Genomic DNA, 62,795 nt, shown 5'->3' with positions numbered 1-62,795 from the left:
ATTAATATGCAATTGCACCAAAATACGGTGGACTCAGCACTTGCCCTTTAACGAAGGATTAAAGACAGACATCAAAGTTGACGCCATATAAAAAAAACATAGTAGCTGCTGGCAGGAAGTACTGACTGATAATGCAGCAAAATTTGACAGTATCTGATCTTTCTACTCTCCCCCATATGGGATTTAAGTATAGAGACATGAGCAATCACTGTTGTAGTCACCCGATAGTGTCTTGGGATATTTAAAGTCCATCTGAACAGGCAGATGAGACCTCAGTTCAGCATCTCATCCAAAAGATAGCACCTCCAGCAATGCAGAGTGTCAGTCTAGACTGAGTTTCAAGTCACAACGTGACTTGAACCCACAACCTTCTGACTCGCAGCAGCTTCACATTTTATGGAGCAAAAAAAGGTGAAGATTATTGGGCCAGGAACATTGTCGCAAACTTCCTGATGGACATTTGAATTAGTTTATTTACACCATGGAAATTTTGGCGATGTCCTTCCGGGCACTGCACCAGGGAATTGTAGCACATCAACAACAACAACAACAACAAAATTACATTTGTACAGCGCATTTCACGTCGGGAGGACGTCCCCGGATTCCCCCCAAAGGCCACCATTATGAATGATCAGTGTCCCATGTGCCAACATCAATGTTGTGGCTGTGTGTTGAGTACAATATCAGCTACCGCGTTTCACCCACAAAATATACAGTCAATTCACTTTCACGGTACATTCTGTGAAGCGCTCTGACACGTCACAAAGACGTGATAAGGTGCAAGGATTATTATTATTATTAATACGTGCTAATCTCAGCCCTGTTATCATAGGGAGATATTGAGGCACTTGCTCACATTGGAATGAATGCATGAAACTCAGAAGGAAAGTCACAGGCTACTCTTGAGTACCACCTAGCGGCCATTCCTTTAATAATAATAATAATAATAATCCTTGCATTTGATATAGCGCTTTTCACGTCGGGAGGACGTCCCAAAGCGCTTCACAGAATATACTGTAAAGTGAATTGACTGTATATCTGTGGGCGAACACGGCAGCCAATTGCGCACAGCAATGTCCCACAAACAGTCGTAGATTGAAAATGACCAATTTATTATTGTTTTTGGTTTTGGAGGGATTATTATTAGGCTCTGTGTGGAGTAAGGAAACTTGCCCAAGGTTTCGCCCTCTGCCTGGAATTGAACTCGGGTCTCTCGCTTCCAAAGCGAGTGCTCTAACCACTGAGCTACAGGACTCCATTAAGTCCATTTAAGTGCCGTCACTTGCTGAGGTATGGGGAATGACATCAAGTTACCGGCCTTTCTCAACCAGAAATAAAGTGTGAAGCAACTTCAGAGAAAGCAGAGAAAGGCCAAAGTCATGAACGCTTTCAAAATAAATCCAAACTGTGCAGTGAGAGAAAAAAAAAATTCTAAAGGAAGATTGCATGACTCGGAGCATTTCATCGGCTTCTCTTGCTCATCCTCATCAACGTGGCTTGTATTTTACTCAATTTCTAATCTTCTAGCAGATTAAAAAAAACAGGGACTTTGGAGGGACGTCACAAAGTGACACTTTTGTGTCTTGTGTGGCGCTTTTGGGAGTAAACATGTTCAAATGTACAGCTTTAAAATAAGGTGCTGTCAGCTGCTTCCTGTGTGACAACCAAAGATGACTTGTCAGAAAACTGTCGCAATAGTTCTGCAAAATAACTTAAGCTCGAAATGTGATTCTTGACCACAGAAATTACCACAAGATGCACACATTACACTGGCAGAAATGTCTAATTCAAGAGCCAGGTCAATGGCACCATTGTTTAGTGAACATATCCTCACTTTCAAGCCTATCCATGGCCTTGCCCCCTCCTACCTCTCTGACTCCCTACCAACCTGCTCACTCCCTCCGTTCAGCGGGCTCCGGCCTGAGCCATGTCTCTCGCCCGACCCGCCCCACCATCGGTGGCCGGGCTTTCAGCCTCTCTGCCCCCACACTCTGAAACTCCATCCCACAGTCCGTTCACCTCGCTTCCTCCCTCGTCTCCTTCAAGGCCGGTCTCAAGATCCTTTTTTCGATTGTGCCTTCGGTGGCCCTCCCACCTCTCCGTCTTCCCTCACTCCTACCCCACCCCTTCCCCATGCTCAGGTCCCGACCCCTGACCGTCCAGGGCTTTGAGACATACTCCTGACGTGAAAGGCGCTCTATAAATGTAATTTTGTTGTTGTTGTTGTTGATGAAGCGATGGTGATCATTAGAAATCCCATTCTAACAAACAATAATAATAATCCTTACTTTTGTAAGGTGCCTTTCACATTCATGACATCTCAAAGCGCTTCACAGGAGACAATATAGATGGAATGATTGTGCATTTTGTGCACAAACACAGAAGCACAACCGGACCACAAGAATGTCCCCCAAACAGCCATGAAGTGAATGTCTAATTTAATGGGGGGATTCATTGCTGATAGACCATGTGTCCAGCACTTCATCTAAACTAGGTAACTAAAAGGAGCTAGAGTTTATGCTGTGGTAAAGGACATGTGTTGGAAACGTGTGATACATGGCAAGGATTATTATTATTATTGAGACACACTAATGTCAGTAGGACTCTCCCCTCAGAGTCAGAAGGTTGTGGGTTTAAGCCTATGATGGGATTTTAAATTAACAGTTGAGGTTGAGTCTCCATGGGCAGTGATACATTGATGGAAGTGCGATCCTTTGGAAAAGATATTAAAGTAATCTCCCGTCTGCCTGTCAGATGGATGTTAAAGATACCATTTGAAGAGAGGTTGTTCTGGTCAAAAATTCACCTCATGTGGGGCACTGTGATTGCCTACATAAAAACATTCATTAATCTGAGACATTTCCATGTGAAACACATTACCGATTATTATTTATAATCCTTGTAATTCATATTGACAGCCTTGACTGTCAGCTCTCCACACCTCATTGAACATGATTCACCTGCTTTTATCTACTTGTTCATACACACATAGTACACAGCAATGAAGGATTACACTCCTCCTCAGTCATGGGAGTGCAACTGTCAATGGTGTGCATTGTGCGTACCAGAAATGTACCAGAACCAGTAATCCCACTCCATGTTTGACGAAGGTGGAAGTTATAAATCCTGTCGCAGTGATAGCATTCTCGCCTCAGAGTCACAAGGTTGTGGGTTCAAGCCCAACGTGGAATTTGAATCACATAGTCTCCGATGCAGTCCTGGGAGCATTGTCGGAGGTGCCGTCCTTTGGATAAGATGTTAAATCAAAGTCCCATCTGCCTGTTCAGTCGGATGTTCAAGATTACAGGTGGATATTAAAGATCCCTCAGAAAATATGTTTTAATTGGTAATTCATTTCACGGCTGCTTGCGGGACACCGTTGCGCACAATTGTGGTGGCCGCCAAATACACAGTCACTCCATTTCACAGTAATTCCTGTGAAGGACTTTGAGACGTCCCTCTGCCATGACAAGGAGCTCTACCAAATGCAAATTATTGTTATCTCTCCCATACGAACAGGGAGAGTTTAATGTCTGATCCTTCCCGAAAACACAGAATTTCCTGGTTCAAATCCAGCAGTTTGCCAAACAAACCGTTGTTGTTTATTGATAGGAACAGAAGCCTGTATTTGCATCAGCAGTTAAATGAAGTCCCCCAGCATCTTTAATTACACAAATCTTATCTTCCTGATTAGCCCAATGGCCTGAGGCAGTGCACAGCAGAGCATAAAGCCATAAAGACCACGGTTTGCCACTGAGGTCTATCCTCGTCAGTTGATCTCAGGTGATCAATCGAAACTATGGTTGTATTGCAAACAACTTCAACCCCTAGGAGGGGAAAGCACTCAGGATTCTTGTTTCTTCTCACTTTCCAGAGACTTTTTGCCCACAAAATATGCAATCAATTCGCTTTACAGTATATTCTGTGAATCTCTTTGAGACGTCTGGAAGACTTGATAACGCGCTGTATCAAATGCAAGCATCATTATTATTACTTCTGCTGGAGGGTAATTATGCGTGGAAATCAGATGAGATTAGGGCTTAGCTTTGGCAACCTTCACACACACGACACACCTGTGATTGAAAACACGGAGACTGACTGTTGAAGCTCACATAAGAATTGTCATGTGGGTGAGATAGCAGAAGGCAACCAGGACATTCAGAACTGATCATAAAAAAGAAGAATCCTTACGTTTTACATTGCATCTTTCATGTCTGGAGACTGCACCTCTTTTGAAGGAATAGGGAATGAAATGCTTTCAGGGAAGAGAGAAGATAATAGAGAGAGAAAAATATTCACCTCAAGGAGAATTTTCAAAAGGGGATCAAATAATTTTGGATTTCTGGGCTCCTGTGTTACCCACATGTTGGCAAGGATCATGAATTAAGTACATTTGCGTTTAGTTCTGCACCAATTACACTGCTCACTGTCCATTTTTTTTGTTATTCCATGTGCATAGTAATGGAAGATCAAGAATTCAGTCGTTGAAATGATGTATTTATAGTAATAAATAATCCTTGCATTTGATATAGCGCTTTTCACGTCTTCTCGACGTCTCAAAGCGCTTCACAGAATATACTGTAAAGTGAATTGACTGTATATTTGTGGGCGAAACGCGGCAGCCAATTGCGCACAGCAGTGTCCCACAATCAGCCGTGGATTGAAAATGACCAATTTATTATTGTTTTTGGTTTTGGAGGGATTATTATTAGGCTCTGTGTGGAGTAAGGAAACTTGCCCAAGGTTTCGCCCTCTGCCTGGAATTGAACCCGGGTGTCTCGCTTGCAAGGCGAGCGCTCTAACCACTGAGCTACAGGACTCCAACTATTTGTTGGTTTAGCCTGAGATTGCACAAAGCAATTGCTGACTGGCTGAGAGTTTCCAATAGCAAATCAGACTTCGGGGATGATTTTAGCACTGATCAGTGCAGACGTGTTATACCATGTTTGGGACTCCCAAAAAAACAACCGACTTTGGAGCAAGGTGCGACATCAGGTTTTACTGCGCAAGGGAACGCAGCAGCCACTAACAGCACTGACAGAAAAAATAAAATGGCCCACTTCCCGTACGGCGGGTCACCCCCAGAGTCACTTCCTGTTTAGTGTGTATGCGCGCAAAGCAGGACGTGACATCGGTGGCGATCTGCTGACCCGGAAGCTGTCCGTGTCACGGGAAACGAACGGGGCAGGGATGCCCGCATGCGCAATAAATGGAGTCCGCAGTGCAACTGCGCGAGAAGCAAATTCACGCCATAATGAAGCACGTTGAAACTGTGCCGCGCTGCCTTCGTGGGCTGCTCGGGACAGAGTTCTCCTGTTTTGGAAATAATACACAGGAAGCGCAATGTGCCAGTCCGTGGAAAACAAGTAGTTCAATAACAGAAGCAACCAGTCGTCAACAAAAAAAAAATTCACTTGAAGGTCTGAACAATGAAAATGTATCGGACCCCCACGACTTCTTGATAATCGATCTCTGCCTTTCGCTTGAATAATACACAAAAACACACGTAGGAGGCTCCAGGCAGATCCATCGAAGGAGGTTACACGCGAAACAATGAGTCTGGTTTTGTGACCGCGTAAGCCTGTGCACATTTCACAAAGTTATACACATAATGAGCCTCCATCAGCAGGGCAAATGCGCTTGTTTGCTTGAACAACTTGTTGCCATCACGACAGTAACTTCCAGCACACCCCTTCCCTCTGGGTGTATCCCCCCCTCCACACACCCCCACCTCCCACCCCCTCTCATCTAATGTACAATTGCATTCACCTGCTTTACAACCTGGAAATATCTCCCCACAATTTTATCAAAGATCGTGAATCAAATTTATTCCAAAGCCTGTTTTTTTGCCTCCTTTGCTAATAGCGGTTGATACACTGTGTGCCCGCTCCATTCATTTGCAATGAATTGGCCATTGAGAAAATATTTCTTACAATAGACAGCATTCAGACTGAACCACATGACATCATGCCATTCAGCTGATGGCCTTTGGCCCTGCAGGATATCTGCTGATCCTTTAAGTACCACGACGTGAGTACATTATACAGTGTTTGGGCAAGCGTGCCTCATGGGTGTGAAATAATATGTTTTTCTTGCCCCTAAAACCATGGAAGGGTCAAGACATTATTTGTCTGCAATTCCTCTGCGGTGCTTAAGGTGAAACTTTAGCTCCAATACTTGCAACTCCCCATAAGATAATGTCACAAATTAACCAACAAAGCAACGCTTTCCAAATACACACAACACATATGGCCTTCAAGGCTCTCCACGGCCTTACCCCTTCCTACCTCTCTAACCTGCCGACCCTTTATCAACCCGTCTGCTCCCTCCGCTAAGTGGGCTCCAGCCTGCTCCACATCTCCTGACCGACCCGCCCCACCATCGGTGGTCGTCAGCCTCTCTGCCCCCACCCTATGGAATTCCATCCCACAGTCCCTTCACCTCGCATCCTCCCTTGCCTCCTTCAAGGCACGTCTCAAGACCTTCTTCTTCGACCGTGCCTTCGGTCACCCTCCTCCCCTCCCTCCCCTCCATCCTCGTAGAGGTGAAAAAAGAATTATTACATCAAATCTGCTACAAAACATAGCTTTAAGACGGTTCTTTAACTCCGTTTACGGCGTCAATAACATGATAATGTAATAACTTGCCTTTATGGAGCCCCTTTAAGCATTCCGAGACCCTACTCTACTTGAAGGGCACAAAATAAAAGCAACTTGTTGTTGTTGTTGCCTTTCATATAAAAGTAAACGTCTTCAATCTTTTACAACAATAAATAATATCATAAATAATATTAATAGTCATTACATTTGACATAGCTCCTTTTGCATCGGGAGGATGTCTCAAAGCCTCTGGATTTACTGTAAATGTGTATTTTGTAGGTAAAGGTGGCAAACAATGTATGCACAGCAACGTCCCACAAATGGCTATGAAGTGAATGACCAATTTTATTTGGGGGGGGGATTGCCAGGATATGGGACACCATCATCTCCAAGTTCCCCTCCCAGTCGCTCACCAACCTTCATTATTGCCATGTAAAAATCCCAGGACTCCCTCCAACCCACCACTGCCGAGGGAGCATCTACAAGGAACAAACAGTGAAACGAAGCAGAGCAATACTAATAGATCACTAATCTGCTGAATATCTGGAATAATGATAATAATAATTGTTGCATTTGATATAATACCTTGTCACGTCATGGAGACAGCTCAAACGTTAAACAGAGTTTTACTGTGAAATGTAGCTGGTGACTGTTTTGTGGGGGGAAAGTGGCAGTCAATTTGCACATAGCAATTTGCTACTAACAGCCATGGAGTGAGTGACCAATTTTATCTGGGGAATTGTTGGCCAGCACTACAAAGCCATTTACACCAAGTTGAGGTTTAAAGTATTTGCTCAGTAATAACTTGAAGCCATAACAACTCAATATCCCCTGGGCGAATCTTACGATTCATCTCAAAATTGTTCTATTTCAGGGAGATCATTGAAGATCAGGGTTCGCGTCCTCTTGTGGGCTGAGTCACTTCCTCCATTTCCTCTCATGATACATTTGAAGAAATGTACAGTATTTCTGTGAAGAATTTTCCGTTCCTTATTTGGATTAGTTTTTTAGAACACTCCTTACAAGCCAAATGAGGCATGCAATTTCACCCGGTCTTAGCCTTGGGACCATTGTCTTAATAATAATTCTTGCATTTGATATAGCGCCTGATCACGTTGTTGAGATGTCTCAAAGCCCTTCACAGGATATACTTTAAAGTTAATTGACTGTGCATTTAACTTTTAACATAGCACAGAAATTCAGTCTTAACTTTGTGAGCCATTCTTGCACAGAACTTGTTAAGAGCAACCAACTTCCTAATTAGGGCTGGATTTAAGAATTTTCCCCAATTTTTCCGCAATCTTGAATTCAAGATAACAGCCTAGGAACGAATCCAATGGGGGATTTTGTGGGGACGTTTTAAAGACTTAGATGTTTTATAGCATCTCAAAATTGTTCCATTTCAGGGAGATCATTGAAGATCAGGGTTCGAGTCCTCTTGTGGGCTGAGTCACTTCCTCCAATATTTGAAAAGGTCTTGCTCCTTGCCCAGGCCTGCAATATTAGGAGGGGTTGGAAAGGATTCAGTCATTAAATTCAGCGTTCTGTATCAAGAAAGGGTGCATAATCCCCACTTCACTGTGTTTTTGGCAAAATGAACAACTGCTGTCAGTTTCCATTGTTGGAAATATAAAATGCCGTTTATTGCATTTGCCAGGGAGAAGTGAGTGTGATGTTACACAGGACAGTCTGTAACAAGAGCACCCTTTTCATTATTAGGCTCTTATTTTTTGTAGTTCAGGAGCACACTATGTCGATAGAGGTGAAGTTGTGTCAGCCTGGCTCAGTTGTTAGCACTCTCGCCTCTGGATCAGAAGGCTATGGGTTTGAGACCCACACTGAGATTGCATCCAATACTTTACTTTAATAATAATAAAGCTTGCATTTGATATAGTGCCTTATCATGTCATTGAGACGTCTTAAAGCGCTTTACAGAATATGTTGTAAAGTGGAACGACTGTATATTTTGTTGTTGAAACATTACTGGGGGAACCCTCACTGGATGTCTTTAACAATAGTGTTTTAAGCACATGGTGCAGCTTAGTTGTTAAGTTTGAGGGTTGGAGAACTTAATGGAATGGACTAAAGTCATTAATTTGCTACACCGATCGCTGTCACAATATTATTAATAATAATCCTTGCGTTTGATAAAGCGCCTTATCACGTTTTCGAGACATGACAAAGCGCTTCACGGAATATACTGTAAAATGGATTGACTGTGTATTTTATAAAAGATAAAAGATAAAAGAATAAAAGATAATAATCCTCCTCGATGAATTTAATGTGCTTGCAATATGGACAGAAGTAAAGAAATTGTGATCTTAAAATATTCAAAATGCCACACAATTAAGATTGTCTTGTTTGAGTCTTTTGTAGCTCGACATTGCTAGGAGGGATCAAAGCTGAGGAACTATACAGGCACTGCTGCAGGGCATGTGTGGTTGTCTCAGTATCTTCAGAATCCAGACTGTCTGAAGTCTCATGTACAGTCTGGCTGGCAGTCTCCCTTGGAGTGCGGTAAAGGTTATCTGGCAGGAGACAAACTCAGACAACAGATCGATCAATCAGCCAACCTTGCCATCCATTGCCATGCATCTTGTTTCCATGGTTATCTACATGTTATTCATATCAACAATAAAACACTAATCCTCGCACTTGATGTAGTGCATTATCACGAGCATCTGTAAAGTCAAGTGGCCAAACCTGCCAGTGGTATTCCACAAGCAGCCGTGAAGCTCTTCGAGATGTCACTCCCGACGTGAAAGTCGATGTATAAATTGTAAATTGTATTGTGTGAAGTGGGGTCTCATCCCGGTGCAATCAATCTGTATAGTTACGTGTTCAGTGTATCTCTGTCGTTTTTAGGTTGGTGTCTTAAAGCACTGACAGCCTCTAGTTGTTGCAAGCAGATTGTCCTTTCCTTTTAATATCAAAAATTACAATCTGATTCCCCCTCTTACCGCCCCAAAAGCAACCAAAAACCCTTATGCATGCATTTGTCAACTCCCGCTTGAATTACTCAAACGCACTCCTCGCCCTTCTCTCCAGCTCCACTATTCAAAAGATCCAGCTCACATCAATTCTGACCAGGCTCCACTGGCTCCGCAACACCGAACGGATCGACTTCAAGATCCTCACACTTGTGTTTCGTGGAACATTCTCCCTCAATCCCTCCGCCTTGCCCTCTCTCTCCCCTTTTCAAGTCCCACCTGAAAACCTTCCTCTTCGACCGTGCTTACAGCCACCTCCCCGCACCCTCCCCACCCCGGCTTGGACTCAGGCTCCGCTACTGTTAAGCACTCTGAGACACTACCCTGAGTGGAGGGCGCTATATAAGTGCAAATTGTTGTTGTTGTTGTTGTCGTTGTTACTGGCTGTTCAGAAAATTGATTGCAATTGTTCGCCTTCCCTGCAGTTGTCTCCACCTCTGCTTAATGTTTTAGATTCTATTTAACAATATCGGTACCGAGTGCACATGTACCATGAAACCACTGTTTCATCAGGAGGCATATTTTATGGATACAAGTCATTGCGTTTTAAAATGTCCTGCACTGACTTTCCTAAGCTATGCTCCCCTCACTTATTTTTTCCCCCCACTGTGCTCCAGAAGCCTGAAATTCCTCCCAGTATTTGTCTGTAAGACTTCATTGTCCTAAAATGTAATACTGCGCAGAATTGTGGAATAATTTCTTAACTTGAGTGATTCGATTTGAAAGCTGGTTTTCTGCAGCTGTTATAAACAATAAGAATTTGGTCATTCAATCCAGGACTGTTTGTGGGACACTTCTGTGCGCATTTGGCTGCCGTGTTTCGCCCACAAAATACCCAGTCAATCAATCCACTTTACCGTATATTCTGTGAAATGCTTTGAGGTGTCTCAACGATGTAATAAGGCGCTCTATCAAATGCGAGGATTATTATTATTTATTTCTATAAAGAAGCAGCCTTCAAATTAAAATCTGAATTTTAAGAATTTCCACAATTATGCGCAATCAGCTTAATTTTAAGATAAAATGATCTTGTAGGCTAGAACTAGGTGGAATTTGGGGTCTTTGGAGTAGACCCAACAACAGAAACAAAGCAAGATGTATTGGAGGAAGGTCAAACTGGTCCTGACTGGGTCAATTTGCTAAAATTGCTTTGATTTGTTTTTACTTGGATTTGATTGCCCAGTTATTTAACCTGTGCTAGATTTACCCTTATGTCCAACATGAAATACGCCAGCATTATGTTTTGGAGATCAATCAATTTACTGCCAAATTCCTGCCAAAACACCTAAAAAATCTGCCAGACGAGAATTCCACACTTTTGAGCTGAATCAAACTGACTATACAACAGCAAAAGGATCTCGTGGAACTGTATGGCATCAATGTAAAGCAGCTCAACACTTGTCAACAAAGGGACCGTCATATATTTTGTTTTGTAAACAGGCAACTCTTAAATGATTGTGAAATGCTTCAAAAGTGCCTGTAGAGTTGTTGAGACTTGTTAGTTTGCACGCCTGTTAATTTCCTAGAGGTCGTCACGACATTATTGGTATTTGTCTAATCATAGGTGATTGGCATATTGATGTGTGTTGCTGGTGATGCTATGACTAAGGTGCTGTGTTAAATCACAGCCTGTTTTCCAAGGCTACAAAGAATGCCTTAGATAGTTAATGGGATAGAACAAGAAATAATAATAATAATAATAATAATAATAATACTTGCATTTGATATAAATGCAAGGATTATTATATAGTACTTTATCACATCTTCGAGACGTCTCAAAGCGCTTCACAGTATATACTGTAAAGTGTAGTGACTGTGTGTTTTGTGAGCGAAAGCCAGCAGCCAATTGTGCACAGCAGTGTCCCACAAACAGTCATGGATTAAGTAACCAAAATTATTGGTGGTAGTTTTTTTCAAAGGGATTATTACCCCGGAAAAGCAATCCACCAATCGACTAACAACCGGGTTTCTACTTACTGCTAGGTAAACAGAGATGTGTGGGGTAAGAAACTTGCTCAACTTTTCACCCTATAAAACCAGGAACAATACTTTCAGTTGTGCCAATAAAAGATGACAACGGGAAGAAGGTTCCGTTCTTAAGGACAGCTTTAGCACAGACAGCAGGAAGTATGCAGGTTTGTTATTACAAAGAAAGAAATTAGCAGCTGGAAAAAAGTTTACCAGGAAAGGTGAATGAGGCTGTGACACTGGGTTCATTCAACAACATCGACAACAACTTGCATTTAGAAAGCGCCCTTCACATGGGTCAGCATCTTAGAGCGCTTAAGAAACACCTTCAATGCTGCAATAGGAAGATGATCGTCTGGTATCCTGCAAAGATACTATCAAATGGACTGAAGGAATGTCTTCATTGGATACGCTCTTTCAATCTTGTGAGATGAGTAGAGAGATAATAATAATCCTTGCATTTGATATAGCGCTTTTCACCTCAGGAGGACGTCCCAAAGCGCTTCACAGAACACACTGTAAAGTGAATTGACTGTATATTTGTGGGCGAACGCGGCAGCCAATTGCGCACAGCAATGTCCCACAAACAGTCGTAGATTGAAAATGACCAATTTAATTATTGTTTTTGGTTTTTTTTTTTTTGGAGGGATTATTATTAGGCTCTGTGTGGAGTAAGGAAACTTGCCCAAGGTTTCGCCCTGCCTGGAATTGAACTCAGGTCTCTCACTTGCAAAGCGAGTGCTCTAACCACTGAGCTACAGGACTCCACTGTAGCTACAGGACTCCATATGGAGGAACTTACAGACAGTGACGAGGATCTTTAAATTAGAGTCAGGGGAGCTTGGCAAGGACAACATTTATGATGCTCTATATATATAATAATAATCTTTGCATTTCATACAGCGCCTTATCACGTCGTTGAGACGACTCAAAGCGCTTTTCGCAGGATATACTGTAAAACAGAGTGACCGTGTATAAGGGAAGTTAAAATAAAATAAAATAAAATAAAATAGTACCTATTAGTTGATTGAGCTTTCATTTAGCACTTACATATACAATTCTCACGGGCTAGATTAAAAAATCCCAAACATTTTAAGCAGATTAAATAAATATCAAAATAAATGCATGTTGGTAGTGTCATATTATATATATAAATATATGACAACATCAATATCAGACGAGCCCCTGACTGATGAAAGAAAAGCTGGTCACTGAGCTTCCTGTGTATCACTACTTCTCCTTTTCTGTGTTTTCCTCTTTCAGTATCTCTCACCCAGACTCAACTTCTACCATAATGCAAACCGCAGCAACCCGAGGTCAACTCCACACTTACAAAATTCTTGCATCCGAAAAATTGGGGAAGAAAACGTTTGGTCACTCAATCCATGACTGGAGAAAGGAAAGCGAGTCAACATTTCGGACCTGAAAGGTTGACTCACTTTCCTTTCTCCATAGATGCTGCCTGATCTGCTGAGTGTTCCCAGCCATCTTACAGTATATTCCGTGAAGTGCTTTGAGACATCACAGCAACAACTTGTATTTATATACCGCCCTTCATGTATGGTGGTGTCCCAGAGAGTTTGCAGACGTGATAAAGCAGTATATCAAATGCAACGATTATTCTTACATTACTAAAATGGCAAAAGTAAAAAAAAAATCCTGTTTCTGACACCTGATGCATGTTGGCACACCTTTAGAGGTAATTTTACACTAACCTCATCCAGTTACCATTGAACTGAAAACATTCCACTGCCATCTTCACTTACCATCACCAGTGCATTAACCCATTAACAACGAGGAATAAACCAGAAAACCTTTGCAAATGAACCAGGTTTAATTTAATGATACTAATAATTAATAATAATAATAATCCTTGAACTTGATATAGCTCCTTACCACGTCTTCGAGACGTCTCAAAGCGCCTCGCAGAATATACTGTAGAGTGAATGGACTGTGTATTTTGTGGGCGGCCGTCAATTTTCCTTCTGGAGACGGAAATAACTAGCTGCAGAGGTAGTAGCTGATGTGACTCTTGCCCAGAAAGGTGCGCTCGCCTCTGCTCGGAATATTTAAAATGTTGTTTGTTACGGCTTTAACAAAGTAAATAAAGAAAACAAATACGCTCCACCGAAAGCTATCAAAATACTACAGGGAAAGCAGGATTTATGGTGTATGCAGTGAAAGGAGAGAACAGTGTTTTGTTCAGAGAGTAACCATTTCCTCCTTAACCCAATCTCCTCCTATTGCTTAACTTCTACATTCACTTCTAAGAAGACGCAAAGTGTCATTTTCTAAAAAAAGGAGAGCGTGAAAACCTCTGTGAAGGGAAGTTAAGCATCCACTGAGAAAGTTTAAATCTACGTCTAATTGCCCAGTGAGCGATATCTGTTCGCTCCAATTTCCAACAGGTGTATTGGCCTCCACTTCTTAGCTGTCTCTCCCCTGGAAACCCACACAATACAATACAAAAGTACAAAATGACATTGGTATAGCGCCTTTCACGTCGGGAGGACATCCCAAGACGAATCACATGAGTGATAATGTGCGGGAAAAAAAACCCCGGACGTGAAAGGCGCCATATGAAATATAAAGATTATATGTTCTGAGTATATCATCCTCAGGACAACTGACATTACTTAACAAATGTGTCCTTGAAAGTATGACTTGTGTAACAAGTCGGATTAAGAGTGCCAGTCAAATTATGAAAACTATCTTACGTTAGCTGTTGTATTGGTGTGTGCGTTCTGCTCTGCCACCTTCTGATCGGAAAAGGAAATGACTTGATTCAAACGCTGTTTTTAGTCAATGAGCAAGTCATACCCTTCCCCATCTCAAGATTTTTGTCATACCAGATTTTTTGGAGGATGGAATTGTTTTTTTTCCTTCACGTCAAGACGAGGGACACCAATGCAGGACAGTGTTAGTTACTTCTCATCTCAAATCATAGTGGAGTGTGGAATCAGTAAGAATTACAGACACTGCATCACAACGAATAAGATCCGGATTCGATTCCTGGGCAGAGCAAAGCCTTAAGCAAGTTTCCTCACTCCACACGCCTGTTTATCAAGCAATAAGTAGGAACCTGGTTATTAATCAATTGGCGGTTTGTTTTCTAGGGGTAATAATCCCTCACAAAAAAATATATATATAATTGTTTCACTCATTCCATGACTGTTTGTAGGACACTGCTGGGCACAATTATCTGCTGCAATTCGTCCACAAAATATACAGTCAATTTACTTTACAGTATATTCTTTGAAACGCTTTGAGACATCTCAACAACATGATGAGGTGCTATATCAAATGCAAGGATTATTATTATTAAGCACTGGAGAAGACTCATGTGTTTGTACTCTGAAAACAAATGTTGAGTACCTTCTCTCAGAACAAATTAAAACAGACGCAAGGAAACTTTGAGCAACATCGGGATTTATTCCTGAAATTTGAGATTATCAACCATATTGAACAAAAAAACACAATCATTTTTAACCAAAGCATTGAGACAGAATTTAACAAAGTTAATACTGTACTTAAAGGGAATAGATAAAAAAAAGTGTCATTTCTTCAAAAAGAATTCCACTGCGACACTTACACTGAATCAAACAGTTCAAACAGGTGTTGTAGCCTTTCTGTTTTATTTTTAAGACTTAAGATTAAGTTAGGTGTGTAATGATATTACCCGCCAAAGCAAACCAAAGCCATGCATAATATAATCAGGATTCCCCCAGTGGCATATATCAACGAGTGCCAGAAATGTGAACCAGTGTTATTTCAGAAAAATAATCCTCAAGTTCACATGAGCCACAATGTCAACCTCTTATTCATTTGGGGATTGTAAACCCTAAGAATTTCTGCCATTCTTAAACACACCGCTCACACTAAGTTACTCTAACTGCATTGACGTAATTCAATCTGCATATGTAACCTACATAAACGCATGTTAATCACCCATTCTTTTTGGTGAGGTACATTCAACTGTTTCGCAAACGTTTTTAAGTCATTGCTTACTCTCTTTTCCGTCCAAACGAGTACGGTTATTAAATAAAGAGGGCCAATAATGATTTTTATGTGGATATAAAGATGTCCCTTCCACAGACACATTTCATACTCTTGGGAAAATGAGGACAGTTATAAATGACCTTCTTTGCAATTAACTCATAGCCACCTGTGGTCCAGGTGCAATCGAGCCTTTTCCAATATCGTAAGATGTTAACTGTTAACCAAGGAATCTACAACTTTGCCAACTTTCACCAACAAAATCCCTAACTGCAGCTGAAGATCTTTCTCAGAAAACGAACCCTAATACATTTTCAAATAAAATCATGTTGATTTTATGGGCAATATTTGTATTAAAGCAGTCTCTTTCAATAGGTGACACATTGATCTAGTTTGATTGGTTGATTGATTCGTTCATTCATTCACCTTTGCTCCTTGATATTCAAACGACAAACTTTGAAGAGTTTTGAACGCAATGGAAAACTCTTTTCATTAATAAAAATTCTGTTGAAAAGGCCGTGGGTTTAATTGCAATGGGACTATCTCATTACAAATCTGCAAGGTATTTCAGTTGACGTTGAGAGTCTGATTCTATTTTCAGTTGTTTTCTAAAGTGTGACGTGGAACCAAGGCTTTTCCCACTTGCAGTGTTATTTGCTGCCTCTAAAGGTCACTGGTGCTCTTCATAACTCCTGCGCTCAACCATTCACCAAGTGGTTCATCCAGGGAATTGACCACATTAGCTGCAGTGTTAAATGACTGAATAAAAAGTTGTAATTGACACCTAATTACTGTTAAACTACAGTGAAAACATCCCTTTACACTATCTCTTTAAACCCATCACTAGTGATTTTATAATTATTATTTTATTATTATTATCATTAGTGATTTGTTTGTCCTTTGAAGCCATGAGTGACACATGGTAAGGGTGACTGTTTGAATACCTCTGTATGTTCCAAGACACCACCACCACAACAACAAATTGCATTTATAACAATATAAATTGCATTTATTTGTTTTTGTTGTTCTAGTATTATATGTAGTAACTTTTGTTGGAAAATACTTTCCAGAGGATAATCCTCAGACTTGTTGGGAACAAAATCTATATCACAGCACCTGAGCGCACTTATCAATGCAGAATGAGAAACAGACTTAAACTAAGTGAGTTTTGATTTGCGCAAATAAACTGAAGACTGAAGCACGGGCAACTTTCAGGACAGGATTTCAGGGCTGACTATTCAGTAGAGTTTCAACAGTTACGCTATGTGTTATTGAACGACCCTCAAGTGAAGAAAAAAAAGCCATCCGGCTTAAGCGCTGTTAAGAATTTCGAATTTTGCAAGGCAGCAGCTTTGTAACAAGTAACAAGTGGTCACTTTGAAGTGTTAAGTGGAACATTTTCTGCCGTTTGTCCACTAAAAGAATGAATTTCAAAATCTCTTTGAAATTAAGAGATTAAAGGTCCAACTGCCAATTCACTGGCGCCTCAGTCAAAATGCAATATTACAGACCAGTGTCAAAGGACTGCTATCAGAGAGCATGTTTGACCTACTGCTCAGATGTTTTGTTTGTCTTTGCTGAGGATGCTGGAAAGCAAATCATTTTACACTTCACAGTAAAACTCTGCCAGAGACCTGAAATTCCACCTAGTTTTAGCCTGCAGTGCATTACAATTTAAGATCGCAAGAATTGTGGAAAAGTCTCTCATGTTTTTTCTCAATTTTGAGGCTGTTTCTTTTCATGAAGCTGTGTAATTATGGGCCTTGGGGAAACCAAAGGGTCCCCAATCTCCATTGTGGCAGAAGCTAACACGACAGTTGTTGGGAGAAGAGTGGAAAATAAATCATTGGGAAATTGGATTCGAAATGGGATTGAACATAGTTGAACAGAGCCATAAAAATGATCCACTTCATAAATCGGGTGGACAGTCGACCAAGACATGCAGCAAATATGTCTCACAAGAGATCTTCTTGGCTTCAAAATTTATGCACAACAAAATCACAAATGGTTTGGTTATGTGTGCTACTTTGAAAGGAAACCTTTCTGTGCACCGCAACCAAATATGTGTAACACCTGCGCATGTCATGTCAGTGCTGTTTCCTTGCAGTTTCTATCACATTTCTTGCTCGATTTATTTCGTGAGACTGTTGGACTAGACATTCTCTACAGTAATGCCTTTTTCGTGACATCAAAAGATCGCACACCATTAAAAGAACGAGCTTGTTTTGTTGTGTGAATGTTGAGATGACTGTGTTGCACAGGTTTTAAGGTTTGATTCTTGTGAAATAAGCAGTTGATTCTGAAACAGTTTTTCAGATACTGAGAAAACAGACTTGAGAAGGGAAGGTAACAGTAATAAAATAAAAAATAACCCTTACATTTAATGCAACACCTTTCACATTGAGATGCCATCTCAAAACGTTTCACAGGATTATAACAGAAGCTATATTATATAATATAATACTTAACAGTAGATTACATACTATTTGACGAGGGGCTGAAAGGTAGAGGTAATTATTTTTAATTATACAGTAGTTATTTAGTCCATCGGTGGTATTAACATGGTGATAAATTTAGTGTTTCCTCTTCGGGTCTTTTTTTAAAGAGTTCCCATTCTAGGTCTAAGGCCTGCCACCGTGTAAATCCTTCTCCTCGAGGATCAGAATCTAAACAAAAGGAAATCAACATTTCATAGTTATTGAGCAAAGCGGAATGAGTGTCCAGTACGTCTGGACAGTGCGGTGCTCCACTGACATAATGTGCTATTGGTACCCGAACACATCGTTAAAGCGTGTTAGACTTACCACCAAGGTTACGTGAGGTGACAGTTATCATATCATGAGACATTCCACTCACGTCCATATTCCAGGCAGCCACATTTCTCTCCCACCCCCATCCCAACCCCTCGCCGACTTCATTCAAACATCAAGTGATTTCCCCCTTTCCTGCCCTCATCCTTCCTAATGCCAACCTCCAGTTCGGGTCCAAATCCAAAACCTGACTGTCCAGTGCCTTGGGCCATCCTCCCGACATGAAAGATGCAGAACAAATGTAATTTGTTGTTGTCGTTGATTGCATCAAAGCCACTTGTTATATTACCTGTCTGTGAAAAATCGGCTTAGCTCAACTTTACACGTGTCACGTCTGCCCTTGGGACGTCCTCCCGACATGAAAGGCGCTCTATAAATGTAATTTTGTTGTTGTTGTTGATGTAGTGATGATTATCACATTTTGTACCTCGCCTATCACCCGCAATAACTTGCTGACAACATGAAATGAATATAAACTTGTGGACAGTTTTGAATACTTATCTATAAATCTTTGGACAGCTTAAAACAATGCACTTTTTAATTAAAAAGTAATTAAAGCTGCAATCTGGTACAGAGATTTGTTTCACGGGCTGTCAATCGTTTTACTATAAATCTGTTCTGCTTGGTTGAGACATGGTTGTTACTTGCAGATTGGGTCTTGTTATTCATTAATAATTAATACATAGCTATGAACCCAATATGTTCCAAGGGTTTGAAGCTGCAAGAGTTGATTGATGTTAGCGATGCCAGCAGTGTAGCTGACGTCTGTCTAAGTACAGCAAATATTGACGCAGAAGTTATTTTTTAGATATTGTTTGTCACTGCATGTTGTTAATCTGTAGACTCTCTGTGCATGTTCCGTGCAATTTCGTTGCTAATTGTTGGAAGACGCGATTAATTATCCTTGCATTTCCTGTAGATACGAAATGTCAAAACACCTCAAAGCACTTCACGCAAAATTGCTGTCAAGTGTATTTGGGGGCAAAATGAATTTTGCCATTTTGCACTAAACAAGGTCATTCAAACAGCCACAAATTGACTGATGAATTTACCTGGAGGATTGTTGGTAAAAAATACTGGAAGAAACTCCCTTCTCTTTTCAAACAGTACCATAGGATTTTTAGTATACACCTGAACAGGCAGACAGAGGTTTAATGTTTCTTATGAAGGGAAGGCACTTCCAACAATGCAACACTATCCTGGTATTGCACTAAAATGGTCAGTCTAGACTGTGAGCTCAAATCCCTGACATGGGGCTTAAAGTCACAAGAGTTTCTCCGGTGTCCTGGCCAACAATCCCCCCAATTAGCTCCACGACTGATTGTGGCACACTGCTGTGTGCAATTGGCTGCCGTGTTTCGCCCACAAAATATACAGTCAGTTCATTTTGCAGTATATTCTGTAAAGCGCTTTGAGAGGTCTTGAAGACGTGATAAGGCGCTATATCAAATGCAAGGATTATTAGTCGCAGTACTATTACGGAGCCAGAATGACGGCCAAATTCGAACAATACTGAGATAATAAAAATAATCCTTGCAAACAGTCATGGATTGAGTGATCAAATTATTATTGTTTTTTTTCTTGAGGGATTATTATCAGGTTTGTGGAGTAAGGAAACTTGCCCAAGGTTTCGCCCCCCGGGAATCGAATCCAGGTCTCTCACTTGCGAGGCGAGTGCTCCAACCACTGAGCTACAGGACTCCACAATATGAACAATGCTCCATTTTAATTACATGCTGTTTGAGTTAGCACACATACTCATACTATACTTCATTGTATACTTATGCAACTGCAACTGTATTTTATTAAGCAACTGCAGCTTTCAGGGATTTAAAGCAGTCCCTGGTGGAATTGCAGTCTTTCCAATAAATCGAAAATGTGCTTTAAAAGCTGAACTGAAAGCTTTCTTTTTCAATTAGCGACTTGAAAATATATACTGCACATCCAATCTGTCACGCCTGGCAATAAGAGGAACTGGATCTATTATTGGAGTCTTCTGGGGAAATAGGACAAGTGACGACAGTTATTTTCCTACTAATCAAGTAACACTCAATGCTTCCAGGTCCAAATAAATCTGATCAAAAGCTAATCGCCTTTGCTGCTATTTCATGATGTCCTTGTGAATTAAACGGAGGTTTGCTTTTTGTTTTCCAGTGAGTTTACGGGATCCTGGTAGACATCCACTTTTAGGATCAAACAGCAATTTCTCCTCATCTTAGAGAAATCCCAGTCAACAGGGTGATATCAAGATGAACAGGGACAGGTGTAAGCATATGGGTTGATTTAAGAACATCTATCAGTTGCATCACACATTTTTAGAACAATGAGCTTCGGGTGTAATTATTCAGATTAAATTTTGATTGATAGTTTGAAGAAACTGTTCAAAAGGAGTTAGTGTGTTTCAAGGTGGACTATATCAGTGACCAGCTTTATGTTGGATCACCCCTGACTTTGTATTTTTAATGTCAGCCTGTGATCCAGTCACATCTCCAGAGATAAATGACAGCTCTATAAATAATCAATCACTCCAAACTTTACATTACCGTAGGTCAGTTGACACTGGACTAAGCAGTTTTCGGGTGGGATCAGTTTCTCCATTTATGAAATAGCTCTCACTCAAATTCCATGATGTATGTGCACCCCCCGAACGAAAGATGTTCACACTGCTGTCCTGACAGATTCTCTGTCAGACATCAGGTCTTGAACGAGAGCTAAATTTCTCTAGTTGAAGGACAAGACTGAGGCCCTGCTGCTTGGCTCCCATCAGCGCCTCCTTACCTCAGGCGTTGACAGCATTACTATTCGTGGATGCACTCTCCAGCTCACTGAGCCAGCACAGAAGCTTGGTGTCTTGTTCTACCCTCAACTATCTTTTAAATCCCATAGCCGTGCCTTGACCCGTTCTGCCTTCCCCCAGCCTCCCAACATTGCTCAGCTCCACCACTACCTCTCCCCTCAGGCTGCCGAGACCCTCGTCTGTGCCTTCATCACGTCCAGGTTTGTCTATGCTAACTCCCTCATCTTCGACCATGCCATCGGCCACCCCCCCTTCCCCTCCCTTATCCCCCCTGACCTCAGCTTGGGCCTGAAATGCTGTACTCTGTCCAGCGCCTTGGGATGTCCTCCCGACATGAAAGACGCTATACAAATGTAACCTTGTTGTTGTTGTTAGTAAATTGGTAAATTGAGAGATCGAAGTAATTTTTTTTTGCAATGTAACACTGCAGATGCCATTTGAATACCTGCTCGTTATGGATCCCAGCATCCTGCAATGTGACATCTGACCTCTGTAGCAGCCTGGTCTCCTCGTTCGAATCTCTCTTCCATAGACAAATCTCGTTTTGAACATCGAGCATTTTCTTTATCTCCATTTCAACAAAACCTGCTCAAAGGAAACCAGTATTTTACCAGCGTATCGAGATGATTTTCGCAAAGTAAATAATAATAAGACTCTTTGCATTTTTAGCAACTGCGACGTTCACATCAGGAGGACATCCCAAAGACCTTCACTGGACATGCTGTGGAGTGGAGTGTCTGTGTAGATGTGGGCAATTGAAAAATCACAGTCTTTCCTCACAATGACCTTGTCTGCAATTTAAGCTGTGCAATGGCATTACACAAATAGCCAAGTTTCATTATATATAAACGGGCAAGATCAAAAGGATTTCCTTAAAAGATATGTAAAGCTTGTGCCAGACCTTGTTCTTGAGCTTGTTTGTGTTGACGAATTTATTGTCCATTGCTTTGTTGATCAGGTCTGTTTCCCTCACCGGTCATTTTATTGTGGGATGACAGGAGGTGGAGGGGAGTGGGGATAGACCTTGGTTCATACTATTCGTCTCTGAGATCAGGTTCGAATCCAGAGGAGAATGGTGTGATGAAAATTTACGAAATCAACTGCCCACAATTTGGGGCGCAAGGACACCTGGTAAAAGATTCTAAAAAAAAAAGTTTGATACGTTTGACCTTAAAATTGCATCACGTTGCAATTTGCAGCTTAACTCATCAAAAGCTTTCTCGTTCAAAGGTTTCCCATTCAATCTTCAAAATGTAAGAAGGAAAACAGAATGAAGATTTTACTAAAAAGGATTACCAAAGCACCAGGAAAGAATCAGTGAATCATTGAATAGTTGCATGGCATCTCATCATTTGTAGACTTGTTAAACTTGCTAAGTAATCCCACCAAATATGGCATAAATCCACTCCTAGTAAAAGAAGTCAATACATTCTGTAATCCAAATGAAGTAATATTCCACATTGAGGTACAGATTTGTTTAGCTTAATATTATAAATTGCCTGTTTTTTTAAAAAAATCAATTTATTTATAGTAATAATACTTGCATTTCATATAAATGCAAGGATTATTATATAGCGCTTTATCACATCTTCGAGATGTCTCAAAGCATTTCACAGAATATACTGTAAAACAAATTGACTATATTTTGTGGAAAAAATGCGGCAGCCAATTGCATACAGTAGTGTTCCACAAACAGCTGTGAATTTAGTGACCAAATTATTATTTACTTGTATGATTTTTATTTATTTATGTGTTTTATTTATTTATCTGTGTTTCTTATTTACTTATTTTTGTTTTTATTTACTTTTGTTTTTATTTATTGTCTTTGATTTTATTTATTTATCACACGTTTGCTTCTGATTTATAACGGAAAGTAAAGAATAGTGGGTTTACCAAAACCCAAACCAAAAAAAACTCAATACAGTCTGGGGCCTGGGTGACTTATTTGCTTTAAGGCATCACTGGCGAGTCAATCATTTGGTTAACACCACATCAGAGACCCCACAGCAATAACTGGCGGAGGCAGAACTGCTGAGCTGGATTCTACGCACCACATAGATGTTCCTCAAAGTTGTTATGACATCAGAACATCGGAATACAAAGTTATTTCCATTAAGAGAGAACTCACTCTGTTGTTTCTTAAGCGCTCGTCTGTCCTTGCTAAGCAAGCAAAGCTCCTTCCATTTCCTCATATCTCGCCTTTCCCCAAAACATAAATTCAAAAGCTCAGTAATTGTTAGTCCATAAAGAGCAGTGGATGTGCCTCTGGAATCAGTTCCTCCCTCCGGTCATAAACCTTTCAATCTATTTCTGTGCCCTGATTGAATCTCTTAAATGGTACCTTGGGTAATCATAGGACTCAGTCATAATAATTTTGTTTATTTGGTCAAATTTCCTGTTTTTAAGCAATTTGGAATGATTACACAGTTGTTTTTGAACCAACAGACTGTTTCAAAAATAAGAATATGGAGCATTTGTCTGGTCTGTAATGTGGTGTAGAGATACAAGAGCCTCCAATAGGGCAACAGCTTCAACAACAACTTGTGCTTCTGTAGCTCCCTTCACGAGGGGTAGAGTCCCGGAGCGCTTGAGTAATTACTGGCTGCCAACAGCACACGGGGTTCAAGTTCAAGATCTTAGAAAGTTTGAAACGCAAAAGATATTTATATTTTACAATACTAAATAATCCTTGCGTTTGATGCAGCACCTTTAACATCAGGAGGACCTCTTGAAGTGCTTCAAAGGATTTGCTGTGAAAGGGCACTGTACTTTTTATAAGCGTGGTTTGTGTATCCTGCAGGATTTCGTTTTTGTTTAATATACTGAGCAAAGTTTCCGCTCAAACAAACAAACAAACAAACAAATAAATAGGCTGTAAATCTACCAGCAATCAACTAATATTAAAAGACATCAACAAGGTAACGTTCAGGTTAAGACTCTTTGTCAGGATTGAAATGGTGGCCTGGCAAAACCCTGTGAAAGGTAGAAGGAGTCAACTTGGAATTAACTTGGAATTGGCCCTGGAATTAAACATTCGGAGGAAACTTTCCAAAATTGATAACGTGCCCATCTTTGATGGCAGCACAAGAGTTGCTGATCAATGAGGAAAGATCTTTGTAGATTTCAAGAGCACAAGCAATTATAGCAATAATCCTTGCATTTGATGTAGCGCCTTATCAAGTCTTCAAGATGTCTCAAAGCGTTTCACAGACTACACTGTATTTGAACTCTGGAGACACCTGCGGTCAATTGGGTGTATGGCCAATCCTTCATATCCATATACAACTTATGAATGATGCATCTGCAATATGATTCATCTTACCAACGGAATCAGTTGTTCTAAAGTGACTGAAAATCAAAGGGTTTGTGTCATTATATCTGTACAATATCAGCTGAATACGCTGGCCCTCTTCTCTCAGAAGTTCCTGGGAGCTCTCTTTGTTTTGCAGCTGGAATATCAAATACATAAGAACATCGCATGGTTACAAACTACAAATGAAACAAATCATTTCCCTCTCACTTCATCCATTGGAACCGCGCAAATGCACAGATAGAAATCACACAAACTCTGTTCATGAAACAAGTAATGATGTATGATAATAATAATCTTTGCATTTGATGTAGCACCTCATCAAGTCTTCTAGATGTCTCAAAGTGCTTCACAGAATATACTGTAAAGTGAATTGACTGTATGTCTTGCGGACTAAACGTGGCAGCCATTTGCGTACAGCGGTGTCCCACAAACAGTTGCGGATCAAGAGACCAAATTATTATTTTTTTTGAAAGAACTATTACCCCGGCCAATCGACTAACAACCCCGTTCCTACTTCTGCTAGGTAAACAGAGGCTTATCGAGTAAGGAAACTTAGCCAACAGTTTGCCCTGCCGGGAATCAAACCCAGGTCCTCTCACTTGCGAGGCGAGCAATCTGACCACTAAGCTACAGGACTCCATAAATGTTTGATGTACCAGCCTCTCTTTTTTCCCCCTGATGATTTCATCAGTACTCCCTGAAGCAAAAGTATGTACGCTGAAGTTTAATCTCGAAAGAATTATATAGGGTATTGACTTTCGGTAATAGTTATTCATAGATTCATAGAATGTTACGGCACAGAAGGAGGCCATTCGGCCCATTGAGTCTGTGCGGCTCTTTGACAGAGCAAGTCACTTTCACTAACCCCAATCACCAGCTTTCTCCCCATAACCCTGCAAACCCGTTTTCTCCAGATACCTATCCAGTTCTCCCTTAAAAGCTGTTATCAAATCGGACTTCACTACCTTTTCAGGCAGATCGTTCCAAATTCGAACAACTCGCTGAGTGAAAACATTTCTTCTCACCTCCCCTCTGCTTCTTTTGGTAGATATCTTAAGACTGTGACCACGGGTCACAGACACACCTACCAGCGGAAACAGCTTTTCCCTATCTCGCCTGTCGAAACCTTTCTTGATCTTGAAGACCTCTATCAGGTCCCCGCGTAACCTTCTCTGCTCTAATGGGAAAAGTCCTAACTTCTCCAGCCTGTCCTCATAGCTAAGGTTCCCCATTCCTGGTATCATTCTCGTGAATCTCCTCTGCACCCTTTCCGGTGCCTTAATGTCCTTCCTGAAGTAAGGTGCCCAGAACTGGACACAGTACTCCAGCTGAGGCCTAACCAGTGTTTTGTATAGATTAACCATAACCTCCCTACTCTTATACTCTATGCCCCTACTAATAAAGCTCAGTACACCAAATGCCTTTTTTACTGCCTTATCTACCTGCCCCGCTACCTTTAATGATTCACTTACTTGAACACCCAGATCTCTCTGTACGTTCACTTCCCTTAAGATTGAGCTACCAAGTCTATATTGCCTCCTATCATTTTTCCTACCTAGTGTATCACCTCACACTTATCCACATTGAAATCCATCTGCCACATGTCAGCCCATTCCACCATTCTGTGTATGTCTGCTTGCAGTTGGTTACAGTCCTCCTCACTATTTACTACCCTACCTAACTTTGTATCATCTGCAAACTTGGAAATAGTGCTCGCTATGCCCAAGTCCAGATCATTAATATATATATATGGTTATGGTATGGTATGTCAATTGGCAAAGGGATGCAGTTTCATTGTGGAAATGATTGACATCTAGTGGAACACCTGCGAGCTTTCCATTGCATGTCAGAATCTTTTCAAGAAGAAACCCTTCCTGTATTATGGGATAAAATCTGTGGTATTCCTAAATGCATTCCTTTTCTTATTTGAGGAGCGTTTTGAGAAGCACGAGCAGGTGGAATCCCTCTGCAAGTAGGCAATTTGCTCTGCTGAAGGCAGCAATCTTACTTTCTATGCTTTAGACCTTACAATGGACTCTATAATGTTCTTTGCGTAATTGTGTAAAAATCTGGGCTCTGCTAGGCGAAAAAAAATAATTTTAGTGTTTGGCCCAGAGACGGCAGGTCAAGGTCACCAAGTTCTGAAGTTACATTTTTTTGGCCTGGGATTTTAGCCTCTCCTTGACTCCTGGGAAAGCAAAATTAAAAAGAAAATACAGCCTCAACTCAGTGCAGTTTCTGTCTTGTTCAATGCCCTCACACATGGTAACTGCATTATCTGCAGCTGTGAAGGGAGCTTTTATCAGATACTAGGAAATAACGCTGCTTATAATGCAATAAAGTGTCAATACCAAAGTCCAGAAATATGACGCAATGATTATACAGTATTTAGGTCACTGTTAAATCTGACCTGTAGAGTAAAGTTTTTTTTAATGCAGAAAATACTAATGTTTATCGTGTTACTTAAATCCGCCCATTAATGATTGCTTTACTCAGTTTATTAGTCGTGGTGTCATGATCTACCACTGCCGGATTGAATTGCAAGTGGAAATATGAATTAGAGATAAATTATCCTACATTTTGTCACAGTCGTATTTTTTAAGGTAACATGTTCAGGTAACATTACTCCGCAAAGGAGCAATTTATATTTTCTCTACTAATTCGACTGAAGACTGCTGTTTATGGAATTTGCATTGAAGACATCAATGCAGGAATCGTCTTGGAAGCCCAACAATGTGGACGGGCTCAATTACTCCAACACAGTTGAAATAACACGATTGCTTCAGCCGCCTGGATTAACCTCTGCAGCTTCATTGATATTCATTCAGTTGACTCACACCATTAAAAGCAGTAAATCTGCCAAGCTATTTCCCCTGATGATTTCATCAGTATCCGCTGAAGCAAAAAAAAATAATCACAGAGCAACCACAAAGACGGACAGTTAAACAGTTCATAAAATGTGATTTTATAAAAGCAGAACTGATGGTCAGACCTCCTCCTTGAAGTGATGAGCACTTGTCTAGACAGTGAGAGTACTCATCTGACAGAACAAAGACTGTGAAGCATCACAGAGAAGTTATCTGTTCACAACGACTTCTCTGCATGACATGGATGGGTGTTTCATACAGTTTATGTCACTGCTTCCTTTGTAAACAAACACAAAGGCTTGCCCGCTGAGCGATGGTTTCAACAAGCTTGCTGTTCGCCAAAAGTAAATAAATAAAGGTGAAATTATCAAAAATCCCATTTTGGCATAAATGATTTGTGATTTTAAATCCAGTTCAACAAATGGGCTACGTGGAATGCAGAGAATCGTGTATTTTTGTATTATATCTCTATAAGTATCCGCGCTCTATGTACAGGATTCACAAGCTATGGGTTTGAGCTCAAAGAAGAGATCACTTTAGGCTTGTACTTAACGCAGTTAGTGAGACAGCAAATTGCAATGAAATAGCTTGTATAATCATGCAGATATAAAATAATCTATTAACAGTTTTTGTGTTTTAAAACATTTACTAGGAACAAATAAGTGATCTGCCACTTGTGTCAAAGGTCCATAACTCCTGCGCATCATAACTGCTTTGTGCGAGTCGTCCCACTTATTTATGTCACCGCTGTTTTGTCACTGATTACAAAGCTGCTAAGGTTAAAGGTTAAGGCACAAGATCTACAAATGACCTTATGAATAATTGGTTGAAAAGGGGCAGGTGCACATTGTTTTCAACACTGAAAGTCATCAATGAAAGAACAGCAAACCTACTTTAGGAATAGGAGACTTCTTCATTCTGCTGTACATATTCAGCAACTTGGTCCATGGAGAGAATGACATTCTTATGCTGGTCTCCTTTGGCTTATCTAAAAGTCCAAACACAACAACTTGCATTTATATAGGTACAGTGAGGTCTCAGAATGCTTTAATAGAACAACCGTTATGTGCACCTTAAAATATTGAGTGGAACGAGATGTAGATTAAAATAGTAGATCGGGGCAACATTTAAACACATCGTTCAGAGATTTGTTCCTTTCAGATGTTAGACCTGCTGCTGGTTAAAGGTTATAGACTAACGACAAGATTGGTTGAGAATGAAGCAGGTCCTTTGGCCCATTTGATCTCATCCTTCCAGAATATCCACCCTACCGCCTTCCCGTCAAAACATCAAGATTTGTTTTAATAAGTCCTGTGTCCTGGCCTCAACCACCCTTCCTGGCAATATGTTCCAGTCATTAATTGCTCTCTGGGCAATCAGAAACTTCCTGATGTCTGTCCTGAAATTCCTTTTTTGCAACCCTGAATCTGGCCTCTTTTGTTCTGCTATCTTAGCAACGTGCTATACACTGACACAGGCACTGACATGTACATTGTGGTCGAACAGGAATATTGACCTTTGCTTTAATAATAATATGCACAAATAAAGCAGCAAACCAGTCTGCTATTTATGTTAACAAGCGAGTGCAAGAAACAAAGAGTATTCAATTGTTAAATGCTTGGGATGATGCCTCCAAATGCCCAAGATCAGAATCTATCTAACATGAGGAGATGAGACTGTATACTGGTCTTTCTTTGCCTAGGAGGCAACACAAAATGATGAGTTAAATGATGATGTTGAGTCAATATTAATTCTGAACTAGCTCTGTGTCTGTCTTGGTTCCTCTCCACACCCTTGCAAATAGCTTTCCTAACATCAGAGCCATTATGATCATTAAATACTGTAAGGGAAATTGCAAGACTGCTGAAATTGTAAATTTAAGCACATGGGAAAAATTAGGTTACTGTTGTTGGCAGTAATAAAACACCCAATTATTGTCAGCAGAAAAATATTCCTCCAGGTCACAAATATTATTATCATTATTAATAAATGGAAGGAATTTTCATAGAAACTAATTGTGGATGCACTTTAATATCTTGTCCCCAGTATTCTGATTCTGTTTTCCAGCTGGTTTTTTTTCATTCTCACTGTTCTTTTTAAAAGAAAACTGCAGATGTATTAATGAACAAAATGCCGAAACACAATATGAAAGAACACATCCTTGACAAATGTTTCATACCTCTTAACAGAGATTCACTCTCATCCTTAGCATTATGGAAATCTAGTAAGGACTCAGCTGAATTGACAGATATATTGTGTTCTTCCACATGCTTAGAGTTTGGGCTTGTCTTGACCTTCAAACTGGTTCTGGTAGATAGTAAAACAAATGCATGTTTGTCAGAATGGAGGCACACAGAAGATATCTCATCACTAAAACAATAAGTGAGGCTAGTTACTTAGTGTTTCCCTAGAGCAGTTTTTTTTCAAACAATAAGTCAAAGTAGGATCAAAACCTTTTTTTGTATCTGAATAGGTTTCAGAGAGGCTTGAGAGGTGTTTGAGAAATGAACAACAATCTTATTTTTAATCAAAACGAGATATTCAAAAGAAAGAAGCAATTCAGTATTCCATATTTTTATTAGTTAGATGCTACTGAAGTCCTAGCTTCCAAACTGAGATTGAATTTAAGCATTTTCCAAAATTCTGCAAGATCTTAAATTTCAATACAAAGGTCTCAAGGCTAAAAGCGTTGGGAGATGTCAAGCATCCTGTCTATTTGTACAGTGAGGCATGTCTGTCGGTGATGTTCATCTTCTTAATGATCTTTGGGCTTCCTTATAGCCTGTGGTTTTTTTACTTCAAACAAAATATGACAGAATTTTTCTCCCCCCCCCCCCACCCACCCCCCACCTCCTCCAATCCTGGGATTGGGTCATAAACAATTTCACATGGAAAGTTATAAAATAGGGAATATAGGGCTTCAAAGTATTTGGTTAGCACAAATAAAGCTTTTTTTTTGCTATAACTGATAAGACTGATAAGATTGTGATTTCACAGAGAAAATATTACACCTTAAAAAGAAAACACTTCATGTCACTTTAAGGATTGTACAACAAAGAACAATGCAATAGGAAATATATTTCAGCCATATGAATGCTGTGATTGTGAGTGAATTATGCTGGAAATCTGCAGTAAAAACAGAGAATACTATAAATTCACAGTGTATCCTTAATTGCCACACAGCATGGTTACCTCATCTCTATATCCTGTATAACTAGTCATATATTATTATTGAGAGAACATTTCCTTTGGCATACTGAAACAGTGCTCTCAACACAAAATGCGAACTTGTGACACGTGTGAATTATTGAGTGATTCTCACTGGTAGAAAAAGATATAACCTTTCCTGATTCTCCAGGAAATAGATTCTGTTAAGAGGAATCTGAGCAGGAATCTGCCAAAAGACTGTAGTTAAGAATCTTCTTCATTCTTTCAATCCAAAGTATCTCCTGCTTATTGTTGCAGAAAATAAGCCTCATATAAATCATTGGGGTCAAATGGGAGATACATCAATTATGGGGTCACAGCAGGTGAAGGATAAGAATTTTGCAAAAGGATATCAACTAAAGGTTGGCTTTGATTGACAGTAATGGTATCCTGGCGTACAGGATTTAATGTTATATTCCACCAAATTAACCCTACTAATGGCACTAACCAATTTCAGTACCAAACTCAGTCAATGCAAGAGTAGTAGGGATTGAATCACTTCATTGATCCAACCGACTAGAGTTCCTCTGGTGTTAGACATTGTCCTTTTTGATAGTTATTGTACTAGAGCCTAAACTTGTGGATTTATATTATTAATACTAATAATAATCCTTGCATTTGATATAGCACCGTATCACGTCGTTGACAAGTCTCAAAGAGCTTCACAGAATACTGTATCCTGCAAAGCGGATTGACGGTGTATTTGTGGGTGAAATACGCACAAATACACCTTTCCTGACCCACCTCCCGACCTCCTCAACACCCCCCCCCCCACCCCCACACACACACACACCTCATCTGACCATTTATGAAACTAACTAAACTTGGAGCTTCTGTGAATGAGATATCCATATGTTGTGAATCAGGTGTACATTGATAGACAACTTCCTCATTGTTCCACAATTATATTCCCCCCTTATCCCCCCCAAAAAACATTCATTTTATTTGTAATCGATTTTATAAAGTGCTTTGAAACTTTCATTTCACAAGAAAGATGTTATCTAAATGTAAATTGTGTAGATCATTGGAGGCTGTGATCTGAGTGGAGCGTGTCCAAAGTCAACCTTACAGTTGCCAAAGAGTTTCATTCATTCAATCAGAATTGGGTTCAAAGGAACTAACAATGAAAGGATAAAGTGCTCCACCCTTCCTCTTAGAAAAATATTGCATTTCCAGCTACTTACTTGCTTTCTCTCCCAGGACTGTACTCATGCCATCTGGAGCATGTATCTATTGGGTCTTCCACGGATTCAGACTTGATCTGTAGATCTTTCGGTGGAGATATTGGATTTTGAAGTGAATCAAAGACTTCTATCCCCTTGCCAACTCTTTCAGGAGAAGGAAACCTAGCCTCGAACATCAGTGGCGTGTTTGACTTTGGTGGCCGTGTGTTAGGTACGTTCGGCATGAAAGCTCTTTCGGGCAACACCTCCAGTTTTTTCAGATCTTCAAAAAGTGCTTCTTCCCTGCCACTTAACGCTGTGTCGACTAACGGGAGCGAGTCTCCGGCGGCAGATCTCGGCATTCTCAAATCTTCCCAATTTTCCAGAGCCAACTCTTGCATCTCAGAGTACCTGGCTTCCTCGTTGGACAGCAAATATTTCCGTTTGTTGAGGTTATGAAAGACAATGGGGAAAATCTGAAACATGTTGCCTGATGCAGCCAGCGATTTGAATCGGGCTGGTGTTCTCTTTCGGTTGGTGTCGGAATTTGCCAAAAATCCAGTTACCGGTTGGCAAAACGGGTTCCAGTTCTGGAACATTGCTAACAATGGGAGAAGAAGGCGGGCGCTTCGAAAATAAACAGCACCAAGTCCCCTTTCCTTTCCTGTCCAACGTGATCGGATGATCTGCCGTTTCACTTTCCAGTGGTCGAGGTTCCAGTTTTCATTCCTTTCGCGAAATAAAATGAAAAGAACTGGCCATGTAGTTTCGCCCCAGTAAATATGTAGTCAAAGTCACCTTGCAGTGTGCTCTGTGAAGCGCTCTGAGGCTTCTCAAGCGTGCATTAATAATAATAATACTTGCATTTGACATGGAGCCTGATCACGTCTTCGAGACATCTCAAAGTGCTTCACAGAATATACCGTAAAGGCGCTATATCAAATGCAAGGATTAGTATTGCCAGTCTCCCCAGCTCCACCATGCGCAGGGTCCAGTTGATCCAAAATTCCATCGCCCGCATACTCACCCGTACTAAACTCCGTACCTCCATTACACCAATTCCATCCCTTTCGCCGAACAGATCCATTTCAAGATCCTCACATTCGTTTTCAAATTTCTTCATGCCCTGGCACCTGCCTACTTCTCCGACCTACTCACCCCCCAACCCACAGCCTGCTACCTCCGCTCGACTGGCTCCGGCCTCCTGCATGTCCCTCGTGCCCTCTGTTCCACCAGTGGTGGGCCGCGCTTTCAGCCACTATGCCCCGAAACTCTGGAACACTCTTCCTGTATCCCTCTGCCTTGCCCCTTCCTTCCCCATCTGCAGGTCGGGCCTGAAGACCTTCCTATCAGGACAGTGCCTACGTTCACCTCCCCCTCCCCCCGGCTTAGCGTCGTGCATCGCGCTGTCAAGCGCCAGTCTTTCCATTTTTGTGACATCATTATTTGGATATGTTCACTAATATGCACAACGTACAATGATTTATCAGTCATAGAGTTTGCGAGCGAGGCTGACACTCCAGTGCAATGCTGGGGAAGGGCTGCATTGTTGCAGGTGCTGCCTTCTCTTTGACCGTGCCTTCAGCTCCCCTCTCGACTCTCTACCCCTTCCTCGCTCCCTCCCTTCCCTCCCCTCACCCTGACCATTTCCCCCCAATGCTCGGGTCCTGACCCAACCGTCCAGCGCCTTGGGACGTCCTCCCGACGTGAAAGGCGCTGTATAAATGGAATCTTGGTGTTGTTGTTGTTGTTATTGTCCTTCGGATGAGACGCTAAACTCAGGTCCCATCTGCCTGTTCAGGTAGAAGTCAAAGACTGCCCGGGACTATTTGAAAAAAAAGAAAGAAGGTTCTTTTTTTCTGGTATCCAGGCACCATTTGAACAGAGAAAGAAGTTCATCTTTCCCCAGGATCCTGGCTGACAATTCCCCCAGATACAACTTGTCATTCACTCCATGGCTGTGGGTGAGACGTTGCCGTGCGCAAATCGGATGTCCGCAAATTCAGTCGTTACGCTGCGCGCAGTGCAATCCTGTGAAGCAGTTCAAAGTGTCTAAGCAGTTTATTCGGGGGACGCCTCGTTGCCCCCCCACCCCACCCCCCCCCCCACCACCCCACCCCCCGCCATAAATGAGCGAATCGCTGAGAATGGCATCCGAATGAAAAGGACAGGTGTGATAAATATGTCATAATAACAATAATAGCAATAATAATAATAATAATAATAATCCTTGCATTCGATACGGCGTCTCAAAGCGCTTCAGGTAAATTGAGGTCAATCCGACAAAAAAAAAATAAAGGAAGTGCAGCGCAGAAGCGAGAAAAAAAAAAGAGTTTTCATTCCCAACCCCTCCCCCCCCCCCCAAAAAAAAAAAAGCAAAAGCAGGAACAGACTGCAAAGGCAATGCAGTGAAAATCACAGATCCTTAACTCTTTGTCTGGCACTATTGCCATTAAATATAGAGCAGAGTGGGGGGGGAGGGGGGGGGATTGGTGCTCCCCCTACTGGCGCCGAGTGCTCACTACAGAGCCTTGAAGGGCTGCCTCCTCGACCAAACGTGCTGGGCGGGGGGCGGGGCGGAGGTGGAACCAGAGTTGATACGCCGGCTCCGATTGGCGGAGCGCTCGACGACCGGATGGAAGACTACCGGCGATTGGCTGCGAGTTGGGGAGGTGGGCGGGCGGGCGGGGCGGGGCCCAGAAGCCACGCCCCTCTCCGTCCGTCCCCCTTTTACCCAGTGCCGAGCGAGTTAGGTTGCGACGCGAGGCGGGAGGAGGAGGAGGCGGCGTTAAGATGGCGTCGGAAAGGATGGCTGCGGGAATATGAGGCTGAGGAGACAGAGCGGGTAGAGAGAAGACTCTTCCCCCCCTCCCCTCCCCCCTCCCCTCCTCAACCCACCCACCCTCGGCTCAGGCTTCGTGACGAACTTCCTCACGATCCTGTGCTCTCTCTCCCCCCCACCACTCACCCCCCCCACCCCCACCCACCCCGTCTCCTGAGCGGCGAGTGGAGGGAGGGAGGGAGGGAGCGAAGGAAGGAGGGAGGGAGGGAGTGTGTGAGGGGACGAGAGGAGAGAGACTCGTCGGTTCCCCTGTGAAGTGGTTCCTTTTTTTTTCTTTTGCTTCTCATAAAAAAAAACCTTCTTTCTTCCTTCCTTCCTTCCCCGGTCCTTTCTCTCCCTCTTCCTCCTCTTCCTCCCTCCCTCTCTCTCACTTACCATCCTTCCTTCTCTCTCTCTCTCTCTCGCTCCTTCTCTCCCCCCTCCTCCCCCCTGTCTCCCCCCCACCCCTCCTTCCCCCTCCCCACCCCCACCCCCTCCTCCTCCTCCTTTCTCTTCTCACTTCCACCACTCTTCTCTCTCTCCCTCCCTCTTCTCTTCCCTCTCTCTCTCTCTCCCTCCTTCCCTCTCCCCCCCCCCCCCCACTCCATCCCATCCCACCTCACCCCCCCCCCCACCACCACCACCTCCCTCCCTCCCTCCTCTTCCTCTCACCCTTCACAGGATCATTCTCTGCAACGCGCCGCCGCCACCACCACCACCGCCTACAACGACAACAACAACAACCGCCGCCACCACCACCACCAACAAAAAAAAATCCTCTCTCCTCCTCTCTCTAAATGATGAAAATAAAGCAGAACCAGACCCGGACTTACGATGGAGACGGTTACAAGAAGCGAGCGGCCTGTTTGTGCTTCAAGGACGAGAGGGAGGAGGAGGTAAGAAGAGATTTGTCGTGGAGTGGGGGGGACTGTAACCCCCCCCATCCCATCCCCCCCCCCCCACACGATAAGGCCCCACCCCCACCCCCTGCTCTGCACCCCCTCCTCATCCCTCCCTCCCTCCTCCTCCTCGGCCTTTCTGGAATGGTGGGCAGGTTTTCTTTATATATGTATATATATATATGTGTGTATATATTTTACTTATTTTTATTTATATATATATATCTATCGTTGCCATACAACCCCCCCCCCCCCCCCCCCCCCATCGTGCTCTTCTTCTTCTTCGCACTGCAAAACGGCTTGGGGGGGGGGGGGAACCTCGAGCAAACCGTCCCACGTCGATGGGAGGGAAAAGTGGGAATACTTGGGGGGGCAAAAAAGAGAGAGAGATAGAGAGAGATCGAGGGAGGTGGGCAGAGAGGAGGGGGGGGGGGGTGGGCAGAGAGAGGGGTGGAGGTGGTGGGGGGAGATAGAGAGGGAATAAGGGGGATAAGACAGGGTGGGGGGTAATATATGTGGAGGGGGAATGGAGGGAAGGGATAGTTAGAGAAAGGAAGGGGGGTGGGGGGGTAAATAGAGAGAGGGGAGGGGTGGAGACGTTGGCCCATACACTACGTGCTCATGTGAACTGCGAATGCCACGACTGAATCCCCAGTTGACGAACCCCCTCACTTTCTTGCTTTGAAAACGCTCAAAAGTTGACGGCTCACCGGTCGGGAGACTCGGAACAAATGTTTGTCCTCTTGTTTCTCAAGGCACCTGGGGCGCTTTTTTTTTGTGTCCCCCCCCCAAAAAAAAAATATGTGAGATTGTTGGATGTTATCCGGTGCACAACTGGATCCGTTCGAATCGCATTTGCCAAAATGCTTTCTGCCCTTTCCTGAAATCCTATATAGCCATTTAGACCATGTGATGGTGTTCGTCAATACTGTAGTCACCAACACTTTTCCCTAATAGAAAATGAGGTGCAACATGACTGCCTATAGTGCCAGTTTCAAGGGTCACAAAAGCAAAGAAAGGATGCAATAAATGACAGATGGGCTGACAGTTGCACAAGGTAGTGAAAATGCAGATTATTGCATTGCTACGTTGGTAAAGTTTTGAAGGATGTCACAGAGCTTACAATTTTACATCAGGGCAGTAGAGCTTTTTAACCATACTATCTTATTGAAGTCCTTAACAAGGTACATGTATTTTTTTTCGAGAAGCAAACAAATGTCAGTGAAGGTGGCGCTCTTGTTTCATTATGTCTTCCACACTTTTGGAGGTTGGGCTCGTTCTGAAACATTTCCCAGCATTAATCAGTTTCTGATCTTTCTTCTGTCGAAACCTCATTGCAAATCTGCTCTGTTTGCTTCCCAACTTGGTCCAACTCATTATTATCATTAACTTGTCCTGAAGTAAGATGATTCAGCTCCCTATCATACTGTAACTATGATTTACTGCCCAAAGCATTATGAAGCGTTCCTTGACCATTTGTGATTGCATGCATTGGGAATAATAATCTTGAGGTTTTAAAATCGTCTTCAGTGATATTTGCTGAGGTTGGCTCCTAACTTTAGTCCTTCCTCTTCCATAAATTTGAAATGGCTTTTTAAATGTCTGGCTGTACCTTAGGAGCCAGCTAACCATAAATTGCATGAACTTTGTTCTCAATTTTATGGTTGTCACTTGTGTTAGTCTTATAATATACACACAATCAAACGTCTTCTGCTAGAGTCCCTAAACTATGGTGATCAACTTGAGCAGTTATCTTTGTACATCACTGGTATCCGCACAGATGGCCGTTATCATAGAAATTGCTCTCAGTCATTGCTATTTGCAGATCAGGACTAACAGTGAAGTATCACGGGTTTGGTTATAACAGTAGATCTATTCAAAAGAAAAGAGGCACATAAATATGTTCCTGTATCTGCAGCATGTAAAATCCTGAGATTAGAACATGGATGACAAATTTGAAATTGCATTTGAGTTTAGGGCTCCCAGTAAAGTTTTTATTAAATATTGCAATTTCAACTTCATTAATGTGCCAGGTAAAAAATAAATAGTGGCTCTCTTCCCAACATCCCATTGTTTCAATTTGAGCAGAATGCATCCCATCTGTTTCTCTTACATTACTTACACATTGGCATTATAGTTGATTGAACATACATACGTCAGTTAAATTCTTTATTTTTGTTTCAGTGTGACATGCAATCCTTGCAAGGGTCATTATAGGATGTAAGCTATTTTGAAATCTACAATACTTAAAGGCTTTGTATGTTAATTTGCAACTGAAACGTATATACATTTTCAACCAGTAAATCTTTGCTTAATGAAATCAATTGATGGAAGTTTCATTAATTGAATATTTCAGCGTTTTCCTTCTTCCAAACAGAACTTCTTTTGTCTGTTTAGGATCTCTAATGTTGCATGTATTTTGCACAACCAATTCTTGAAGTTGTTTTACAGAACCATTTAAAAGCAAAAGAAACATTTCAAGAAGCTGTTCTGTAATTTAGCTTGAGGCATCTGGGCTGTAGGATCTGCCTCACAACATAAACTTTTAGTTAATGTTTCAACAATTTGGTGCAGATTGAATAGTGGAAGAGCAAAAAGTTTGAAAATCGCAGTTGGTCTAATGCCAGTAATGCTGCAATAACAACAACAACAATTACATTTGTAAAGCGCCTTTCATGTTGGGAGGACATCCCAAAGCAAATGTTTTGAAGCAGTAGTGTTAAGCTATTATTTTCAATTAGTAAAACAACTGAATTAGTAATTCTTTTAGAGGCATTCAACCATATAAGCATTTCCATGGTATTTATATGATCTAAGATAGTGTACTCTATCAAGGAATATACTTTGTATTCATTGATCATTCAACAGAGAGAATAACTGAATTATAAATAATAATAATCCTTGCATTTGATATAGCACTTTTCACGTCGGGAGGACGTCCCAAAGCGCTTCACAGAACACACTGTAAAGTGAATTGACGATATTTGTGGGCGAATGCGGCAGCCAATTGCGCACAGCAATGTCCCACAAACAGTCGTAGATTGAAAATGACCAATTTATTATTATTTTTGGTTTTGGAGGGATTATTACTATCTGCCAAAATAAGGGAACAGAGGCTGGCCAGTGTGTAGATAGCTCAAATGTATATTTATGCTGGCTTTTGAGTCCCAAGTTGATCAAACACTGAATTTCTGCTATACCAATATGCTATTTTCTTCACAAGTTTTAGAAAAAATCAATTTCCTAATAAAACTATTTTTAGCATCAGTCTCACAATATGAAAAACAACAACCAGATGATTTTTGAGATCTACTTTATTGCTATGATGATATTTGTACAAGACTGGTGTCCTGTCAATATACAGGAACTAGAATATTGTTGAATTGTTGGTGGTGCTATTTTGTGGCAAGAGTTTGTTGAAAACCTACAAAAAGACATAGTTTATATAGCCCCTTGTCATTTCCTGACAGGACGTCTTGAAGCACTTCACCCAGTAGACTAGTTGCCCGATTTGTTGAAACCTTACCGATATTTAAGTGTAAAATCATTCTCTCAATTTCTGCCCCTCAAATGTTACGCAATTTCTTTTGTACAATACAACGAGTAACAATGACTGCTAGGCATGAGGAAATTTTATGATCTAATAAAATAATTATTTATTTTAGCGCAAGAACATTTGAGCCAGGATATTGTAGCTCATACTTATTACTTAATTTTAAAAGAGGCATTGGGGGCAATCTTTGCATTATTTCTCGGCAAGTCATACTGATTCAAGTTGGAAATGGAAGCAGACTTTGAGTTTAACTGCTGGATACTGAAATTAAATTAGATTTAAACAAAGGCTGGGGAATTGTTACTGTAATTATTGTCTGATCTTTTTTATTTGGACAGATTTTGTAACTGAAGGAATATTCTGTGTGGATCTGAGCCATAATTTTAAATGTTTCAGAGCATTTAAGCAATGTAAGCAGGAAGGTTGCATTTATTGGAGCATGACATTGGGTTTCCTTAGTACAGTGCAAATGATTAAATGAGGGTGCCTATACTGCAAAGTTCCAATATTCATAGTCTGATTTGGTTCTTGGAAGTAATGTTGAGTCCAATGCCTATAATCAGTAAAAGGATTTGCTAATCTGGTTTTGTATATCAGTAGAGTAGATTTACAGAAGAGACACAGTTACTGGGCATTGTGTGTTATCCTTTCAGATCACCATGTCTGACGTTAATGAAAATACTTCTTTAACTATTCCAACACTCTTCAATCCTTCCTTGCATTTTTTTTGACATAGCACTTTTCACGTCTTCTAGAAGTCCCAAAGCGTTTCACAGAATATACTGTAAAGTGAATTGACTGTATATTTGTGGGCGAATGCGGCAGCCAATTGCGCACAGCAGTGCCCCACAAACAGTCGTAGATTGAACCAATTTGACCAATTTATTATTGTTTTGTTTTTTGGAGGGATTATTATTAGGCGTGTGGAGTAAGGAAACTTGCCCAAGGTTTCGCCCTGTCTGGAATTGAACTCGGGTCTCTCACTTGCAAAGCGATTGCTCTTACTACTGAGCTACAGGACTCCACTCAAGGAACTGTATTCCAACTGTATTTGTTTTAGTCTTTCACAAGGTCATAAATTCCTGTTAAGAAAAGTTAAATTGAATATCAGAAAGTAAAGATCAATTGAAAATTGGGAGCTTGTTTACCATCATGTAAGGTGTAGGTATTGGAGATGTTCTTGACTGGATGCATATTTTCAATATGTTTTCTTTGGCAGCATCCATTCCTAATATACTGCTCCCTGGCAGCTTGGCAGCATCCAGAATGTTTCCGAAATACCAATGATGGCAAAGTATCCCAAGTTCCTAAACCATATTAATTTCTTGTTATTTTGATCAGCAAGTGAAACGTTTTAAAAATCTGTTTTATCCATTCATCCTCAAGGTTCACCATTGTACAACTAATCTTAGTCTTCAAAAAAAAAAGCCTACTTCAGGCAGAAACGGTTATTCGAACAATCCAAGAAAGATGACTTTGAAGCTATGTAGTGGACTGACATAAATCGATCGCTATCTGAACTCTACAGAAATCGGACAAAATCTAATATGCCCAACCCATGAACCAGTGATTCTTTATTCTTTCACTGATGGAGGATTATTATTGTGAGCTTCATCTTTGCCACCTAATGCAGCTGCCTCCAGCTCAGCACTGCTGACTATAAAACACGAGGAGCCATATTGGCAACAAACTTATGTTAGCTGTGCAGAATCAACTGAATTTGCTCAACAGCGTTGAGCTTTACTCTGAATGTCTGTTTGAGCAACCCAAATTCAGGGAAAGACGATGATATGCTCCCGTATCGTATCAATACAAAGTAGCTCATTCCGCACATTCAATCATTCTGGGATTCAGACACAATCCTTTAGCTGAAGCTCCCCCATTGACTCTTAAGTAGGTCTAGAGAATCTTCTCATCAGGACTGGATTCTCCATTCCAGGAGACGTGTGACTAATTGGGTCATTGTAGGCAGTTTTCAGTTGGAAAGCCAAAAAAAAATCTTATGGGGACATGGTACAGGCTATGTCGAGTCTATTTGTAAGACTTTTTTTAAGTGATGGATTCTATATGAATGTAAGTTATGAAGTACCAGTGAATCTAAAAATTCCTTGCAGTACAGTTAAAATAAACTAATCTTTGTAGCATTTTGCCAATATGAGTCTAGATTGTGCTCAATGAAAAAACAAATATCACAGCTGCATTTGCTTAATGATAACATATAGATCTGTAATTGTCCTGAAGTATAGACCTAGTCTCCAAACCCCTGTTTTGTCTTTTGCATCAAAGTTGGAAAGTAGTGGTTATTAGTCTGGTTTACAAATATCACAAAATAGGATTTTTTAGTATTTACTTTGACCCAATCACATAGACACGAATTAGTTATCTGGTCTTGATATTACTGACACACTATATTTAATTTGACTTATAAGATAATCATGGATTTTAACATAGTTGAGATTCTTTTCCTCAGACATCTGTTTATAAATGTATAAGTGGCAACAGTGCTCTCATTGCTGCTGTTCAATGTACAGTATTAATTCACCATATTGGAACAAGCAAAAAGAGTAGGCGCGATTCCAATCTAATGTGATCTTCTGTTAATGCATTGCTCAAAGCCAGAGCAGCACATGATAGAGGATTAACTTCCATATGTGGACTACGGAATGTAGTCTATGTACATGAGAACAAATCTGATCAGAACTACTTTCTGCAAGCTCCTGGCAGTACAAAAATAAAACTGCTATGGGTTTGATTTCTTGCTTTCACCGTCAGCAAGTACAGGCTGTAGTCATGGCAGCTCCCTCTTTATGATGGCACTTAAGAATTCTGGAGTGAGTATCCGCACTACACACAACTCGCTGTGCAGTTTATCCTTGCAATCCTTTTGCAACTTGCAACAAACTTGAATGCCACCTAAATAATACTGAACCAGGTATTATGACTTTATAATCATAAATTTATGTGCACACATTTCACTAAATCCCCTTCAATTTGCAGGTGATATTTATTGCTAATTAATCTGCTGCGCTATTACCGGTGAACAAAACTTTTATTCAAATCAAGATTTTTTTAAATCAGTAATTCGCACAAGCGCCAAGCTTCTAGTATAAATGCAATGTGTCGTATAAATTTGTTGAATACCGTTGTTCCATTAAAGGAGAATTATGCAAATTGCTCTGAATATGAGGAATACATTCCACGTATAGTATCATTTGTATGTGATTCAGGAAGGAGATCTACTTCCCAGCAACTGATTTCTGATGCACAGTGCCTGCGAATCTTCCTAAATGTGGAAGATAAAGATTTCTAGAAGAGAAATTAATTTTTCCTTAAGTCTTTTATTCAATAAGTCCTGTCTGCCTGTTAAAGATCCCATGGCCCTATTCAAAAAAGCAAGGGAGCTTCTCTTGTGTTCTGGCCAATTATCTCGCAGATAAAAAAAATGTTCATTCATAGCTGTATGTGCAAATTGATTGTCATGCTCCCCCACAAAATACACATTTGTATTTTTTTTTTTTTATTTGTATTTGCTACTTCTTACAGTATATTCTGTGAAGCGCTTTGAGACATCTCAATAATGTGCTAAGACACTATATCCAATGCAATATTATTATTTATTTATTTTACTTTACAGTGAATCCTATGAAGGTCTTTGAGACTTACGCCTTACATTAAAGTCGCGAAATCAAATGCAAGGATTTTTAGCAATAATAATAAATCATAATGATGATTTAAAAAAAGTACAAAGGGGAAATGATTATCTTGCAAATTTGCAGCACTCCCATTTTGCCCCCAGAATGTAATTGCATACGCAGTCTTTCAGTTGAAGCTTCGAATACTTCAAATTAAAGACTACTCAAAGAGGGCTGAAATGCCTGGTAAGAGCAGCTTATGTTTAAAATTTAAACTTTTCTATTTTATGCATTTGATTTATTTTCACAGGCCAGCATGGAAATTACTGTTGACTCCCATGACAAATGTACAGTTCTGTTAATGACTGACTAGTCTGCCTGGCTGATCCATTAGACTTGGAGATGTACACATGTCCTTAACCCTGTGAGCTAAAGCACTTCCTGGTTGCCTTAGCTACAACAAGTATCATGCATCTTACCAGTGCTTTCTGCTGATGGATCACATGGTTGCAGTTAACCAAATGTGTGATCTGCATTGATGGAACAATACATCAATAGAATACAAGAGCTGGAGTGCTGTATTAGCATAAAGCACTGACAGCTTATTAAAATTGCCAGGCTGTTACCAAGATTTATGATGATTGTAAAAATCATTTTATCTGATCGTTCTGCTTATTGTTACTACTACTACAACTAGGCTTTGGAGATTTAAAAGTCCATCACTGCTGGTAATGAACACCTTTGGGATCCTGGTGACCATGAAGGCATGACAAATTCTCTGCCGCTTTGCAAAAGATGTCTCTACAGTTTCTCTTGGCTGCAGTGGAACCTCTTTCATCCCCTTCCAGATTTTTTTTTATCAGTTACAACTCTGGGGGAATTTTATGCTTTCACTGGTTATTAGCTACACAATTATGAAACTATAAGGTATCCTGTATTTTGTTTTACCTGCTTTTCAGCTTAATGGTCACTCTGTTTTTATTTCCCTTTTGCTGCAGTTGCAGCCCAGCTTCATCTAATAAGTGGCTTTATTTGAAACTGAACCCATTTTGCTGTCAGGTGGCACTTCTGCCCACACGCCTGCTGCTGGCTAACAATGATCAGTATCCATCAATGTCATGTATAGATACTGTTTTGTGGAACCAAAAGAAAATGGAGTACCTTAACTGAAATAGTGGTTTATTCTCAGACCCAGTTCCATTATATCCCTGAAGTGAATTTAATTTGCAATCTTCTGTATGGTTCAGTACTTCAGCTCATTCAGTGGGATTTGAACATAGTACATTACTGAAGTTCAGCACTTTGACATATATACACACACACAATGCTGGCTCTGCTTGTCCTACTATAGTATGGAGTGAGGATTGACAAACAAAATCTTACCAATGTAGGTGTATTAGATAAGGAAATAGTTCCTTCAGAGTTAACGTGTATCGGTACAACAACAAGATTACATCTGTATAGTACCTTTCACGTCAGTAGGATGTCCCAAGGTATAGAAACTATGAAGGCAATTTATTGGTGTTAGAACTGGCTTTGCTTAATGTTGATCTGTTTTCTATGATATTGTATTACTGAAGTTCCTAAGGTTCGAAAAACAGTTATTTTGATCACAATTGTATGATGATGGAGATTTCATTTTCGTGTATAATACCACTACATTCAAATAGTTATTTAACCATGGACATACTGAGAGTCAGTGGAGCATATCTTTAAGCTTCTCTTGTAATTTCTGTCAATTTCTGCCAATTATTTTAGTTAAGAGCTGCTAATAATAATCCTTGCATTTGACGTAGCATTTTATCACGTCTTTGAGACAACTCACTTACAGAGGATTTGAGCTTTATTTAAAGATTACAGTTCTGTCATAATTTTTCTATCTGGCTCTAAAAATGAATTCTATGAAGTCTTGTTTTTAGTTTTCTGTGACCTGCAACTGATTAGATTGTGCTAAATTATATATTTTCTTTAATATGTCAATAAGTTGTTAGTTAATCTTTTAATTTGGCTCGTGCAATAATTCTATACTGTATTTCCGATAGGTTTATATAATTGGGATCTTGATGTCCAATTATTATAAGATTTCAAATGTTCAGTGAATGATATTTAGAATCTGTCAAAAGCTAAAATCCTGTAGGTTGTTTATAAGTCTCTTTATTTGAGGTTTGTCATTAATCAACCCATTAACTGCTTTAGATTTCTCTATTTTCTTTGCAGTATTCCCAAAGTAATACACCACCAAAAATAGAAATCAATATGGTTACCTGACCCTTTAAATTATTTGATAATGGAGTTTTATTGATATGACCCTTTGTTCAATTATCTTTTGAATTCTAAGACCCTGTTGTGTATTTTGGATGTTGACCTGAACTGTTAATTCGTGAAAACAATCTTCAGAGGAACTTTTCATCAAAAGTAAGGATTTATTCATCTTATGGTGCTAAATATACTGAGTCTTGTGTGCTAAAATGTGTTTTTTACTCTGTGGAATTGCTGTATAATGCAGTAAATGTAGAAAATTGTATTTCTGACACCGGTTTGCCAAGCTAAAATTGGTATTTGTTGGATTGTTGCTTTTAATTAAGTTTGAATTCTTGCCTGGGCAGCTGTTCATTATTTTAAAAAATGCATGAGATCTGTGTACCATTTCACCTTGGATTTTGTCTGCAGAGCATGCATACATTTTTCTTCCAACACTCACCATTATTTGGGTGTGCAATGAACAAAATATGTTTCAAAACAGCAGTATATAGTTATCATTCCACGTATTGCTTCACCAGTGCATTCTGCTCTATCTGGTTTAAAATGTGGATGTTTAATAGTCGATATTTAATTTTTTCTATCTTTTGACCAGTGTAGGAAAATGACTTCAATTGCTTCACAGGAGGAAGGTGACCAAAAGCACAGTTGGAGAGGTGGGTTTTTAAGAAAGGTTTAGGAAGCAAAGAGGTGCAAGGCAGACGAGTTCTGGAGAGCAGAATTGTTGAAGGTTTGGCTATCGATGTTGGGGTGGGGGATGTGCAATAGTTCCTAGTTTACAGAATGGAGAGAGTTGGTGGGAGAGTGAGGCTGGAATAGGTTGCAGCGGTAGGGTGCGCGAGTGGATTTGAAAATCAGAAGAAGGATCTTCTGTGAAACCTTTTTAAATATTGTGCCGCTTACATTTTGCTTTTTTTTTTTGCACGGGAAATAAGTCAAATTTTAGATTCAAAATGGTATGTGTTCTCTTTGGAGTTATTGTATACAGGTACGGAGAAAAAAAATAGTTAATTAGACACCTTGGAAGGAGTTTATACAGAGAATAATGATTGCATGTCATTACTAAGTGTCACATAGAGGATAATGTCCATTTCAAGACAGTAAACGATTATAAAGAGAGGTTCAGATAATATCAGTTGGCAAAATGCTTGTGGTGTGAACCATGTAGTATTACAGCAATAAATTGATCTGTTTTGAAAGGTATTGAGTTCATAAACTTGTTGCCATAGCACCATATTTCACTTGCTGTTGAAAATGCTGCAGGACCAACTTGTCTACAATAAATTACCAGAAAATTCACTACCTTGAATAACGATGCCTTAGTATCATTGAAGGGTTCCAAAAGCATCCTAAACCAATTTAAATAGAACCAGCTGCGGCACAGCCTTGGGAACATACGAGTTCCTCTGGAGAATACGTTGTGTAAATTTTAACAAGATGTGTTTGAGGAAATGAGCCATGCAAGAAGGTTGTGCCCTATTTCAGTCCCTGATCCCTGCCTTTTTATAGCAAAATTCACCCCAGTGCGATTCGTACAGTGGATTCTGGGATAACATCAATAGGATTCCCTAACTCCTTCTGTAAAGGCATTAGCAAAACTTGGTTCACTTGTATGCGAAAGGATGTAGAGCCACAAAAGCTAACCAGAAATTGTAACAACACAAAATAACATAATTTTGTACTCATTATAGGGTACTTTTCATTTTGTTGAGTAGATTTAATATGTGTTGTAACCCAGTTGAGGCAGTTTGGGTGCCCAGCCAGTATTATCAAGTGCTTTGAGACATCCTCCCGACCTAAAAGGCGCTACAAAAATGTAAATTGTATTGTATTGGGCCACCTTGTCTTGTGAGTTGTAGAATTGTGGTTGCATCAAAGTAGGTTACAAGTGGACTTAAAAAAAAAGTCCGGCTGTCACTAAATTTGTTCACACTGAATATGGCAGGGTCAGACTCCGCCACTGTCAAGCGCTCCGGGATGCTACACCGCTATTAGAAATGCAAGTTGTTGTTGATCTCTCTTGCTTGTTCAGTAGCCACCCAGTATGCTGCTTGTAAACATCTGAATAATAAATATAAAATTATGCAAATAAAATATAGAAATTGCCCAAAACATTGCACTTAATATTTTTGGAAGTCATGTATCAGTCCTATCATCATCCAACACTTCTTATCACCTGCCTTTCTAAACTATTGTACGTTTTGCTACAGATACCTATCACTTGATTCTTTTAAACCTGGAAATTTGCTTTAAGTCAATATTTTCTGTAAATGGATTATTGGCTCTGTATTTATTCAGAAATAATGTTGATGTGCTCAAAAGATGACTTTGGTATCAGGTTTTTTTTACATAAGTGTCTCGACTGATGTTGCTCGGTTGCATACAAAATAATATAGATTTATTCCAGAAGTGTATTGGATCTGAAGCAGAAAGAGATTCAAGCAGTTTTACTGCTTCAACTGAAAAGCTCCGAGGGAGGTAATGGGAAATAGGAGACATTTCTGGTTTGTTCTTATGACTTTCTGGACTCTATCCAGCAATGCAGTTTTCATTTATATATGGGCTGCTTCATGTTATGTTTATCTGTTCCAGATGCCAAGATGTAATGATGTATTGTCAGTATTGGGTAGCATTGGTGTTTTGAGGCTTTCATGAATTGAGGTGTCAAACCTCTTCTCCATACAGCAATACTTTTTAATAGGAATTGGGTTGTATTTGATGTTCCCTGTGATTATTTGAAGGTGAACTGTAGACATTAATAGAATAAATACTGAATAAATACAAGCAGAGTAATTTAGAATAAATAAAATATCAAATATTGATTTATTTTAACAATAAACTTTGCAATTATACCTTTCTTTATTTACCAGGCTGTATTGATTGTTCAGATGAGAGACTGGTTCATGGTTCCTTAATCTTTATCAGACAATGTGATAAAATTAGTTCAGATTAGCAATCCATTCAACCATCCCTATAAATGTAACACGGCCTCCCAATGTGAAAGGCGCTATATAAATGCAATCTGTTGTATGTTTGTATCAATGTAAAATGTGGGGGTGATATTTTTCAACCACTTTTATAGCCAACTAGGATTAAATCAGATAATTTATATTGATAATTGTATTGCATTCAATAGTATTGAAAGCCGTTACAAAATTTGAAATGTCTTCAATGTAAGAATGCCCCAAAAATGTAAAGTTCTGTAGAATTGTTCCTGCATCTTTGGAGAGGGTTAAGGCAGCAATCTCCCAGTAGCAAAATTGAGATAACAATGAAAATTAGTCTGTCGGTTTTGCTGACTTGGTTACTTTTGAGGATTGTTTTAATCTGTTGGGCAGGTTCGGACACGTGCAGTGAGGTGGCCTCTACTACATTCCACTGGATCTCCAAAACCGCTGGAGAGATCAAACTCATTTAGGTATCCTGTTCCTGGAGGGTTGTATAAATTGATGCAGGGATTTTTTTTTGTGTGTTGCTTCATTGGAATTTGAACCCATAGGTTTTATAGTCGGGTGGATTCTAGATGTTTTATTCCCTCAAGCTGTTTGTGCACATTTTATTATATTTAATAAAATGGCAAAGCAGTTTTCCTCCCTAGTTATTTTGAAATAATTTGGTTGAGAATTTGTTTGGTTCATGGTTCATTCTAATTTTAAAAAAATAGTTTATTCTCATCCATTTTTCTCCACCTCATAGAAATGATTCATTTCTGTGCGTGAGTCCATTCTCTTCTTTACTTTTAGAACATCTGTACAATGCAGTAGGAAGTATCCAGGGTGGTAGAGACCTAGATCCAATATTAGATTGCCATAATCTAATATTTTGCACAATTAACAAGCTACGTGATTAACTGTATGCTTAGTATATGATATTTGGTAATGGTGTTGTTGAGTTTCCTCCTAACTAATGAATTGGATAGGCCGTGGAGATCATACTTTCACCTCCATCCAGAAGGCTTACTGCTTTACAAGTACTGCTTTGGTTCTAGAAATTAATTAACCAATTTTGGTTATATACTTTGCAATCCTGTGTGGTGCTTCGAAAACTGTCAGCAGCCTCTGCTTTGCTAGCACTGTGTGCTCCTGCCTTTGGCAATGTCCTGTCTTTGGGCAAGTGGGTGTCTCCAGAGGAAATTAGTGTTGTATAAACCTATAACAAAAGGGACATTTACACCGAGACTGTCAAAGCCTTGTTTGAAAATGGGAATCGTAAATGTGCTTTGCAATTTACATAATGAATGCAATCTTCAGGGTAAATATTCCAAATGTTAATTGGCAAAAAATTTCCTGACTGCTTTATTGCCAGTATATATCAGATTAGAAGTGATTCACTGTATTATTCAGATGTGTTCCGCTGGTTTTAAAAACTTGACTTTATAAAGGAATACTTCATATTGGGTGGTCATATTCAGTTTGTGTTTGCCAATTAAATGAAAAATTGGTTAAGGATTCATCACATGTATGTCATGTTTATCAGTAGATCAGTAAATATTTTCTTCTTTCTGATGCAATGTTGATCAGTTGGTTCCACCCTGTAATGTCTGTTCAGTTAATAAGGAATCCAAGTGGTAAAGGTGGGGATTCTTCCCAGTAACAAAAATAAGGCATGGTGATAATTCTATAATAATAATCCTTCCATTTGATAGAGCACGTTATCATGTCTTCGAACGCCTTATCACATCCGCCATTCCACTAAACAACCAGGTTCCTACTGGACCAAGTCGTAAGGTTGACTTAAACATATAAAAATTTGCCAGAAATAAAAAATGAAACTTCGCTGATGTATTTTGTTAATTGCTGTAATATACTAAATAATTTGGGGTGTGAAATTAGAGAAGCAAAACGTGCAAGTTTAGATCGTCGTGTATAGGTGTAAAATATTCCATTCAGTGTTTGGAAATAGAATAATTACTTGCAGGAAAAATTGGAAGCTCTTCTGAACTTTGCTTTGGATAGTTGAAACTGAAAGAGCGATTGATTTTAAGCCAATGGTATTAACTTTTCGTTGAAGGTTACAATCCCAACCACTATCTTGCTCAATGACCACTCACAAATGCTCCCAACAACAATATCTACAACACTAACTGATGGGACGTGGGTCACAATCCCCTGCAAGTTACACCCCTGAAATTAATTATTCTACCATTGGGTCAGTTTCCTAATATAGGTCAGATACTTCCCCCACGGGAAATGAGGATGTAGGAAAGAGATGTACAGAACACATAGTTTGTCGCTTTGTTGACCTTAAAAACACACTTTAGTTCCTTTCCTGTTAGTAGCATTCCCTTAGTTTCTCTCACTGGACAACTGAGAAGAGGTAACTGCACTGAATTCCAGCTCTGGCAATATTCCACACCCTGGCAGGTTATGAATGAATGCACAGAAACACGTAGAAGTGCAGGTCTGCCAAGGCTCATAGGCAGAGGGGCGATAGGCTGCAAATGGCTCCCCGGCTGTATTACACACACTAGCGTTTTAACCTGCTTTATGTGGGATATACACTCATTAGAAATGCGAAGTCGTTTTTTTGGCAACTGTCATTGGGTATTAAATAAATATACCTGTAAACTATGATGTGTCTCGATTTGAAGAATTGTTCAAAGGTATACAGTACTTGCGAAAAACATTTCCAGCCTTTCTGAATAAAATCCAAAAGTTGAGCTTTATATGTGCATTGTGTTGGGCTTGTTCCACTGTCCAAATGCTAATTTAAAATATTTTGAATACGTAATGTGAACCTGTTTGATCCTTTGCTGCCAGTACATCTAGAGAAACATCTCTCAATGAAATTACTAATATTACAATCATAGTCACTGAGAGACATCAAGAAGTTTTATTACTGAAATATCTCCTCTGTACTAAATTCATGATTCTTGTAAGTAGTTATCTGTTTGCACTGCAGACCTTTTCCTCTTTTTTTCAATTTGCTTTTAGCACACTTACTCTTTGCTCTTTGGCATGGTCACATCATTTGCTGTAACTACGTCAGACTCTAATGCATAAAAATGTGTACAGGTCTGCTGGCACGGACAGCACGATTCACACAACCCAACTCTCAGTAGAAACTGAATACGTTCTGTTCTGCTTTTTCTTGGTAGGAGAGGTGATGGCATGGCATGAAGGGCTACAACAATCGGTTGACTCAAATGTCAGAGTGAGAATGGGTGGAAGTCTGGTGGATTTCTAAGTAGAAGCCTGTGGATGTCCTTGGGCAAGGAATAGCAGACTGGGGGTTAAAGTGATAACTGCTTATTGATTATGAGGACCATGGGAGAGAAGGAGTTGAAGCCTCAGGGTGAACTGTAAAACCATGAAATGGGATAAGCAGAAAGAGGTGCATGTATGTTTATATGTGCACAAGAGAGTCTTACTGGCTGCCGTGACGATTTACCCTATTCTGATATTCAATACCACCATTGATCCCAGTCAATGAACCATGTCCTCCTGCATGCAATAGGTGATCTAATCTCCTATTTTGTCCGGCCTGGATAGAATTCATCTGAAATGAATGTCATCAGCGAACGTCAAATTTCTTAGACTGTGTAAATGTTTGTTTAAAAAGTGCCATACCTTGTCTGAGTTTTGCCTTCAGTTATGTTCTATCTTTTGATGTCATTGTGGGTACATTTTTGATAAATTTGGCTCTTGGTCCTGACTTGAACACTCCAGATGAGGGTGGGGAGTTTTTTTTTTGAAAAAAAACTACAGTATTTCATCTCCTAAATTAAATGCTCTTTTATCCTAGGTTCTATTGGTTAGTAGCAGTCGGTACCCAGACAAATGGATTGTGCCAGGAGGTGGCATGGAGCCTGAGGAGGAACCAAGTGTGGCAGCAGCCCGAGAAGTCTGTGAAGAAGTATGTACAGAGCACCTTTGTCTGTTCTGTGTATTTCAAATTCCCTGTTAACTAATTTGCAAAGGTTTAATTGTTGGACTGCAAAGTATTTTAGGTTAGCCAACCCATAGCAATCACATGGTTTCCTTCTGGTCAACTGTACCAAAACTTGTTTACTGTTTAGTTTTTTTTTAAGTTTAGTTTTTTTCTTGAATTAGCAGAAGTACCGAGAATTTCAAACTATATGATGCTTTTGGCTGACTGTTTATCATCTGGATTTAAGCTTGTATGCTAGTGCAATGCTCGGCAAGTTCTGCACTACTCTTACGCAGTTGCAATGCATTACAATATTTGAGATGTTTCAATACGATTAGATACCACAAAAATACAAGCTTTTCCGAAAGTCCTATTTCTTCTGTTATTCCTAAATGATGTCTTTACCAAAAATGTGATTCTTCATCACAACTAACCTCTGCCCATTAATATGAGGAGCCTGGCAACCAGTATGGAGAATTTTTTTAAAAAACAACTTGCATTTATATAGTGTTCTTAATGCAGAGTACATCTCAAAGCGCTAAAACAAGTTACCTTTGAATTATGTGGCAATTGTAATGATGTTAGGGAGAGAAAAGAAAGCTCAGACTATATACAACACTATATAACGTACAGACTTATTTGTAGATCTTAATAACCTAAGGAAAGACTTGAGCCAATTAACATTGAAATCTTTATAAATCGTATAATCGCCAATGTCATACATGTACCCTTTCCCATTCAGTTTCCTTTCAAAACCACTTGGATTGCTCTAGTAGTATTAATCATATCCTAACTCGTAACGCTGCTCCCTTTCCTCCATTGAATGATGCATGTGCAGTGTAGATCATTGATTAAATCGGATTTTATACAACTTATACATGCTTGCCTGTAACTCAAACTTTGCGCAAGTCATATTAAATGTTGTGGCCCCGACTGATGGGACTTGTGTAAGTTTTACTGAATCATGGAATAGAAGCATAAACTAAGAACTCTTTTCAACCTTGATATTGTCCTATATTACAGAGCTTCACCAAGCTAGACGCTTCTGCAACCCCATGTTATCTCAAAACCCTCCCTTTTGACCGTGCCTTTGGCCAAATTACCCTCCTGCTCGGGTCCAAACCCCTGATTGTCCAGCGCCTTGGGATGTCTTCCCGACACGAATGGCTCTATACAAATGTCATTTTGTATTGTGTTGTATTGTATGAACTCTCCAGTAAGGTTATGAAAATAGGTTGTCAACTGCTTGTGATGCAGTTACCTTGAAGTGACCTCCTTTTGACCCTCCAGCTGAGAACTTTACGAGCCTCTAGATCTCAGGCTCGTGAATAATTACAATTGTCAATCTAATGGAACCGTGTGACTGGCTTTCTAATGTATGAGATCGATCATGTGAAGTCAAGTCTGTGTATTATTGTCCTTTAACCATTGAGAGGCAGTTCGTCACCCTTTCTGTTAATTCTTGGAAGGTGCATGGTAAGCAATAGGAGTGATATTAAAGGTGGGAATAAATAGCAGAACATGACTGAAATAAAGCAACTGTGATGAAAAGCGAAGAACTAACGTCTTTTCTCTCGTGATCTGAACAAATGCACTGCTTTACCTTTGAGAATTGCCAACTGTCCCTTATTTTTTGCTGCTTGGCATAAACGAAGAGAACCGGATCATTCAGTTCAGGAGGTTAGATATCTTGGCACTGCCCTTGTGCAGCTGGGCAATCTCCAGGCTAGAAACTGGTTTTGGCCAGTGCAGATTACATGCTACTTGGTTGTCAGTCTACATCACGTGGAACATTGTAAAAGAATCCCAATTGCAGCTTCTGTAGGAAAGAGCAATGCAATTAATTCTAAGTCTTTAAACATTGTGGTCCAGGATTGTGTTAATTCAACGAAACCATTCACAAGCACGTACCCGCATGAGTTTGAATAAAACTTTTTAAGTGGCACTCATTTAAGCAGTTTTTTTTTTTAACTTGATTTCTTCCCTCCTCTTTCTAAGTTGATTTCTTCTCTCATCTTGCAAACAAAATTCACCAGAACATCTGAGAGCTAAATTACTTGCACAGAAAGCCTTGTTAGTCTAAATTACTTGCACAGAAAGTATGCTAGGCAATGTCACTCTTTTTCCCCCCCCACCGTCACTCTCCCCACCCCATACATAATCACTAGATTTTTTTGTGAATAAACATAAAGCCCTTTTAAAGTTGCCTCTGTACAAAAGTTTTTAACAAGGGAAGTAGCTGTTTGACGAGTACAGATTTAGACGTGCCTGATAATAGGCTTGAAGCCAGTTGATTTGTTCTATTTGTGACATTGTCAGGAGCTTGGATTGGGATTTGTGTCGGAGGAAAAAAAATGTTAAAAGTGTCTGGTATGAAATGGAATTCTTGTTTATATTCATATCTGTTTTATTACATTTGACCTTTTGAGCCCTCTGTTTCTCTTATGTAATAAAGTAAATTGAGTTGGCAAAATATTGTGTCTTCTCAGAAATCTCTCCTACAAGAAATTTGATACTGAAACTCATTTGTAATAAGGTGTCCTAACTCTTTCAAAATCGTGACTTTGAGAAACAAATTGTCATCACAGTAATTTCTACACATTTCAGGTTTAGTTGTTGTACTCTTTTTAAAAACTAAAAATATGCAGACTGGAGTATCTTTTTTTCCCCCCATCCTTTCCTACGTGCGCACTCGAGGAGAAAGAAGTGGTTTTCTAAACAGACTTGACCCTTTCGCAGCAAAAGTGTAATCATATCATGTGTCTCCCCTTCTCGATTTCATGCTGTTACTCTTGTGTAGGGAGAAGGAGAAAATCTCTGTTGAGAGTTTGGCGGCTGGCTTAAGTTGCTTGAGCTAGGTTTTATTCAAGTTCAGAATTTGCTCCCTACACTAAGCTTATGCTCTTTTATTGTTCCTGTTCATCAATAACTGTGCATTGTCTACGCATTTCAGTTAAGAGATCTCAGTATAGCTAAAGTCAAGGCCATATTAATCAAACTAATGAGTAACAAGTAGCTTTTTTTTCCGACCAACCTCCTCAAAGGTTTACCATAATAATAATCCTTGTATTTGATATAGCGCCTTATCACGTCTTCGAGACTCTCAAAACGCTACAGGATGCAGTACATGGCAGTAATAATAATAATAATAAAAGTAATCCTTGCATTTGATATCGCGCTTTTCACGTCTTCTAGACGTCTCAAAGCGCTTCACAGAATATATTGCAAAGTGAATTGACTGTTTTTTTTGTGTGGGCGAAACGCGGCAGCCAATTACAATTAAATTAAAGTAGACAGGAAGATGGGTTTTGAAGCGGTTCGTAGTAGTGCGGGGATTAACTGTGTGTGCGCACACGTATGGACGTGCGGCAGAAAATCTTTAAAGGGTAAGGATAGTGAATTTTATTATGTTGCTGTGGTGCTCAATTCCCAATAGGTGGCGTTAAGAATATGCCATTTACTGTGTTGTAGGTCCAGTTGTCAGTTTCTAAATGCCACCTAGCGGTTGAAATGAGGTACAAGGCACTTTTATCCGTCGAATCCTAGAATGTTTTATTATAAATGTGGTCAGCTGCAACCTTTTCAGATTGGGCTTTTCCCTACACTAAAATCCTAGTGGAAACGACAGTGGAAACCACCTGCAGAGCAGAAATTCAGTTAATAATAATCCTTGCATTTGATATAGCGCCTTATCACGTCTTTGAGACGTCTCAAAGCGCTCCACAGAATATACTGTACAGTGAATTAATTGTATATTTTATGGGCGAATTGCGGCAGTCAATTGCGCAGGGCGGCGTCCCACAAACAGTCATGGATTGAGTGACTAATTTCTTATTTTTTTTAAGGAATTATTACCCCCAGAAAAGCAATCAGCCAATCAACTAACAACCGGTTCCTACTGCTAGGTAGTTCTTCTAATGTTCTGTGATGCAGTAGGATAAAGAACAAGTCAGTTTGGTGGTTGGTTAACTTTGTCACCCGTAATCATTCTATGAAGTTCATTTTCAAACAGTGCATCAAAAGGAATTGTATGTTATTGTAAATTGAAGGGACACGGCTATTGTAAAATGTTAAAAAAGATCATTTTTCTGTTCTGTTTACAGGCTGGCGTAAAAGGGACATTAGGAAGATTAGTAGGCAAGTTTGAAGTAAGTTGCAGCTTTAAGTTAAATCATGCTTCAATGGGATAATAGATTCGTAGAAGTTACCAGCATAGAAGATCATTCAACCAGTCAAACCTAAGGTCCTGCTGGTTGATCCACTGCAGCTAGCAACTCTAGTTCCAATTTTCTGCTCTTTCCTTGTACCCTTTTATATTCTTCCCCTTCAAACATTTTCCAATCTTAATAGTTTGTTCAATCTTAATGTTGTTCAAAATGCTTAATGAGTATTAGTGAAGTAGTTAGACTGTGTCTGTTGTTTTGTGGGCGAAACCTGGCAGCAGGTTGCACTCAGCAATGTCTCAAACATTGAGCTGAAATTCACACACAAGGTTCTGCTTTGGGGGCTAGTTTGGTAGCGGGTGCTTCTGAGAGTTCACCCAGGATGATGCTCAACCTACCATATGGGAAGGGACACAAGCTGACAATTCTGACTCGGAGGGAGCTGGAACTGTGAAGTTTATACATAGAAACTGTCCTTAACTGTTGGGCCCGGGGCTAGTGATTTTAGCTGAAAAAGAATATTGTTTTTATGTCTATTGTAATTGTTTTTAGAACTGCTGATTTTGTTTCTAAATGTGCAAAAATGGTTATTTGTGTTCTGTGCAATATTCTGTAGCCAGTCCTTAGATTGTGAATAGTTGTAAAACTGATTGCTCAAACTGTTGTTGCTTTTTAGAATCAAGAACGGAAGCACAGAACCTATGTGTATGTTTTGATTGTAACCGAAGTGTTAGAAGACTGGGAGGATTCTGTTAATATTGGTAAGTTGACATTGTATTGGCCATACATTTGTTTTACGCCTACAATGACCTTATTCAATGTAGTCTCTGCTCTGGGAAAACCATTCATCCCCATGTAGAAAATTACAAATCTTAGAAATGTAAACATGGAGACTTTGGAGAGAGGGGCTTTGAAGTCAAATTATTCCAGGCTCTCTTCTAACTCTGTTGATAAAGAGTGAAGAGTTATTATAGGTTGAATGCCTCCATAATCCCACAATGATAATCCACATGTGGCAGAATAGTCTGGTTTGGGTTTTTGGCCAAACCATCAGATCAAGTCTCCAAATAGGAAACCCAGTCTTGGTACAGGAGGGTAAAATTGAAGAACGGATCATGCAGATGCGCACCTGCTATCAGCTGCATCAAAGCAACATCATGCACTGGTCTTTCAGGCAATGAATCATTCGTACCCGGAGAAAAGGAAATAAATAATTTAAAACATTAATAAGGCATTATTGTGGTGAAGCAAAGCAGAGTGTGTGATTGCAAGATAAGCTAAGACTTTGAAAAATATTGGACTTGACATGAGCTGGAATGACTTGCTTTTCATTCTTCAAAGCTCAAAATTATTCTGGGAATTGAGTAGGATCCATAGTCCAACATGAGTGCAACTATAAATAGAATCGCACTAACCATTTGCTCTGGGGGTTGATTTTTTTTTGACTGTTTGATACCACCTGCTGATTGCACTGTATTGGTGTGTAAATAGATTACCGACATTTTAAGATGATGGTTATTGGGTAACATTTCATCTTAGGCACAAGCTTAATTAATAGGAAGGGAAATTTCTGTTTAAACTTTGTATCCACTGAATACACTAAATTAGATGAAATGGCGGAGCCTTTCTTCAGAATCCCTGGAACGAAATTGATGCACGATTCTACAAGGATAAGAGGGTTTGCGTTGGTTGTTTATAGGAACCTTACAAATTATTTCTTTTTTTCACTTCCTTTTCTACCAAAAATGTGATATATACATGTACTTGTTCTCTTTTCTTCAGGGAGAAAAAGGGAATGGTTTAAAATAGATGATGCCATTAAAGTTCTTCAGTGTCATAAACCTGTACAGGCCTCCTATTTTGAAACCTTCCAACAAGGTTATATGGCAAATAACGGGACTCCTGTTGTTGCAACATTATCCGAAGAGAAGGCCTCAACATACGCAGTCTCCAATCAGAGTTCAGTGTCCAACATTAGATGACTGAGAGGCGCTCCACAGTAACTGACTCATTGTACATTGAGTCCCAAAGGCATGGACTTGAAAAGTTTCAGTGAAAGAATGTTTGATCTGGTTTGATTGCTAATATACATTGTACATGTATAAATAAATTTTGCATGAAGATCTGCGCATTGTTGATAACAATACTTTATATTGTGATGTAAAATATAGTGCTGAAGATCAAAGCCATAACTAGTGAAGGTTTTTTGGTTAGATATTGTATATTTTTGATAGGATTGTGAAATAAAGGTGCCACTGTTGCAGCCAGTTAATGTCCCTCAGGTATTCTGTCCATTGGAATTCCTTTTTGTCAGGTGATTTGGAGTTCAACTGAGGGATATTCGTTGGGTGCTAAATGGGTATTACTTTTAGTTCTGCATTTTTTTATATATAGCTTTTGTAAATTTTTTGCCAGCTTTATTATCAGCTGCGCTACTTCTGTTTACGTAAAGAAAGGAGACTATGAAACAGTTGATCACTGATTTGTACTGCTTTGTGGAATAACCTTCAAGACACATTTCAACACAACACTTTTGTGAGCTTGTACACAATTTGTTCAGTAAAGCCTTCAAAGCATTTTCATCCCTGTAAGACTTCTTCAAGCCAGCCATGTATGTTGGGTCTTATTTTCTGTGGAGCATTCGTTTTTATATATCTCAGTTTAGCGGTACCTATTTGTACCTTTCAGCTTCATTCTCCTGATCTGCTTCCCCCCTCCCCCCCCCCCCCCCCCAATTTGTACGACACACTGGAATGTTAATGGATGTTATCAGGCAGTTGTTTGCTGGTAATTTGAGATCTTAACTGAGCTTGAGAATTTGGCATTTCCTGATTATGTTTTGGTTTTTCTTGCAGTGTGAAACGACACTGTTTATTGCTTGAGCACTTAAACTGCAACTCAGCTTTCAAATTCCAGCTCCAGACTTGTAAAATGTCGAACCAAGAGTATTGTGTACAGTACATCCTCCTTAATTTTTTTAACAATTCTTGGTTCACTTTTTTTACTGTGAAACATGAGTACAGTAACATTTCTTTTGAAATAAGTGCTATGTGTTGATCATTCAAAATAACTCTTAACCTACCATACGATAGATTTTGTGTTTAGGCAATGAATACAGATCTCTGAAATCCCTTTTCGAATTACAGTAGAATAATGTCTCGGACATATCCAATCTGCTGTCTAATTGAACAGATTGTTCCTCAGAAGAGGAGGGAGCATTGCATGGGGAAAACCATCTGTTGTCAACTTAGGGATAGAATTAACCTTTTATGCTGGTGAATCAGATCTGCTCAGCACATCCTCTTATGTAGCTGACTCAGAGTTTAAAAACAATGCAAGTAAATTTTCATTGATGCAGAATTGTGGAATATTAACATCTGTTAGTAACATGGTAAGTTTTCAATTTTCCAACTTTGATCGCTACATTTTTAAGATGTGCTGGAACAGGATTTTCAGTCTTGAGGTACTGTTTTGTGTAGGTGAAGCAATTAATCTTTTTTTAAAAAAAACATAACCGTAGTGGAAAAAAGCAGGTATAGTATCAGCAAACTGAGTTGTCACTAAAGCGTTACGTAAAGTGGTATTCTATTCTCTAGTGATTTTTTTTTAATTGTGACTGCAATTGTCAGTTTACCTGTTGTGTACACCGGAAAGATGTGTAGACATTCTACTAATGTGATTTTGTTTTAAAAAATGAAGTTTCAGTCACAAGATAAAATTGGCTCTTAAAGTATTAAATGCTTTGTATTTCTGAGAAGCATATCCGAAAATCTTGTTATGTAAAAAGTGAAACCAATGAAATTCGATTATGACCACTTAAATGTTTTCATCTGCTACTTGCAATTAATGAATTGTATATACACTTGTCATTTTGGGGTCTTTCCTGTGTAAAGCCTTAGATGGAGGAGATAAGTGCAGGTTTTTACAATGGTCAGCGTTGGGAAGAGTATGAGATGTATTCTACCCTTTACATTTTAACGCCACCTTTATACCTGTACTTTACCTGGAGAGATACTGTCACTGGAAGTGTCTTGTTTTATTCGACTTGAGTGTGATGCACATGTGAAGCAAGGGACTGAAGATTGTAATATACCTGTGCCAACAAATAAAAATTCACCAGTATTTCAGAAACCAAACACTGACTGAAATGTTTTTCTACTTTTATTATACAACAGCTTGCTGTAAGTTATCCTTTTATTTGAAAAATCTTGCTGATAAATGACCTGCAATTTTGAGGGTGGATCCAAATAATTTCCATCATACACGTAGGTATTAAGGAAGTCATTTGAACAGGAAAGACAAATAAATAAAAGGCACAAAGAAAAGTATTCGCTCATATTTAATGCCTGCAAAAAGGCATACTGTAAAACATTGATTTTTTTGGTTTCTTGAAAGTGAATCATTAATTCACTTTCAAGAATTAATCAATTAAAAATTAAGTTTGTGTGTTTCGCCCACAAATGAGACCTGAGTTCAATTCCAGGCAGAGGGCGAAACCTTGGGCAAGTTTCCTTACTCCACACAGAGCCTAATAATAATCCCTCCAAAAACAATAATAAATTGGTCATTTTCAATCTACGACTGTTTGTGGGACATTGCTGTGCGCAATTGGCTGCCGCGTTCGCCCACAAATATACAGTCAATTCACTTTACAGTCTATTCTGTGAAGCGCTTTGGGACGTCCTCCCGACGTGAAAAGCGCTATATCAAATGCAAGGATTATTATTAATATTATTATTAAGCGCTCTGAGATGCTTTTTTTTGCAATGAAACGAAGACAGCGATTTATTAAAAAAAAGGGAAGTGCACAACAAATGGAAACCGATAATTACATTACATAAGCATTCTTTAATAGCTTCAGTAATCTGATAGCGTACATATTATGAGCAACTGAGTGTGGGCTCCAAATGTGATTGATGGCAAAATTGTTTTCTAGGCCCACAAAACTTGAGGTTAGAATAGAATTTGATTAAAAATAGCTAGACATCTGGTTAAGAAACAAGCTGTTGAAACCAGCAGAAAAAAAAAGTTGTTAAATTTACTTCCATGGAGCCAAACAATTCTAAACTGGTGTGTTTCGTAACAATCTTTCCCTTTGTGTTAACCCTCTGAGAGTTTTCCGATTTCATAATAATCCTTGCATTTGATATAGCGCCTTATCGCATCGTCGAGAGTCTCAAAGCTCTTCCCAGAGTATACTGTAAAGAGAATTGACTGTATATTTTTGTGGCGATTTGAAACCAAGATTACAGTTTGTTACATACTACCATCGAGATTTTTTTTTTATTTGTTTTACATGTAATCTCCCAAATTGCAAGGATTATTATTTATCTCCAATATGATGGGCACTTCATTTACTTGGGAGTTCTGACTTGCTGTTTCTATTCCTGTATTTCCTGTGATAGAATGTTCTATGATACAATGCAAACATACATCGAGTGGGGGAGAAAAGTGTGGAGTGGGCATAACAGTATAGTAATAATAATCTATGCATTTGGCATTTCACGCCAGCAGGATATCTCAAAAACGTTTTGCAGGATATTACTGTAAGTGTCAATATTTGTAGGCAAATACAGCAGCCCACTCACACACAGCAATATCCCACAAATGGCCATGAAGTGAATGACTAATTTTATTTAGGTGATTGATGGCCAGGACATTAAAGAGAAACCCTTTCTCTTTTCGAATCGTTTCATGGAATCGTTATCGTCCGCTTGAGCAGGCGGCCAAAACCTTGGTTTGGCTCAACCAAAGGGAAATAACCAAGCAAGAATGTTTCAGTTTTGTTGTTAAATCAGTTGAAGAAAATTTCCATTTAATTCCATGTCTCATGACCATTTTCTTAACGGGAGGAATTCTCACTTCCTATTTTTACCCTCTATTTATTCTGAAGACTTTTGACTCCTTTTTCTTCTTTTGTTGTTGGATCCAAAGGCAGTGGGTGCTTCTGGTATCTCAATGAAGTTGGCCTTGATCATGAACTCTTTGAGAACTGAGATCAAGTGAATATTTATTTATAGAATGCTGTATCTGGTACATGACTTGCATTTCTACTGTGGCAATTCACAGAATAATTAAGGATTTGAGTGGCTGAATAAGTCTTATTTTTAAAGTACTGAAGATCCTTGTGTTTTCATGTCTAAATTTACACATAATTGTAGATTTTCCTTGTTTATATTTATATATTCTGAACCCCAGTACATTTCTCCCACTTAGTTCAAGCAAAGTATGGTATTATACAGTATCGGTGCTGGTAATGTGATTACAAGCATTGTGATTATAATAATAATCCTTGCATTTGATGTAGCGCTTTTTCACGTCTTCTAAGATGTCTCAAAACGCTTCACACAATAGACTCTAAAGTGAATTGACTGTATATTTGAGGGCGAAACGCGGCAGCCAATTGTGCACAGCAGTGTCCCACAAACAGTCGTTGATTGAGGAGACCAATCTTATTATTGTTTTTTTTGAAGGATTATTATAAGGCGTGTGGAGTAAGGAAACTTGGCCAAGGTTTCGCCCTGCTGGGAATCGAACCCAGGCAGGGCGAAACCTTGGGCAAGTTTCCTTACTCCACACGCCTCAGAATAAACCTTCAAAAAAAAATAATAAAATTGGTAATTATCCACTGGAGGGCAGTGCAAGCTGTAAATAGTGTGGTTATTCCATTGGTACATTTTAAGTTACAGCAAACATAATACTGAATCTCTGAACCTTACCCACAGTTTGTGAGAAATGGGGACGATTCATACTTCTGCACCATCTCGGATGTTCTGAACTGGCTGCTGTTTCTTCACCAAAGCCTTTTAGAATTGGTAGAGATCGCGTGAAAGGCTTACAATCTTTGCAGGAAGAGTGGGAATAATAATGATATGTATAATATTATAC

The 62,795-nt window shown here is 39.8% G+C and overlaps 2 protein-coding genes across 2 annotated transcripts; one reads left to right on the top strand and one right to left on the bottom strand.

Annotated features, from left to right (window-relative positions):
• Positions 1-17,983: 17,983 nt before the first annotated feature.
• Positions 17,984-32,085, bottom strand: LOC103179114. Its single transcript, XM_007894216.2, has 6 exons — positions 31,732-32,085; positions 29,520-29,647; positions 28,234-28,328; positions 24,483-24,609; positions 21,606-21,745; positions 17,984-18,219 (listed from the first exon to the last, which is right to left on the bottom strand). The coding sequence occupies exons 1-6, from the start codon at positions 32,070-32,072 to the stop codon at positions 18,175-18,177; spliced, it is 876 nt and encodes a 291-aa protein (XP_007892407.1). The 5' UTR covers positions 32,073-32,085; the 3' UTR covers positions 17,984-18,174.
• Positions 32,086-35,274: 3,189 nt separating this feature from the next.
• On the top strand, positions 35,275-60,043 carry LOC103179115 (diphosphoinositol polyphosphate phosphohydrolase 1). Its single transcript, XM_042342037.1, has 5 exons — positions 35,275-35,427; positions 51,619-51,729; positions 55,848-55,892; positions 56,584-56,668; positions 57,690-60,043. The coding sequence occupies exons 1-5, from the start codon at positions 35,329-35,331 to the stop codon at positions 57,887-57,889; spliced, it is 540 nt and encodes a 179-aa protein (XP_042197971.1). The 5' UTR covers positions 35,275-35,328; the 3' UTR covers positions 57,890-60,043.
• Positions 60,044-62,795: the final 2,752 nt, after the last annotated feature.

The sequence above is a fragment of the Callorhinchus milii genome, unplaced genomic scaffold (genome assembly GCF_018977255.1).
Source record: "Callorhinchus milii isolate IMCB2004 unplaced genomic scaffold, IMCB_Cmil_1.0 Scaffold19, whole genome shotgun sequence".
In the NCBI taxonomy this organism is placed as follows: domain Eukaryota; kingdom Metazoa; phylum Chordata; class Chondrichthyes; order Chimaeriformes; family Callorhinchidae; genus Callorhinchus; species Callorhinchus milii.
The sequence above is the reverse complement of the archived record's forward strand: the minus strand, read 5'-3'. Positions and strand labels throughout refer to the sequence as shown.

Bases quoted from the DNA above. Each gene is read 5' to 3' on its own strand.
- LOC103179115 (XM_042342037.1), top strand. From the start codon at position 35,329: ATGATGAAAATAAAGCAGAACCAGACCCGGACTTACGATGGAGACGGT. The intron at 35,428-51,618 runs GTAAGAAGAGAT...CTTTTATCCTAG, and splicing joins AGGACGAGAGGGAGGAGGAG to GTTCTATTGGTTAGTAGCAG. The intron at 55,893-56,583 runs GTAAGTTGCAGC...GTTGCTTTTTAG, and splicing joins GATTAGTAGGCAAGTTTGAA to AATCAAGAACGGAAGCACAG.
- LOC103179114 (XM_007894216.2), bottom strand. From the start codon at position 32,072: ATGCCGAGATCTGCCGCCGGAGACTCGCTCCCGTTAGTCGACACAGCG. The intron at 28,329-29,519 runs GTATGAAACATT...TTGGACTTTTAG, and splicing joins GAGTGAATCTCTGTTAAGAG to ATAAGCCAAAGGAGACCAGC. The intron at 24,610-28,233 runs GTAGGTTTGCTG...TTGATATTCCAG, and splicing joins AGAAGTCTCCTATTCCTAAA to CTGCAAAACAAAGAGAGCTC.